The 71,509-nt window shown below is 45.7% G+C and overlaps 5 protein-coding genes across 5 annotated transcripts; 4 read left to right on the top strand and 1 right to left on the bottom strand.

Moving 5' to 3' along the window:
• Positions 1-1,775: 1,775 nt before the first annotated feature.
• PtA15_11A394 (uncharacterized protein) lies at positions 1,776-2,589 on the top strand (the record flags this gene model as incomplete). Its single annotated transcript, XM_053161297.1, has 4 exons — positions 1,776-1,879; positions 2,033-2,275; positions 2,361-2,474; positions 2,565-2,589. The coding sequence occupies 4 exons, from the start codon at positions 1,776-1,778 to the stop codon at positions 2,587-2,589; spliced, it is 486 nt and encodes a 161-aa protein (XP_053025258.1).
• Positions 2,590-4,164: 1,575 nt separating this feature from the next.
• PtA15_11A393 (uncharacterized protein) lies at positions 4,165-5,398 on the top strand (the record flags this gene model as incomplete). The annotated part of the gene is made up of 6 exons (XM_053161296.1): positions 4,165-4,196; positions 4,266-4,384; positions 4,461-4,662; positions 4,739-4,949; positions 5,019-5,126; positions 5,207-5,398. The coding sequence occupies 6 exons, from the start codon at positions 4,165-4,167 to the stop codon at positions 5,396-5,398; spliced, it is 864 nt and encodes a 287-aa protein (XP_053025257.1).
• A 7,602-nt stretch (positions 5,399-13,000) lies between these two features.
• PtA15_11A392 (uncharacterized protein) lies at positions 13,001-57,182 on the top strand (the record flags this gene model as incomplete). The annotated part of the gene is made up of 6 exons (XM_053161295.1): positions 13,001-13,089; positions 55,732-56,254; positions 56,321-56,429; positions 56,496-56,531; positions 56,697-56,723; positions 56,797-57,182. The coding sequence occupies 6 exons, from the start codon at positions 13,001-13,003 to the stop codon at positions 57,180-57,182; spliced, it is 1,170 nt and encodes a 389-aa protein (XP_053025256.1).
• An 8,179-nt stretch (positions 57,183-65,361) lies between these two features.
• Positions 65,362-66,777, top strand: PtA15_11A391 (uncharacterized protein; the record flags this gene model as incomplete). The annotated part of the gene is made up of 1 exon (XM_053161294.1): positions 65,362-66,777. One exon carries the CDS (start codon positions 65,362-65,364, stop codon positions 66,775-66,777), a length of 1,416 nt encoding a protein of 471 aa, XP_053025255.1.
• Positions 66,778-67,172: 395 nt separating this feature from the next.
• PtA15_11A390 (uncharacterized protein) lies at positions 67,173-70,246 on the bottom strand (the record flags this gene model as incomplete). Its single annotated transcript, XM_053161293.1, has 12 exons — positions 67,173-67,507; positions 67,632-67,689; positions 67,768-68,060; positions 68,131-68,264; positions 68,354-68,545; positions 68,625-68,767; positions 68,868-69,187; positions 69,281-69,314; positions 69,390-69,746; positions 69,793-69,976; positions 70,061-70,141; positions 70,209-70,246. The coding sequence occupies 12 exons, from the start codon at positions 70,244-70,246 to the stop codon at positions 67,173-67,175; spliced, it is 2,169 nt and encodes a 722-aa protein (XP_053025254.1).
• Positions 70,247-71,509: the final 1,263 nt, after the last annotated feature.

Raw genomic sequence — 71,509 nt, 5'->3', positions numbered from 1 at the left:
TTTATCTCTTGCAGTATTGTAATTTTTTCCTGGTTCTTGCTAAAGGAGTAAATCAGATCAATTTGGAGCTGGCACTTGGAACCCAGGTCTAACTTAGCTAAGTATCTCATTGGGGAGCAAAGCAACCTCCAAAGGATGCACTTAAAGGCTATGTAGGCCCCATGGAAGTAGAAAATTAGGCCTTTTGGTGGTGACTTTTTTAAAACCAACCTCCCACATGAGCTCCTGCACCTTTTTTTGCTCTAATTTTCAATTCTGGGATGGCCCAAGCTGTCCACATCTCTCCACTATTTTTTATCATCCTAAACTCCTCTAGTTTAGCTTCAATCAGAGCTTCAACATCATCAATTTCAGATTCTGTACAGTACAAAATGTGTAATACACAATGAAACAGGCACATCTCAGTCACAAAAAATGAATTTATTGGCCACTCAAGGCCCTGAAAAAAAAGCTGTAATATGCAGAAACATTCTTCATGATCTTGTGCAGTTTTTGTAACTCAAATTTTCATTGCCCAGTGAGAAATGGCGCCTCCAGAAAGGATTGAAAAATGCTATTTTCATAATTCTCTCAGGCTTCTGGGTTGACTTAGCACATAATTCCCTCCTCCAATAGAGGGAATTAGACTTTAGTTAAGTTAACACCTGGGTACCCGTGGCAGGTGCAAGCTTAATCAAGCCTCTCCAAGGAGTTGCAAAGCGTCTCTGAAGGAGAGGCTCAGGAATCAAGTCACATTCTTTGCCTGAGGCTGACAGGCTTTTGCGCAGAAAATCACACCTTTTCTATTTTTGTATTTATTTATCTATTGCCTCTCTCTCTCTCTCAACCTTCAATACAAAGCCCCACTTGTAGCCCTTAATATGAGCTGTCTTGTACATATTTTTACAAGTAAATATATCAAAAACTGGCCACTCAGTGGTCATTGTTGTGAGGTCTATTCCTGAGAAATAAAAAGAAGTCATTGGATCATCCAAAGGTCAAGGTTGGACACACTCTTGCAGGTGTTTTCTTATTGACTTAACAGGTCTCTCAAGTGGATAGGCTGAGGAGTCCCAGTGGCACAGGGTATTGATGTATGATGCTTAACCTTATTTTTACCCAAGATATTTCAACCAATGGGTACCTGGGTAGATTGCCAAAATTTGTGAATTTTCTCATTTGTTGCAGCATCCTAAGGAAACTAAACATTTTGCTGCTTCCTTTGAAAATTTATTCTTGTTTTATAAATCTTTTGGCTTCTGGAAATTTCAATTCACATTTGATTCTGTCAATGGTGTTTCACTGATAATGATTGCTGGGAAAAGATAAAGCTGTCTGGCCATACTGGCTTTGAGCAGGCAGAAACTTCTGGATTGTGATTGTTGATTGAGGAGTTACATATTCTGAGAAAGTTGAGGGGAGAAAAAGTGAGAGGTGAGGAAGCTAGGAATTGGAAAATTATGATGAGTTTTGGCCACATGTGTAAGTTGCAGGCTCAATTTAGGCAGTGTGCTAGCTTAACAAAGCCACTCAAACGGAGGTCCGGGGGACCCGCGCGGAGCGCTCTCCGTAGGAGAGGGAGGGGCGGCTTCGCCGCCAGCCACAGCGCCCACCAGGGGGGACTTGGGTTAAGTTAGGGCAGTGTGGCTGACTGAAAAAAATCCAAGTAAGCTGCGGTTTGAAGCGGGCTAGCCCGTGCGCGGCCCGATTCCGCCTATCAAACGTCTTCCTGGTTGCAGCGAAACACCATCGAGGAAACGAACCACCAGGCCGAAGGCAAGTCCACCGACAGCAAAATGGCCAACTCCCGCTTTGGCTACGTTCGTGAAGCTGAACTAGATGATCGATTACTTCCAAATACATTTTTGGTGATTCGATTGGATGGGAAGGGATTCACTAAGTTAGTCTTTCGCACTTTTGTTCAGGTGGTCGGTCGCTAGCTCTTCTTGATCCAAGCGCCAGGAAGTCGGGGTGCCAATTTCCTATGTGGATTTCATTTGCCTATTTGACTTATTGCGTTGTTACTGAAGACTGTATCAAAATCTGAATACAGATTTTCTCAGGCTCATGGATTCAAAAAACCAAACGATATCAAAGCCTTAAATCTAATGAATGCAGCAGCAATCCAAGTACTCGAGTCAGACCTTGGGAGAGGATATTCCAGCTCCAAATCGGAAAAGAAATCGAAGAAAACCATCCAGAAATCGTCTACCGGCATGATCCTCGCCTACGGACAAAGCGATGAATTCAGTTTTGCATTTGGAAGAAACTGTCAAGCTTATAATCGAAGATCCAGGTGAATCCATGCCAAGCCTGGTTACTTACATGTACTAATCACTGATGTGTCCTACCTTGCTCCTGCTCGTTCACCGCAAAAATAGCAAGCTTTTGACGACTGTTTTATCCACTTTCACGGCCGCATACATCCATCTATGGTCAGAGTATTTTCCTGAAAGTCCGCTTTCGATCGATAATTTACCGACCTTTGATGGAAGGTGAGCCCAATGATCATTCCATTCCTTCTCCTTAGTCCAACTTATAATCTTAGCTTATCAGTCTTTTTTCCTTGGTAACAATTGTTTCAGCCGGATTAACAATCATTCTTTCTGAATTCATCCCTTTTTAAATAATAAAAAACGCCATGATTCACCTATCATCACGAAAACAAGAATAATCCAATACGCCACCTTGCGAGAGCTGCAAGATTACTTCAAATGGAGGCAAGTTGACGGTATGTCAAGTTCCATATCCCAAATAATTTACTAGCTTGACCGGTGCTGATTTGTAACGCATTTGTTTGGGGACGCGACTAGCCCACATCAATAACTTATACAACACAACTTTCTGGGCATTGGTGCAACAAGGAAACAGGACGACTCAGGAAGCCCATGGCGACCTGAAAGGCACGTTTTCCAAGGACAAACACTCGATTTTGTTCGATAGATTCCAAATCAATTACAATAATGAACCCGAAATCTTCAAGAAAGGCTCCATCTTGATTTGGCCTTCCTTGACGAAACTCGGCATTGACCCAAAACCTGGGGCGACTGGCCACACTCTTGGAAAAGATGTCAATGTAAGCTCCACATCGCCCAATTTCGGCCTGATCTTGTTTATATCAAGGAAACCTGCAGTTGTGCGCTGACAGTGATTTTTATCAACGACTTGGGTTTCATCTTGATTATCCTGAACCATTTTCAACATGTTCAAAAACACGAAAACAGACGTCAGAATTCTCAGTATCACTCCCCCAATCGAACACGGGTCCGCTAACGGAAGAACAGCCGACTCAGTCCGATTCCAACGACGCGGCGAATTCAGTGTGTGTAGTTCATCAGGATCTAGTGAAGGATCAGTGGTGGACTACGGGCCCTGGATCTCACATATCTGAATAAATCAAGTCATTCTTTTTGTGGGAACGTGGTCTCAATCATTTGAATTAAGTTTTATAATCACCAGACGTGAGTTTTGCAGTGATACATATTGGGCCCATGCTGGCAGGGTTGGACCACCCGCTAATGTGTCAGGCCAACGGGGGCCCGACCAATCCCCCACCACCAATCTGTCCGCGCTGTCGAACTCAGGGCAGACAGGTTGGTGGTCGCCTGCACCAACCTGTCTGCAACCGCATCGTAGTGTATGCCTACATTTCATGTCGAGTTACAATGAATTCCTTCACGCTGCAGGTGACAATCTGCAAGTGTCTAGCTTGGCGGCAGCCACCGCTTTCGGGTGTTCCTAGTAGGACATGTGGCCAACTCATTTCCAAGAGGTGTAATTCCCGACTTGATTCCCGTCAAAAACATATTGGACTGTGAATTCGAGGCGAACAAGTACATTACATAGAGCATTCCAAGGGTAAGTAAGCATCTTAGCATCCTCCCACTCTGAGTGAGGACTCAGGAAGACCCGAAGGTATGAGCTAGAGATGTGTACGTATGTATGTAGTGCAGCCCTGTGTAACCTTTTGATAGCACGGAGATGGTGATTCAACTCATCCTAAATGGGCCGCAGGATACCACAAAATCCCTTTGCCCAAATGTTTCCTTTTTTGTTCACCATTGTGGGCCACAGCCATGAGTATATTCCTTGGGTATGATTGTTCGAGCTCGTAGTCAATGCGCTCCTGCTCAACAATTTCTCGCCGAATTTAACCTGATTGACTGATTCATCCCGATTCAAATAATGAAGTTCATCACGTATGGAGCCTACGTATGGTAAGCCTTGCGAGAAAAAATATCTTTCTTTTCTATAGGCATTGAGCGGCGTATGCGCTTCCTCCTTAGGCTTCCGCTCATCACGGGTTTGGTGTGGTTCGGGATGCTGGTTGGATTGCTATTATTTTGGCTTGTATCTGCTCATGGACAGAAATATCGGCCGGATGAAGGAAGCATTCTATTTATATGTAAGAATCATTTGATCCATTATAGGACAGCTCAGGACGGGAAAACCATTGCTGAAAAAAGTTGAATTATTCTCAGCGGATATTGGCGCAGCCCATCTGAGTTGGTTCACGCCCGGATGCACCTTGGTTTTCTTATTTTATTCAATTACTTTACTCGCCGAAAGATGGCTGAGACATCACCAACGTATACCACAAGTGGTTGGGAAGCGGCAGCGATTTTGGGGGTATTCCACCGCGCTTAACGGCATATTAGGCGGCTTTTCCCTCATGATGTTATCGTAGGTTACCTAAATCTTCTGTCCAATTACTCCTAAGTATGCTACCAACATCAATTCGGGTCAATAATTTTTCCAGGTTCTTGGATACATTCAACCATCCGACCGCTCATTGGTGTTTTACGTTTACGTTCATGATATTTATAGCAATCAGCTCGTTCAGTCAAGTTGCTGAGGTTTTCTTTCTCCACAAAGAATACCCCGATCGGGCACATTTGAAGCGCAACGCTTTACTCAAGTTCTCCATCGTGTCGATCTCTGCAGTCCTTGGTGTCGTTTTTGGAAGTTTGGTTTGTGGGACTTTATATCTTGCTAAGGGGTTTTTTCCCGATTCTGATTTACGTTGAACTACCTCTTAGTACATGACATGCGGAGGCAAATCTACCACGTGGCGCGGTAATCTACTGCTATCTGCATCCGCCATATGCGAATGGTCTGTTGCTTTTCTGCTGACGTTCTACTTTCTGGTATGTTCATTCATTGATTGAGGCCAACTTATTACCTCACGCGTTTTGTCCCGTTCTAACCATCTTCATACTCTATCAAGACGTTTACTTTAGACTTTTGGCCCGCTGCCAAAACTTCTTCAAGATTCAAAGGTCAAATAGAATCAAGGTTCCTGCAGGAGTCAAAAAATTCAGATAACTTTGATACAAAACTTGCTTTGGAAAAAGGGGTTGTACCATCTGAACTCGACCAAGCTGATCTTCCACCGCAAAAACAGCTGGCAGTCATCTAAATCATTCCAAAATAAAACTGTTGAAGGGCGGAACAAGGAAGCTCCCTATTCATGAAAGAGCAATTATCCTTCTTCAAATTTTTCACACCGCAACTGTAAGGGTCCTGTAGACCCTCACTGAAGATGACTCGGAAGGGGCGCGGAGACGGGGCGGAGAGCCTATGAACTTTCTAGTTCCAATTGTTGCGCTGTATTTCTAGGGTTCAGCTGGGAGAGATATGTAGACAGTGATCTCTCATAAGTACAACATCATGGCAGCAATGAGCAAGGGAAGAAATAGGAAACAGCTTACCTAGCCGGGAGAGATATGTAGACAGTGATCTCTACCGGCTAGGACTTGGAAGGGAGATGTGGCTAAGTACTTGGATCGTGCTTGCTTGTGATATTCCTTGTGAAACCCCGTGGTGCGCGGGGACTTCACATCAACATCCTTAACTTTGATATACTTAGAGGCGCATGGCGAAATCCCAGATCTGTAGGCATGCTTATTTTTTGAAACAGTGCAATACCCCTTCTGAATCATGTGCAGAAAAATTAGCCCCTGTCTTGTTAAAATGCATCAATCTTATTTCTTCTTTTCCAAAAGCTACTTGGTCACAGTTAAGATTTAGCCTGCATCTGGACAGCAAAATTAAATTGGTTCGGGGTTTGCAATGGCTAAAATCAGACATACTCTATCAGACTGGGCAAAGGGAAGAGAAGCTTCTTTCCACTGCACAGAGGATAAACTTTGATGTCATGAGAGCCAGATCAAGGGTCCCCCTGATTCTATTTTGAAGGATAGTGTCCATGCATGGGCTTCAAAAAGGCTTTTCTTCTATACTGGCCCACAATTGTATGCTCAGAGAGGTGCTTAATTACTGACTCCTGCTTAGTTTTAAAGAACTGATTGTATTTTCCCAATCAAAAAATTGAAAAGAAATGCTGTTGTGCCAAGAATGAACTGTAATCTTGGGGTGTTTTGGCAGGCAGGGAAAAATTTAGCACTCATATTTTCCCCACCTTGAATCTGATGGAGAAGAACCATCCATAAAAAAGAACAAACCAAACGGCCTGATCTTTACACATTTTTTGATGTTAGACAAACAGCTAGGGGTTTTGTACTTCTTGCTGAATAGATTATTGAAATTTTCATTTTCCTATGTCTTTTTATTGTTGTAACCCAGCTACTGGGTTACCATCCGCAGCTCACTAGACACCAAAGTATGAGTCTCCAGCATGGTTGTTTGCTCAAAAGATATGCATTCCTATTGCAAACCACCACAGTGAGCCCTCATCTCCAATTCTTTGTGCAAAGCAAATTCATCAATCAACATTTTATTTTTTTGAACTGCCCAGCGTAGGGCTCTGTTTCTTTATCTCTTCTCATCACCCAGCGTAGGGTTGCTCTTATAATATCCACCCAGTGTGGGCCCATATTGTCATCCAAAGCATATCTACTAGGGGGGTTCACGTAAGGCTGATTTCAAAAATCAGCCACCAAAACCAGCAGATGCAGCTTTTGAAAATCCTGAGAAAGCAAAAAGTTTTGGCTGGGCAGCTCCCCTTTGGAAGCAATCTGCAAGGCATAAACCTTACTCACAGGTGCATGAGCAGACAAAATCAGCATTGCTTTTTTTGCAACGTGAACCCCCCTATTTCTTTCTCCTCTGTTTCCCCTATTTTCATTTGTCTACTGGTCCTCTTCTCTCTAATTGAAATCCTTGCAACTCTGTGGATAGTTATCCAACCTAGGAAGTAACCCGCCCCAAGTCAGCCAGAGCCTAGCTAACTCAAACCTCATACCCCGGTACCAAAGGAGCCTTTGTCCTGCTGGAACTCGCAAAGTCTTGCTTGATTGTCCAATCCACCTCCCGTCAAAGATCCGGGCCGGCGTCCAAAGAGGATTGAAGGGCCAGGCCACCTATGCTTTCTTGGTCGAGCTCCAAACCAAGGGAGTGAAAGTTGTCCAGAAGTTCAAGGATTTGGGCAATGGTTTCGGAGCTGCTTGAGTAGTCTAACATCTTGATGCTCTTCAGTTTCTCCCACACAACTATCTGTTTGGCTCTACTTGCGGTGTGAAAACGGTTACAAAAGTGAGTGTACATGTCAAAAAAGTTGGTCTTACAGAGCATACTGCGGTGCATACTGCTGTCTACTGTAGCCAGAAGGAGGGACCGGCCAATCTGTTCCTGAACGCCATCCAAACAGGTTTTCAAGAACCACGTTCCATTGCCAAACACCTACCAATTTTGTTTGCCCATCATGAGGTCCCATTGAACAAAGTTGGACCCACTAGGCTGAAGCTTATTGGTGTCACTGTCAGACATTCAGGAGGTCGCGTGTGCCACAATTTGTCCCAGTGATCGCCCATGATATAGAGACTGAATTGCCGCTTCTTCGAGCCATCAATTGACCTCATTGACGGTTTACATTGGGACATCGCCATCGTCTTCATTGGCTGCCGGTGCTTGATTCATGGGTGGAGCATTCTGATTTGCACGGGAAGTAGGCCGGCTGTGAGAGCTGAGGCGGTGATTTTGTGAGAATATGACAACTTAAGGATTAAATTTCAACTTTGGTCAGCTCATGGTGATCTGCATGAGAGGAGAATAGAAGAGGATATTTTTGTAGAACAATCAAGTACCTTAAGGGCAGTGGTAAGGCAAAAATGGAGTTCTAAGTGATACAACGGGTGTATGAGAACCGTGAGATAAAGAAAAAGAATGGTTTGAGAAGAAAAAGAATGCAGAACGCGGTCTTTGCAGGCTGTCAATGATAACTAGAGAAATGTTGTGAAACTAGGATACGGAGGTCAAGTTTGAGGGCAATGGGCAAATGAGGAAGAGCTACAAAGTTTTGTTTTGATGGTTGTGTGTGAGCTGATGAGAAAGTGATGTTGGCTGAAGAAAAGGAAACTGGGTGATGAATATTGTTAGCCTTTTAAGCTCTTGTTCATGTGCAGGTGAGTCTTTCTGCAGAGAATGTACCGATTGCGCCTGGCCTGGTTGCGCCACAGGGTCCGAGCAGTTTATCACAAGTTGTTATCAACACTTGGTTGGGCCATTTTGTTGTCGTTTGTAGACAGTATGTTGCAATGGGCTTGTTAGTTTCATGTTCAGACTGGTCTGATTCAGATGGTTGTTGATAGGGTTCAGGGTGGAGATTCTGTCACTTACTGTTCAAAGGCCTTGTACAGGAGGTGCTCAGGAGGGCGGATATGGTTGCTGGTGCATCTCTGGACAACTCTCAGAGCAGGGACGGGGTGGTGATGCCTTTGTTGCTTGGGCTGAGGCCCGTGCCTTGTGGTGGGTTTTTCGGGCCTGGGCCGGAATCCTGACAGGCTGCCATGCTGCGTGCGTCAAGACACGAAGCAGAGATGCTGGATGCGTCCCCAGCAATTTGGCGTAGAGCCCGAGTGATGTTGCTGCGTCCGACTGGTTTGGTGAGGAAGTCCGCAGTGTTGCTTGCAGACACAACATATTGAAGGCGTATGGAAGCCAACTGGATTAGTTCCCAAACAAGTGAAGGTGCAAGGCTTGAAATCCATTCTGACTGGTCTCAACGCTGAAACAAGTACGATACATGGAGTCTATCTGGTAAACGTTTTTCATTGAAGATACAGACCCAGAAGTCCCATTTTTTGTTTTTAGCCCTGATTATGTATAGGATGGCTGAAAATGAAAAATAGGACATGTAGGTCTCCATCTTCAATGAAAGACGTTTACCAGATATGCTCCATGTATTGTACTTGTTTCAGCGTTGCTGGTCTGACTGAGGGCCAGATCAATGGCTCCCCTGTTGTTGATGCGAATGACGGAGGCAGCTAGCTGGAGATTGGGGAGAATTTCACCCATGAGATTGTGAAGCCAAGCAAGTCCCTTTCTGACATCCGTGAGAGCTTTGTATTCCGCCTCTGACAAGGAGAAGAAGACAGTACTTTGCTTGGTTGATTCCCAGGAGACAAGGTGCTTGTTCCAGGTGATAATAAAGCCAGTATGAGATCACCAGGAATCAGGGCAGTTAACCCAGTTGGCATTGACTGAGGAGAGGAGAGCCGTTGGTCTGGAGCAATGAAAAACAAGACCACAATTGATGGTTCCTTTCAGGTATTGAAAGACCTGAAGTGCAGCATTGTAGTGCAAGAGTCCCAGATGCTTGAGGAATTGCAAAAGTTTGCTGACTGCAAAGGAAATATTGGGTTGTGTTAAAATGATTTCACGATACTAATATATATTTTGTGATTAGAAAAGATTTGGTCTATCTGACAAGTTCAGAGACAGAAATAAAAAGAAACAAAACATGTACCTAAGAGCAGAACTGTAGCCGGCTCTGGTATGAGAAAAGATAGTGGTTGAGAAAAACTGCTTTAGCAGCTGAGACCACAGAATTGTGGGTAAGGGGCAACTGCCTGAGAAGAGAAACTGAATCATGAGTCAGTGCCGGAACTTCCTATGCGGAAGCTAAAGAGATTTGGTTGATCTCTTACTTGTGCTCAATCAGGCTCGGTACTTTAACGTCCGCCAATACAAGTGAGAAGTGTTCCGGAACTGCTGCGGTCTGATATGATAACAGTACTCTCAGTCAGTGACCCGCTACACTCTGGTGACTCTGCATCAAAGGACTTACCACTCGTAGAGTTGGAGATCCTTTTGATGAGGCTGGGACCGCTAAGGTCTGGATTGAATTTGGGCGTATGCTTGCTGGATTCAGATGTTTAATCATTTGATCAGCCGCTCGCTCCTCAGTTTATGACGAACCCAAGGAGCACAACTTACCTGTTTGGTGGTGTGCTTCTCTTGGGACGCTTAAGCTCTTTGTTGGATGTAGACGTGGCTGAAAGAAGAAGAACAAAGTTTCAGCTATTGCCTACTCCTATTGTCTGGGGTCACTTGCATAGGCATGTGCCTAGGGGTCGCGCGGATTCACCATTCCCCCTTGCGGGGTTAGGGTTTTGCTCCTTGCGCTTCCTTTGCTCTGGGTCATGCCCTGAGTCTTGACATCCCACCATGCTTCAATCCAATAGGGTTGAAGCAACTTGCAACAAAGGTTTGATCCCAATGACTTCAAGGGCCCTTCTGATAATGACCCTGCCAACCGGTTTGGTGAGGAAGTCGGCGACATTTGCCTTGGAGCGGATGTAACTTAGTCAAATTAGCTTTCTGACGATGAGTTCACAAACAAAATGGAGTCGGATTGACATATGCTTTGTACAAAAGCTGTTTTGTGAAGTTTTGCTTTTGGCCAAGTCAATCCCGCCTCTGTTGTTGACTGAGACTTTGATGTTGTTGGATTTCTGTCTTTCCACTCATCCCTAAAACCCCTTTACTTTCCCTTCTCCCTCCATTCCAACTACTTTATCCTCCTCTATGGACTTTTTTTCAGATCAAAGCTATCCAACACTTATGTTGCCCCCTTTCTATGTGGTCTGTCTTTTATTCATGGTCATGCTTCCTTCTTACTGATCTTGTAAACTTTGATCCCTGCTCAGATTAGACTGTCAGTTTTTCTTGTTTACTGCTTATCCTCTAGATTGCGCGCATCTCTGATGGGGATATCAATGTACCTTTTGACATGTTACACTGAGTTGAGAAGTTTCAAATTCATTATTATTCTCAAACCACAAGTTGATGCCATGTACATAGTCTATTTAACCATAGCCTAGTCCAAAGCAATCAACCCATTGGTTCTCTCCCTCTTTTTCCGTCATTGAGCCAATCCAGTGAGAAAACCTCCTCTCACTGTCCAGCATATCCTTGCCGCATCTCCGCCTCCTTTTTTGGGTTCTCCGGTCAAAAACTCAACAGATGTCCTTTGGTTTGGGTTGCGTTTTGACTTCAGATATGAGATTGGATAGCCAGGCAAGTTCCCGACCTAAGTCCAATAAGGCTTTGTATTCAGCCTCCGTTGTTGACAACGACACCGTGGCTTGCTTCGAAGATTTCCAAGCTATGAGGTGAGATCCCGCCATGATTGCAAAGCCGGTGGAGGACCTTCTTGTATCGGGGCAGTTTCCCCAATCCGCGTCAACATAGGCCTTCAATGCGTCAATGCCGTTCTTCAGATAAGTTAGTCCAAGAGTCTTTGTGCCAGCCAGATATCGATGCACCTGTATTGCGGCCTGGTAGTGTAGAATACCTGGGCTCTCAAGATATTGAGACAAGGTACTGACCGCGTACGCAATGTCAGGTCAAGTTAGCACGCTCAAGTAGTTGAGTGAGCCAATGAGTGCCCAATAGTTGACACCAGTCTTTCTGAACTTGACTATTTCTTGAGCAGTCGCTTTCTTCAGGTAGGCTTTAGGATTGAGTGGACAGGATGCTGGGTGAAGTTTGTTGAGACCGAATTCTTCCAGCTTCCGTTCTATAAACTGTGACTGATTGATGTGTACACCCTTTTCACTTTGCTCAACATTCATTCCTAATAGAAATTTTGCCTCACCCAAGTACTTGATTTTGAATTTTGCTTCCATCTCTTCTTTAAATCGCAGCGGTTTCTTGCTGATAAAGACAAGATCATCAACGTGCGCATAAACAAGAGTGTCTTCCCTCCCCGCAACCCCAAGGCAATAGAAGACGCAAGGATTGGCAATTGAGATATTGAAGCCAATCTTCTTCAAGTAGGTTGAAAGCCGGTTGTACCACACTAGTGGTGCTTGTCTTAGACCATATATCGCTTTCTTGAGGTCCAGTGCACGGTATTGGGTGGCAGATTGAGACCGGGAGGCGGTAGAAGCGTGACTTTGTCCTCAAGGGGACAAGTTAGAAAGGCGCTCCTTACGTTGAGTTGGTGAATTTTGAGACCATGATTAACCGCAAACGAGATGAGCAGCCTTAATGAGCACGGCCGGCTCGTAGGCGCATAGCACGCTTTGTAGTTTAAGCCATAAGTTTGCCTGAATCCTTGGGCACATATTCGAGCCTTGAACTCAATCACCTGATTGTCAGGACCTAGCTTTTTTTGAAAAGCCCAAGTGGCAGGAATTGGCATGTTTTCAGGTTTGCGAAGCCGCTGTAGCCAGACATTGTGCTGGATCATATTTGCGACCTCCTTCAACTCCGCCTCTTTCCAATTAAGCGATTCAGCGGAGTTCATTGCTTGTCAATGGTTTTGTGGCTCTGAGACAACTGTTGCATGATACATTTGACGCCGACTGTAGTTGCAAGGATAAAACCCAATGACTGGTCAGCCGGTCATCAAGATGTTGTATCCTTGCCTCTGCGATGACCATCTGACCGGTGATCGGGAGGGTGTAGGCTCTTCCATGACCAGGATCAGAGGTCCTCCGATGGTCTAATCTATGGGATTACAGGTTTAATATATACATACATATGTTTTTAGCATATGTAAGCCCATAAATATGGCTTTACAGTATGTATTTGGGCCGGTGTCCGTAATATGAGCCCCCCCCCAAAAAAAAAGGCTGGTCAGAAAACTTAGCCCTCATAGAACTGGAATCTACAGCCTCCAAAGAGCTCAAAAATGTCATTTACATGACATAATGCTCATATGTGGAGTCGTAGATCCGGCCTGTGTTTGAAATGTCTTGTTGCAGGCAAGGCTGCACAGTAGGATGCCTTGCGCAACTGTATGTCATTGAAAATTGGTACTTAACGCAATGCAATGGAGTGGGGTGATTTCAAGGAGCCGGGACCGATGAACTGCCCACGTAGCCCGGGCAAAGCCCAAGATGAATTAGGTTTGGATGCACGGTGCGGAGCTGCGGAGTATTGGTACGGCTAGACGGCAGGAAAGGCGGGAGAAGCTTAATTTAACAATTTCCCTACCCAAGCCGAAGCATAGATAACCCAACAAGCACCGGCACAAAAGGAGTAGCGAAATTAGAGAATTTTTGCCAAAATAATGAGTAGACTCAACAAACTAACAGCAGGAATTTTGGGCCCTAGACCAACAGAAGAGCAGGTCGTAGGGATATGAGCAAACCATGGCCAAGCACAATACGTGGAGCGAGAAGAATTCCAGTCCAAACACAAAGAGGACTCCGGTCAGGAAGGTGATGAGCAGGCGGCGGGGGCCCTGGAAGGATAACAAGGGCTGACAAGAACAACAACCGTTCTGATCAAACCAAATCCAAAGAAGACGACAGCAAGAAGGTCGTCAAGAGCCGCATTGAAGGTGCCAGCGGAGCCAACAGTGATCAAAGAAGGAGTCGGAGAGGATCCAACTCAAGACGCACCAGGGCCAAGGCAAAAATCCGGGAAGAAGAGACCGGCAATGGAGGCACCCGAGACAATGAGGGAGGCATTGGGGGCTAGATGGATAGTGGAGGAGGGAGGAAAAGAACCAAAGGCTGAAGGGAAAGTACCTGGTAAGTAAAAAAAAAAAAAAGAAGGAATGTAGGGAAGAGGAGTCCGTTTTTTGGGAAAAAGAACACTGAGATCCCAACACCCTTGATGTAAATCACTTGGCGGAGGATCCAGTGCGGCCAGACGTCAAATCTGGTAACACAAGTAGGCAGCAGACAGATTTTTCTAGATTATTGGAGAAAGCTTGGGCCGCAGACGAAGCAGGGGACCAGGCAAAGGCAACAATTTTCTTTGAGATTGTTGCCGCATTGGGGAGAGCACAAACCAACCAGGTCAAGGCTCAATCAACCCCCCAGTCATCCCCTCAACCATCCCAACAGACCAACCCTGCTATCAACCCAGGCCAAACAATCAACCCCCCAAGCCCTATTCCAGAAGGCTTTGGGACAAGACCCATCTTCTTGCTCCCCATCTCTAAAGTCCTTGCAAACAAGATGTCACGATTTGACGATATCACAAATCCAGTGCTGGGGGATAACCATCTGGAGAATGTCATGCCAGGAGGAGTGACTTTCAACAAGGAGGCGCGAGCAACAAAGGACGACATCATTTTCACAAAGTTCTTCAAAGACAACCTCAGGGACCTCAAAGGCCCACTACCACTCACCATTTTTAACAAGGAGTGGCAAAGCCAAGCAATTGCGTACCAAGCCGAGAAGAGACCTTGACATGGCAAGAACCTGCAAGAACTCATCCAACAGGGACCAATACACCAGCTTCCCATACCCCAGCAAGCTCTCTCAGACCTATGTGCAATGGTCTATAAAATACCAGGGCTTCCATCAAGCTCTCATCAAGGTTTGCAACTACACCCGATTTGCCGGGTGGCTTTTAGTCCACAAAGCAAACTGCAATTGGATCATCCTGTCCAATCCGTTCATAGTTGGCCTACAATACAACGTCCAGGTGCGGTACAACGTTTTCTTGCGCAGGGTAACCATGGGAGATGGCTCCCTCTTGGTAGCAAAAATCAGAGAGTTTCGCAAGACAATCGCGCAGAAGGCATACCTTACTGCAAGGAGGTTCAACGAGCTTGAGTACACGAACAACCTGTACTTGGCGATTGGAGATCGCGCGAACTGGGACTTGGCCACAGGACTCCAAAGGCACCCAGTGGCGGAAGGCGGTGGAAGAGGAGGGGGCGGCGGTGGAGGAGGCGGAGGGGGAGGAAGCCACAACACGTTGACAGGACGACAGCGCTTGGTAAGCCCTCAACCACTAAAACCAACCAACCAGCAACCCCCGACTGGACCATCAAACCTGACGAGGCCTAGCGGGTCGAGAGGCCCGAGGACTAATGGGTATAGGGGAGGGAAGCATGATGGAAGAGAAGAGAATGGTTATGGGAGAAAGTAGGGGCTGTCTATTTGTTTTAGTGATGACTGAGGGCGTGAAGTAATGATAAGTCCCTGATTGTCATACGGTTTTTGATAGCCGCAGTGAGTCCTGCGCCTTAAGTATGTCCTTAAGTGATCAGAATGCGCCGTGCACATTGGAGGAGGCCAATTGGCCATCAGGTGTGAAATGCGAAATGAATATAGGGGAGTGGAGGAGAGCACTGCTGGAGAATGGCCTGATGGAGGAGTTTAGTGATGTAATTCATGGCTTTATACACAGATTCAACCAATGTATTCCCAAGCACACAGTAGGGTAGAAAGCAAGCTTCTACACACCCAAAAATCACAGCTCAGCGACGCAATCCAGGGCCAAGATAGAGGAATCAATATCAAAATAGATAGCGGCGAAACAGATGTTTGGTCCATTCACAAGGTGGAATGCACACTTTCCTTTCTTTAGGACAAACCCACTCGGAGCAGTGATTAACGGTGATGTTTCCCTCCAACCAATCAATGATTTATTGTACCCGCACTCAAAAGCGGGCATCCCATCTGTCAACTCCTTTGTGGATTCACAGGAGTTCCAGACGACATGGGAAAATTATAACGTGGTGGCAGAGTTCTTCCAAGGGACTAAAGAACCAGTCCTCCTAGCGCTGTTTGACTGGGAGAAAGTGTACCGTCAGATACCAATGGCCCCAGATCAGTGGCCATTCCTCAGGGTACGCAACTTCAATGATAATATTATCCTGGACACGCACATAGCATTCAGCGGCGTAGCGGGATGCGGCTCCTTTAGGAGGCCTGCAGATGCCTGGAAACAAATTATGCTAGCAGAGTTCAACGTACTAACAGTTTTTCAATGGGTTGACAACAATCTGTTTGTGAAGCATACAGTGTCAAGCCTGAAGATGGAAGACGTGGTTGAAAGATCAAATCAGCTAGGAGTAAGGACTAACACAGAGAAGTTCTCACCGTTCAAGGAAGAGCAGAAGTATCTAGGGTTCATATGGAACGGGACCAAGAAAACAGTGCGCCTCCCAAAGGGGAAGCTCGATAAGAGGATAGTGCAGATTGAGTCATTCCTAGTACCAGCCAGGAAATTCAAGTACAACGTGGTTGAGATCCTGGTGGGGCTCAAGGTTGAACCACATAACTTACACCTGTGAGATTTCTCACCAAGGCAAAAGGCTTAGCGCTCATAAATTGAGAGAGCGGCCCGGAGCTGAATCAGCTGCGGAACTTGGTAAGCAAAGCGAACCATCTTCCGCAGTCCAAAACAGCCGCGAGGCGTTGTAAAACTGACACATCAAATTTGATGTATGCAGGTCCAACACCAGCGAGCAACAAAATCAGGCTCGTGGTTAATCCCGGCTCTCAGCAACTAAGAGCTAGAATATCAGTCAACACCAAAGGTGAGCGACTGACATCTCGAAACTCTGAAAGCGACATGGAAAGCTAATGCCTCTTCCATGAAAATCTCAAATCCCCTAGACATCGTCGAGGAGGACAAGACCAACCGCACTGCCTACTACCAAAGGGAAGTAGAGAGAAACGGTGAGTGGTCGTGTCCCAAGATGGCAAAAAGAAACAAAGAGGCTAATGAGTAATGCTCTGCTCAGACAAGACAGCATCGCTACTCCGCCGTTTTGCTTAGAACAACCAAGTGGACCCTAAGGGGCAGAAACCCGAATTGGGTAAGGACAATGAGGTCTTGAGGAACAATAAGAGAAGAATAGATGAACTAACGGTACTCGCTGCCTAGACCGACACAGGTTAAACATTAGAACCGCCGTCCATCTACTCATCTCATCCTTATCAGCTTCACGCTAAGAGAGCGGCCTAATTGCCTGCTCTTAGGTAAATTCTCACCCTCATTCCTTCTACCTAATTATGATCAAGTTGTAATTAGAAACTGTTACTAAGGAATAAAATCCTCTTAGTCGTCTGAATTCTTTCAGATTTACAGTCTCGAAGCTCGAACAGCACCTCTATTTCAATCGACTAGGAGCAGGTCAACAAAATGGCCAATTCCAATAATGAATCTAGCGAATCCAGCATCGGAGGCAAACCCACCATGAAGGTCCCAAAGTTCACCGGCGAGAACTTCGAGATCTGGGAAAAGAAGATCCGCATGGTTCTTGCAGAATTCAATCTGGAGCACTTCATCGATGAGCCACCATTACCCGACATGACTCAAAGGAACAAGACCAAGGCTCAAAAGGCCGCCATCTGCTATGCTCCAACCTCACCGACGGAGTTTTCAATACTATAGTTAAGAAAAACAACTCAAAGAACCCCTATGAGTTGTGGCAGATGTTCAAGTCAGTGTACGCCTCTGACTCAATCCTAGCAAGTTACGAAGTCTGGGCGAAGTGGGAAGATACCCAGTTTAACGTCGATATGGCGGCCTACATTGCTGGCATAGAAGAATGCCTAGCGAAGTTCAAATCTTTATCCATGGTTGTCCCGGATTTTGTCATCTGCTGTAGCATAATAAGCAGAATAACCAAGAAAAGGCCTTTTCTGATGCAGAGTCTGTTCGGTGATTTAAACTCGTTGGGCAAGCCTAAGTTTGTTATTAATCGTCTGCGCGAGGTGGGTTGTTTCGAAAAGTCAAACAAACAAAAAGCCCCGGAAACCAACACAGGGAGTGGCACCACAACAGCCCTGGCCACCGACGCGTCCAAGAAACGGAAGAAAGCTTACAATCCAGTCAGATGCTACGACCACAAGCACAACCCTGCGGCGAAGCATTCGGAGCAAGACTGCTGGACACTCCACCCCTCGAAGTTCCAGGAAGCAATGGAGAAGAAAAAGGCTCAGAAAGAGAAGGAAAAGGGATCAACTTACCACACTACTACCTCTCACCAAGAACCACCGCCGGAATCTAATATAAGACCCTTGTTTAGCTACCTGTCAAACTCAAGTCCTAAACAACACCTCACGACGATTCTTGATTCCGGCGCTAGCAATCATATGCTAACTGCGCTCGGTTACTTCAAACAGACGAGCTCAGTGAACATTGACATTGCAACCGGAAGCGGTCCTGGTGACCTTGTAGCAACGGCCCGTGGCGATGCAACTCTTCCGCTAGCCAACGGCGGAACCCTCACGTTGAAAGATGCTCTTTACGTTCCAAAGTTAACACGGAACCTAGTGTCATTCGTCCAGCTGATGAAAACCGAAGCCATCATTCAGCAAGGTGCAGACGGCTTCGCAGTCAAGATTGACAACGGCGAGCCATTCGGTGTCAACATTAGCAACAACTTGCTTGAGATAAAGGGTGTTCTCGACCCTGAAAACCTGGCAGTCGGACTCTTGACCGAGGCGGCTACACCACCGTCTGACTTTGTGAGGTGGCACAACCGACTTGGACACGCCAGTTCAGCAAGGATCGCAGCAGCAGTTCCCTTGCAACTCAACCTGGAGAAAACCCATGCTTGCAACGCTTGCATGCAAGGCAAGGCGGTCCGAATTCCGTGCACCAGCCACTTCAAGCCCTCAAATGCCCCGCTGGAAATTATCCACGGCGACCTTGTCGGACCAATCTTGCCCCCCACCAACGGAAATGCTAGGTATTTTCTGACCCTAGTGGATCAACACACCGGTTACATTCATACCGCAATACTCAAGGAAAAGAACCAAGCCGTGGAAGCCATTGACGACTTCCGGCGGCTCTTTGAGAAACAGACCGGTCATCTGATGAAAAAACTGGTCACCGACGGCAGCGGAGAGTTCTGCAACAGAAATTTAGGCGAACTCCTCAAAGACAACGGCATCCAGCATAACGTGGCGCCGCCCTACACTCCGCAAAACAACGGCCTGGCGGAGAAAGCGAATTGTACGGTGATTGAGATGACTCAATGCTTGCTTATGCAGGCAAACTTGGCTCCACAATGGTGGGGAGAGGCCGTGCGCACGGCAACAGCGACAACGAACTGCTTATCCTCCCTGTCAAAGAGCAAGAAAAGCCCGGTCGAGCTTCTCTTCAAAACGGTTCCTAACATGAATTTTTTCAGGCCCTTTGGATGCAGGGTGTGGGTGGTGAAACCTAAACAACAACGAACGGAAAAATTTAGCCCAATCTCATGGGAAGGGGTCTTGGTCGGCTATGAGAACGATTACTCCTCCTACAAAATATGTAGAATAGAAGACAAACAGGTCTTTACCGTCAAGCACGCGCACTTCGATGAAGCTACATTCCCGGCGTGCGGCTCTGTTCGAGGTGGCAACCTCCTAACCAGCGCGAAAAAATTGCCTAACTTCACCGCTGAAGCAGTTTTGCCATTCGAGGAAGAAGACATTGAGCCAGAACCCCCTGCAAGCAAACCTCAAGCTGATGACACCCTGGAAGAGCAACAAATGAGCGAGATCGTCAAAAAACTGAGGGCAACACATTCCCCTGAGCGCGAAGACGCGCCATCGTCCTCGCCGGAGGCTGACATCCAACCCCAACTACCTAAAGTCATCATTGGCGCCATCGACCAGAGAAACATTGTCAGCGGAAAGCAGGAGAGGAGGCAAGCCTACACTGTCGCGGTATCCATTGAGCCAAAGAATCACAAACAAGCAATGACCGGCCCCGAAAGCCACCAATGGGAAGCGGCTGAAAAGAAGGAAATCGAGAACATGAACAAGCACGGCGTCTGGATAGTCCGCGTGCAAGTTGAATTGGACAATCCCATTCCAGCAACGTGGGCGTATCGAAAGAAACTGGGTTCTGAGAATCAAGTGATTGAATTCAAAGCGTGCATTTGCGCGCAAGGCTTCAAGCAGACACACGGACTCAATTTTGAAGCTAAGTACGCCCCCACCGGCAAGCCAGCGTCTCTCAGGCTGCTTCTGTCGTTTGCCATCAACCATGGTCTTCAAATCCACCAGCTAGACGTTCGCAGCGCCTTTCTAACCTGTCCTCTTGAGGACAAGGTCACGCTCTTGCCGCCACCTGGACTCAAATGCCCGCCTAACTCGGTACTGGAGCTTAAAAAGGCAATATACGGGCTTAGGCAAGCTCCCCTGGTGTGGTACAAACGGCTCTCCTCCTATTTATTCACTCTTGGCTTTAAAGCAGCCCTGTCGGACCCGTGTGTATTCTGGCGTGCATCAGCGGCAGACAAGCCGGCCACGTGGATATTTGCGCACATCGACGACCTGGTAATAATTAGTGACAAACCCAAATTCTCCAAGGCTGGAATGGAAGCCGAGTTTGAGATAAAATACATGGGCCAAGCACAGTTTCTCTTGGGCATGAACATTGAGCGGTTTCGAGACGGCCTGCAAGTGAACCAAACCCAGTACATTGATCACAAACTCGAAGAATTTGGCCTTCAAAACTTGCACCCAGCATCTTGTCCGTTAAATCCGCGTGAGCACCTCAAGAAAGCAACAGCAGCCGAAATTAAGGTGTTTGAGGATACTGGGATCAACTATTGGGCACTAGTCGGATCTCTAAACTACCTGAGCATTCTGACTCGACCGGACATAGCGTATGTAGTGAGTACACTATTGCAGTACCTAGAACGTCCCGGGATCAAACATTTCCATGCAGCGGTTCAAGTTTTCCAATACCTGAAGGGAACTAGACAAATTGGCCTGACCTACATCAAGCAGCAACCGGCCGGTGTTCAGGCCTTTGTGGACTCGGACTGGGGCAACTGCCCGGATACCAGAAGATCAACTTCCGGCTTTGTTGTACAAGCAGGCGGCCATCTCATCAACTGGAAATCCTCAAAACAGCCCACCGTGTCTCTCTTGAAAACAGAAGCTGAATACAAGGCATTCTCAGACTTGGGCAGGGATTTAGCTTGGGCGGCCAATCTAGCGGAAGAGACGGCAATACATCCAAAACTCTCGGCAATTTGGGTCTACATTGACAACAGAGGTGCACTGGATCTAGCGAAAAGCGAGACATCACAGAACAGCTTCAGAACTAAACACATGTCAATACGTCTACATTTTGTTTGAGAGCTCATAGCGGTTGGCTTAATTCTTGCCTTGTACGTGAAGACAACTGAGAACGTTGCCGATTTCCTCACCAAACCGACAGGAAGAACTGTCATTCGCAAATCTCTTACTCGCCTATCTGTCATACTGATTCCTGGGCCTGCTTTGCATCTTTTGACTCGAAGCACGGGAGGCTGTGAGATTTCTCACCAAGGCGAAAGGCTTAGCGCTCATAAATTGAGAGAGCGGCCCGGAGCTGAATCAGCTGCGTAACTTGGTAAGCAAAGCGAACCATCTTCTGCAGTCCAAAAAAGCCGCGAGGCGTTGTAAAACTGACACATCAAATTTGATGTATGCAGGTCCAACACCAGCGAGCAACAAAATCAGGCTCGTGGTTAATCCCGGCTCTCAGCAACTAAGAGCTAGAATATCAGTCAACACCAAAGGTGAGCGACTGACATCTCGAAACTCTGAAAGCGACATGGAAAGCTAATGCCTCTTCCATGAAAATCTCAAATCCCCTAGACATTGTCGAGGAGGACAAGACCAACCGCACTGCCTACTACCAAAGGGAAGTAGAGAGAAATGGTGAGTGGTCGTGTCCCAAGCTGGCAAAAAGAAACAAAGAGGCTAATGAGTAATGCTCTGCTCAGACAAGACAGCATTGCTACTCCGCCGTTTTGCTTAGAACAACCAAGTGGACCCTAAGGGGCAGAAACCCGAATTGGGTAAGGACAATGAGGTCTTGAGGAACAATAAGAGAAGAATAGATGAACTAACGGTACTCGCTGCCTAGACCGACGCAGGTTAAACATTATAACCGCCGTCCATCTACTCATCTCATCCTTATCAGCTTCACGCTAAGAGAGCAGCCTAATTGCCTGCTCTTAGGTAAATTCTCACCCCCATTCCTTCTACCTAATTATGATCAAGTTGTAATTAGAAACTGTTACTAAGGAATAAAATCCTCTTAGTCGTCTGAATTCTTTCAACACCAGGGGAGATATGTTCCCACTCCCCAGGGAGTGCCAGAGCTGAATTTGATGTGAGTTTTTGGTCGGATGTGAGCCTGATGTGCATCAGTAACTCATCCCTAAATGAATTGAAGTGGATGCAGAAGTGAGTCAAAAGTCAGTCAGAATTGATTTGGGAGTCAACACAATGTTGTGTAGAATTCTTTTGTTTTCTAGGTACAACTAGTGACAGCTCTGTTTATGAAGCTTAGGGCAAAAACCCGTCAACATTAAGGGTTTTGGGCCCTAGCACTATAACTGTGCTGATGTAAACACTAGTTATGTAAATTACTAAGCTTTTTACGCGGTAATTTAGCCACTACAAGGGTTTTTAAACACTCTTTTAAAAAGAGGAGGATTTATTATGTAATTAATAATATATAATTATTAATTACAGGGAATAAATTTGGCGTAAAAAGTAGGTGGTAAGCGCTTAAGCTGATTGGCTGCTTGTCAGAGGCGGAGGTCTTACAGCAACTACTTTTAAGGATAAAGCTTGTAAATATGCTAATAAGGGATTTTTGATATTTAAAGGTTTAATCCAGTGGATTTTATGTGCTGGGGATGGTTTAAAGGAAAAAGGGGCTACAGTAGTAGCAGAGGAGAATATTCACGGCAAACTTACAGTTTATGGGCGGTGAATGGTCTGGGGGATCTTTTTCTGAGGGCCAAATAGGCCTCTATTTATAGAGGGGACTTCAGTGGGCGTAAACACTGAGTCCTTTTCTCCCTATGGGAGTATCCAGGGGTGTAGCCGTGAAAAGGGCTTGGCTGTGGGTAATTTAATTGTATTGTAATAGACTAATTTCCCTGACTCTGTCACATGACATGTTTATAACCAATTGTCATGTGAAAGAGCTTCAGTAGAAGTCTACATAATACTTTCACGGGGTATTTTTACACGAGTAATATTACTCATTAATGTACAACAGTTTAATTTTATGTACATTGTTTGTTTTACTAAATTTATGTATGTAATATTATTTTTGGGCGCTTTCTGGGGTCAATTCTTATTTATACAATTAGTACATGAAGGAATAGGAATAAGGGGGTACTTTAAGTGGGTGACCCCCCTTAATTTATGATGAGGAATCTGATTCTGCAATAATAATTTAATCGTATTTACCCATAAGTGAGCAAAGGTCATGGCCCTGTTTGTTTACAGAACAAGTGCCTGACAAGCCCATCATCTTTGACAGCTGAGAGATAGCCGTGTCTACATAGCGCTCCGGACAGCCGGACACATGAAGGGTAGCCGTGAATAACACTGGTTGCCTTATGAAGAAGCGTGCAGAGACATCCAGTGTAAAGGAGGAGAGAGATGCTATAACATATAGCCTTCTACTCTCTCTGTCTACCTTCAAACAGGAGTTGCCAGTCAGGTACCTTAAGACCGTCTCCAATATGTCAGATTGGGTAAGCCCAAGCTCACGGCTGGGGGACTGAGCGCTGTAGCCTGACACTAACGTAGTAGTATGGTGCTGTATGGAAGATGGCTGCGTATGAGCTGTGTTTCTCCTACCGGGTACCTTCCGCTGTATTCCACTCTGGGACTGCTGATATGGCACATAAGTCGAAGACATAAGGGTAGGTGTGACTGCAGCTTGCTGCTTATGGTATGGAGCGAGTGCCTCGCTTGGGTACAAGCAGACGCCATAAGTACAGAAAATATGTATTGCTATAGGCGCACTGAGACCATTGAGACTACCACCTTGAGAGTAGAGGATGAATCCCTGGTAGCATCTGCTCTAGGCAGTCTCGACTTGCCCCAATCCACCAATGCTTCCACTGAGGTGAAGGCGAAGCCTGTTATGCGCCCTCGGCCAAAGCCTAGAATGCCACCTCCACCCTCTGCAGGATTTACTAAGTTATTGCAGTCTTTTGGATACTTGATGTATCTCTAAGGCTGACACTCGCCCCCTCTAAAAAGGTTAAATTCTGAAATAATTTAATCTTTGTGTTTAGAGTTCTTGAATCTTCTTAGATATTTATCCGCATCTTTGATGTCCTTTTCTGGCAGCCATTCATCTTCATGAATTGGGTTCCTGTATCTTACAAGATATAATTTATCTTTCTCTCCTCTGATCTTTTTGTCTTTCAAAATCTTGTGAATTTTCTTCTTCTCTGACTCTTCAAGTGGAGGTACTTCTGCTTCAGGTATTTCCTTGCTTAAAGGGAATAATTCAGCATCTGATTCATTATAGTGTTTAAGGAAGCTTACTGGGAATGTAGGATGTTTCTTTTCTAATTCTCCATATAGTTCCACTTCTACTGCATTTGGTCCATGTAATGCTTTGACTACAAATGGTCCTAAAAATGCATTCCTAAGCTTCTTAGGTCCTTTAATATTAGTAAAGTTTGTAGTTGATATTAATACTAAATCTCCTATTTTGAAGCTGGGTACTTTGGGCTTTTTGTCCCATTTTTCTTTGCTGTATTCAAATGCATTATCCATGCTTTGTTGGGCGTGTTTTCTGGCTTTTTCCAGCATGTTCTTAAAGCTTGCTGCTGTGGGGTGTACTTCTACCAAGTCCTTTTTCAGGCTGTCTTGTGGTAGTCTGTAGTTCCATCCTTTCTCTAGAATAGCTGGTGTTTTCCCTGTTGATGCATGGGTTGATGTCCTGTAGGCTAGTTCTAGGGCTGGTAATAGTGTGACCCAGTCATGAGTAAATCCATCAGAGTCTTTAAACTCTAATCCATAGGCACAGAATCTCCTTAGCATGTCTTCCAAAGTTTGGATCATTCTCTCTGCTAGCCCATCTGTTTGTGGATGGTATGCTGTTGATTTACTAAATCTGTCTACAATAACTAGACATGCATTATAGTTTTTCTTTCCTCCAGGTGGTAGTCCTGTAACCCAGTCCATGTTAACTGTTTCCCATGGTCTAGTGGGTTCTTCTATTTTTATCATGTGTCCAAACCTTTTGCCTGTTGCTTTGTTTTCTCTCTGGCATCTTTCACATGTAGTGCAGTATGTTTCTACATCTTGTTGCCATGTTGGCCACCATGCTAGGTTTCTTACTCTGTCTTCTTTTCTGTCTGAAGATAGATGGCCAGATGATGTACTGTCATGGCATTCATGTAGTAGTGTATTGATTAATACTCTGTCCATTAATGTTAGTACACATGTGTGTTTGGACCTGTGGTAGATGATACCGTCAAAGAGGTGAAATCTTCCTTCTTGATATGATTTCTTCCATGCTGTATCTAGTGCTGCAATCAGGTCATCATCCTTTGAATCTGTTTTGGATAATATTTGTACTAACAATGTACAGTTCTTGTCTTGTTTGTAACTATTTCTGATTTCTTCAAAGAATTCATCCTCTAGTTCAGTAATGCTAATTCCCATTATTGGTAGTTCATCTGGGTCTTCAGGTGCCCAGGCTGGATTATCTGGTGTGTTTGGTAGGAGCCATCTAGAGAGTCCATCTGCATTTTTATGCAATCTCCCTTCCTTATGAATTATTGTCATTTTACCTCTGTACACTTGAATGGATATCTGCCATCTAAGCATATGTCTGTTAGAAGTTTTCATATTGATGAGTAATTTTAGTGCAATACAGTCTGTGATGACATCAAACACACTTCCATCTAGATAGTAGTGGAGTTTCTCTAGGGCCCAGACTAAACATAAGCATTCTAGTTGGCTTGCTCCATATCTTGCTTCAGTTTTCTTGAGTTGTCTGGATATGAAACAAATCAGACCTTCCACTGGTTTATCATTGATGATTTATAATTGATGGAGTGCTGCTCCTAGTCCTTCCATTGAGGCATCAACATATAACACAAAAGGTTTCTTGAAATCTGGCATTAATAATAGAGGTGCTCTATTCAGATGTTCTCTTATTTTATTAAATGCCATGTGTCTTTCTGTGGTCATTTCAAAGGCAGTATCATTAGAAGCTATCTCATACAAGCTTCTGGCCATAGCTGCATAGCCTTCTAGGTGTTGTCTGTAGTAGCTGGCAAACCCAAGAAAGCTTTGCATTTCTTTTTTGTTTGTTGGTGCTGGCTTCTGTAACACTGCTGCTACTTTATTCTGGTCTATGCATAATGCCAGTCCTGAAACTACATGTCCTAGTGCTTTAATTTCTGCAAATCCAAATGCACATTTCTTTAATGAAATTTTCATGTTGACATTAATTATTTTTGTTAGAACTAGTTCTATTCTACTCATATGGTCTCCCCATGTTTCAGAGCATATAATTATGTCATCTATGTATATAATTAGCCATCCTAGTCCAAGTTCTTCACAGAAGATGGTATTCATCATTCTTTGGAAATGTGATGGGGCATTTTTAATTCCAAAAGGCATCCTGAGGTATTCATAAACCCCTTTGTGTGTTATAATTCTCAGGTATTTTCTTGCACGTTCTGTTACTACATTCTGATGAAATCCTTTTAAAGCATCCATACTTGTAATGTATTTTGCTTTGGCTAGGTTTGTCAATGTTTCCTGTATCCTTGGTATAGGATATCTGTCTGGGACTGTGTAGGTGTTTAGTGCACGGAAATCTCCTACCATGTGTGATTTACCATTATGGTAGGTTATAATTACTGGTGTGGTTATTTCCACTTCTTCATTATGCCCTACTTTTCTGAGTACATTGAGCCTTACTAGTTCATCCAGGTGTTTGGCCAGTTCTTCTCTTGCTCTAGGACTTGCTGGATAAGCTGGTCTCCTTAGTAAAGGTGGGTAGGGGCGCTCAATGTTCAATGTAATTTCCACTTCATGGCCTATGACTGCCCCTAGTGGTTCTTTATCTGATGCAAATGCATTTTTATTCCTATACAGCATGTTGCGTAATTGTAATAGTTGGTCTACACTCAGTTTATCATTAAAGTTAGCTTCTGCTAGTTTTTCTCTTCCAAATCTCTCCTTTTCTTCATCCTGTATTTCTACTTGTTCTACAGGTAAAGGCTCTTTGGATTTAAATATGAATTTCTTCTTTTTGTTGTCATTCCCAATAGTAAAGTATCTTTCTCTGCTATTGGTTATGTCAAAACCATAGATATTCAAGTAGTCATTTCCTAGTATGAAGTGTTTACTTACTGCATCCTCTATCACAATAAATTCCACTGTCATTCTGACTGATCCTGTTGGATGAGGGATTATTATTGGGCATTCAAATACTCCTATTGGCTTCATGGTACTGCTGGCACTGTTTATTCTCACTTTCCCTAGTGGTAGAAGGATGTCTTTGTAGTCTGGGCATAATTTTCTCAAGTATGTCTCAGGTACTACTGAGCAATATGCTCCACTGTCCAGTAACATTTCTGCTTCTCTACCATTGAACAGTATGTGTGTAATGTTGGTTTTACCAGCTGTGTAGCCTTTCCCTCTTGTAGGTTTGGTTTTCATCAGTCTTGCTTCCTGGATATTTCCTATGGGTTGTCCAGGATGCCATGCTTGTGGTAAATTGTGTTCTGTTTCAGCTTCAGCCACTTCTATGTCTATGTTAATCATATTACAAGACCCTGATGAGACTGAAGACCCATCATCATGTGTTTCCTCTGTATCTGATTGAGTCTTCTCTTCAGCTGTTTCCTCTGCCTCTATTTCAACATTGTTAATGTTTTTCTTTAGTTGAGGGCAGTTTGGTGAAGTGTGTCCCATTTTACTACACTTGTAGCACTTCCTATCTTTTTGATAACTCTGGTCTTTTGAAGAGGATGGTTTTTTCTCTTCTGTTTTCTCAGTTTTATCTCCTTGATATTTAGGCTTATATCTTCTGCCAATGCGTGTACGTGTAGTTATGTCTTCTAAAGTGTTAACAATATCTTCAGTACTTGCATTGTAGGGTAGTCTACTTTTAATGGCGTGCTCTAGGTCTCCTCCACATTTTTTGAGGATTCTCAGGTGGACTTCATTGTCTGTTAAATTGGGCCAAATGGCTTTCAATCTATACTTCTGAGATATGACCCATTTAAGTGGGTTGTCCTTTTCAATATCAAAGGTGCTCTCATCAAATTTATTTTCAATTTTGAAGCGCCATGCTGGGCTTCCCCATTTGCTATTGATTTGTTCTTTCCACCATTCCCAAGATTGTTTGCCATGGGTTGAGCGTAAGTGTCAGACACCGAGACACTAATTCCATGTGTCTACAATGCACAGTACATGTCTTATAACCTAATGGTTAAAGACTGCTTCAATAATTGACTCATGTACATAAAGTCAAGAGTTCAATTCCCTTTCTTTACATCAAGTATGTACCTTTTATTTCAATGTACTATTATTATGTACTTACTACATATTTCACACTCTTTTAAGTATGTAATTAAACTTATTTCACATTGATTACATATGTGTTTATACAGAGAGAGATAATCTTATCTCTCTATGTATTTGTCCTGATTAAGCCTAATATATGTACAAATAGGGTGATTACATACATATTTATGTAAATCCCCTTCTGAATTCCGTGATCTTTCCTCTCCTTGGAGTTAAGGATCCCTCAGGTCCTTGACTCGAAGAGAGGAGCTGATCCTGTAATATAAAAGGGGGGGATCTTTCCCCTGGAGAGATTTCCCCCCAAGATTATTACACATACAAAACCCGCCAACCTTACTATAAAATCAATAGTGAGTGGGGTTTACAATAATCAACTAACTTTATCCTTCCCTTACAGCTTTCTTTGACCTCTACTTGTGAATTTTCTAGTTACAGGTGATTGTTATCACACCTGTAACTTAGAAAATAAACATTTTGTGTTCTAAGCTACGGCGCCTGGCTCGAGTCATCGCCGCGTCCCCTTACCTTTGTAAGGGAGCTAGCCCCTCCACTATTCAGCGTCAAGGTGTGGTTTCTTTCCCATTGGCCTGAAAAGGTTATAGTGTGGCCCCATTCTGCTGGCCGCTATCCTAGCCGCTACAGCGCGAACTCTAAATCCTATCAACTCCAAGTCACACAAGAGACCGGAGCTGACAGTAAGTCTGTGAACCAGCGCTTGGCACAACCTTTAAAGAGGCTGTTAAGTCTTCCAGTAATTGAGGAATCACTCAGTTCAAAATCTTCTTGGTACAATTCAATTGTTTTGATGAAGTCCAGGTGATCATATTCTCCTTCTCCTCTAAATGATGGCCAATCTTTAATTCTGGGTACATCTTTAGAGTTGTCTCTCATAGTTTGGATACTAGGATTATATGATTGTTCTAATTTGAAGAATGGTGTTGGTGGGACTGTGTACTCCTTTCTCAAGGGTGTTTCCTCCTCTGCCATTCTTCTGAAAGGATTACTAGATTGATGTGGTGGTACATCTTTCATTCCTTGTTTGTATGGTGTCTGAGTTTGAGGTTGCATTTGTGTATTGTGGCCAATTTTTTGTGCTATGTTATCCATGCTAGCCATGAGTTTACCCTGCATTTTATCAAATTTATTGTTAATTTTGATGATTTCTTCTGCCATACTGTCACTGTTGTGTATAATAAGTTGTTCTAGTTTATCAACTTTGTCCATTATCTCAAGTATGTTTTCATCTTGAGTTTCACGGTTTTCTGACTCATGCTCACTATCTATTTTTAATTGGTCCAATTTACTGGTAATATCCAATCTGTTAATATCAGTATGTATTGCATTTAATTTGGCAATTACTGTAGTTTCTTTAGCATTTGTCTGAATTTCTGTAGTAACTTTTTGTAATTTATTATTATAGTCTACAAGTCCTAATTTAATATTGCTTATTTGTTGCATGATTCCTGTGGTTTTCTTAACCTCTGGTACAATACTTTTTATATCTTTAGCGCTGTCTACTGCATGTTCTGCTAGGTTTTTAATTTTGAAGGCACTATCATGTACATTCTGGTGGATTGCGTTGATTATACTATCAATGTGCTCAATGTTTTTAATCAAAATTTGATTAAAAAAATCTTCCACTCGTGCTAGAGGCTCATTTGGGTCAATAAGCTCCTCGAGTTTTTGTTTGTTACTTTCTTTTGCCTCTTTGGGTTGTTTCTCACTGTGTCTTGCTTGTTTAAGTGTTGAACTTCTTGGCGCACTTGTCAGAATTCTGGACTCATCCACTCACAGTTTTCTCTTTCTTCTTCCTGTCTAGCCAAGTGGCTAATGTCTTTCCTGTATGGCCAAGTGGCCCATGTTTCCTGTCTGACCAAGTGGTCCCCTGTCCTGTTTATGTCACCTGTTCAGTCCCCTGTCCAGTACCCTGTTCCTGTCCCAGTTCCCTGTTCCTGTCCCAGTTCCCTGTTCCTGTCCCCAGTTCCCTGTTCCTGTCACCCGTTCTGATTTGTTTGGCCGAGTGGCCATGACTTGTCTCCTGTTCCCTGTCACCAGTTCCTGTCACCAGTTCCTGTCACCAGTTCCTGTCACCTTTCCTGTCCCCTGTTACTGTTGTTAGGCACCCCTTTGGATCTTGCTGGGGGGCTCTCTAGTTGTTTGGTTAAAGTTCGCTCCTTGGACATGAAATAAAAATTATTGAGTCTGAGCCTTAACAACCTCAACCCTGCTCCTTGTTCCTATCTGTTCACCTCAAGATAGTCCCCCCCCCCCCCTTTTCGTCGCCTCCGCTTGTAGAGCTGAAATCTTAACAGCACTGTCTTAGCGTTTGGTTTAGGAATGTGATTGCTTTCTCCTACTATGGCAACGTTGTTTGGATTTACAAGACTATGTTTCTCAGTAACATATAGATAGGACTTTGTTACTGGCTCTTTAGCAGGCGGTAAGATAGGTGCAATAGACGGTAAAGCAGGCTTATTAGCAGACTTTGAAACATGTGAGACAGACAATAAGACAGGTTTGCTAGCAGACGGTAATATAGGTTCTTTCGCGGGTGGTAAGACAAGTTCAGATGATACTACGGGCTCAATATTATGAAGTGAGTAGGAAGATGAGGCAATAGGCTTGTTAGTGTTCTGGTCTACTCCTCGATAGCGTCTTTCACCTCCATGAGCACGCGAGCCATCTTGAACGTCTCTTTCCATTTGTTTGCGCCAATCTTTGGTTTTTGCTCGTATGGTTTCAAGCCCGATGCTTTCGGTTTCAAGTGGTCGATCTTCGGAATCTTGTAAGGTTTCTTTTTCTCGTTCTTGTTGTTTACCTTTGTATCCTTCTTGTTGTTGTCGAGGACCCTGATGTGTTTGCGCTCGGTGTACGGGTTCCAGCCGTCCAAGTGCTTTGTCAAGATTTCCTTCCAGGGGAGGAATTTCTGGACCACCCAAAACAAGGAGATCGCCTGCTCAAGGTACGGCTTGAGTAGGTCCATCTTGTCGTAGTTTTTGGCGTTCAGATAAGCGGCCTTTGTTGCTTTGAAGATTGCTATGGCGTCCTGTTGAGCTTTGTTTAGGACTAGGGCCGAGTGACGTCAGTATGGAGTTGTCTATTTCTCTTTTTATATCTTTAGACGGTGTGTAGACTGACCTCGCGGGGGTTCCTCAATGACTACCTCGAGCTCTTCCTCCTCGGTTTCCCCTTCCTTGACTTCTTTTGGTGGGGGGAGGGTTTGATGCGTGGTCTTTTCCTGATCTGGTGTCGACCATTTTCAAGGAGTTTAATGGTTAGTTTTTAGTTTGTTTTCTAGTGTTATCGACCGTTTTAATCTTTTACTAACCTTCAAGTAGTTTCAGTGCCGCAGCCTTTGTGTCAAACTGTTGTTCGATGATTCTGGCGGGTAGCGTAGCCGGGTGCGGTTGTTTCCTCTCTTGGTATGGGCTAAGGAAGAAGCCCGGCAGGAGCGAGGCGGTGCGTTTGGCTTTCTTCTCCGGTTTATCGGTTATCGCAGTCTTCGGATCGGCGGATTTAGTGGTATCCGGGTGGTTGTTGGCTGGTTTAGTGGCTGGCACGGGAGCAGACACTAGATTCGCGGTAAAAGAGGAAAAAACGTAAAATATATGTTTTTATACAGTTTAGTTATATGTATTTTTATATGTATTTTATTGTTTTATATCTCTATTGCACAATATGTCAGAAACAAGGAAAAAATGTGTACTTGTTTAGTGGATTTAATGGTTTTTTATGTAAAAACTGAAGTACTGACAGCAAAAATATGGGGATAATTGCTAAAAATAAGGAAAAAACTCAGCAAAAAGTCAGTTTTATCCTTGACAGGTACTCTGGGTAAAAAAACACAATGAGGCCCCCAAATGACAGCTCTGTTTATGAAGCTTAGGGCAAAAACCCGTCAAAATTAAGGGTTTTGGGCCCTAGCACTATAACTGTGCTGATGTAAACACTAGTAATGTAAATTAATAAGCTTGTTACGTGGTAATTTAGCCACTACAAGGGGTTTTAAACACTCTTTTAAAAAGAGGAGGATTTATTATGTAATCCAAGTTTATTAAAGCCAGAGAAACACAGAAACAAAGATCAAGGGTTCCCCCTACAAATCAACCAAATTACAAAAAAAAAATGCAAGGGTTCCCTCTTTCAAAAAAACCAATTACAAAAACAAGCCTTCTAAACACAAAATCCAAACATCACAAACTGGACCCACTATCCATCCCTGTCTAGCAGGGGTTAAAATAGTGGGTGGATGGCCCCCAGCGCGCCACATTGAAGGCATTATGCAAAGGGGGGCCACCGAGTAGAGCCCCTCAAACTGTGCAAGTGCAACAGCGGAGGGGGTTGAGGACGAACCGCACGCTGGAAGTACAGCGGCAGAGGACGTCTGGGGGATTATCCGAACACACAAGGGCACCCCCTTTTATATGCGTTCCACCAGCAAGCTTGCCTCAACTCCGCCCTGCATGCTTCTTGACAACAACGCCACCGCCACACCCCTGATGTATATCTGACGCGGCACTGACTACAACTCAACAGCTTCACCTTTTCCTTGATGTGAGTGCGGGGCGGCCATCCCACTCATTCAAAACTCACACCCTTCTGACCAGCAGCCAACCCCAAAAACCATCAGTAACAGCAACGACAGCAACACCCAAAAAAAGCCATGATCTCGGACCTCCGGCGACTCAACCCACTGGCCAGGCCAGATTCACAGATGCTGTCAATCGCCGGCGGCCTCCTGGCCATCTCATCGACCGTCATTCTGTCAAAGTCCTTCCTGTGGGGCCGGTTCATCGACATGTTCACCAGCCCCAAACAGCTCAGCGCCTTCTTGAGCTCCCTGCCCACCGTCGTCGGCCTGCTCACCGGCCTGTTCCTTGTTGGCTCAGGCCCTAACAGTTTCCGAATCATCCTCATGCACATCACAGGCCAGCGGATCATCAACCGGCTCCACAGCGCCGCCTTTGCCTCTATCATGCGCGCCGACATCTCTTGGCAAGACCTTTGTGCCTCCTCCTCCTCCAACATAATCACCACCACCAGCAACAATAGCATTCTCATCTCTCATGGCACCGGAGACCTGGTATCAGCCCCATCGAGAGCCTGCGTCTGCTGCCGGACAAAGTAAGTCGCTTTCTTCCCCTTTCCCCTTCAACCAATACTAACTTCTTTATTTTGGGGTCACCAGGAATGCGGGTTCATCAACTTCCTGTCGATCCATGATGCAGTGCATGCCAAGGACCACATCGTGAACCAATTGGAGGACCAGATCAACCTCAAGAACGGGCCGACGTGCATCCGGATCGGCTTTGGCAAGCCCGAATCAGCCCCGCAAACGCCCGCAACCCTTCTGACGACGCCGATCGGGAGTGCCCGAGCCGGCAGCAGCAGCGGAGGAGCAGGAGCAGGAGGAGGCTTGGTGAACGGGCTCTCGCAAGCGATGATGATGCTCTCCCTCACCAACATCCCCGGGCCCAATGGCATCGTCTCCTCCACCCAGATCAACAACCTCTGTCCCAGCCCTGCAGGCTTCACTAGCGTCGGCGGCGTCATGCTCGGCCCTAACGGCGACCCCGTCCTCCAGTCTAGCCCCACCCGCGCCCTCTGGGTCGGCAGCATCCCCTCCCAAACTACTACTAATCTGCTCATGGACATCTTCTCTCCCTACGGCGCCATCGAATCAGTCCGTGTTCTGTCGCATAAGAATTGCGGATGTGAGTGCTCCCAACCTGCCAGCTGCTGTGTTTCTATCTCGTGCTGACTTGTTTTTCCAGTCATCAACTTTGAACATCTTGATGATGCCGTCCGCGCCCGCAAAGCTCTCAGTGGACGAGGGATCCTTGGCAGTGAAGTGGGCGCAGTCAAGATTGGTTACGCCAACGTTCCGGTCAAAGCCCCTGGCACCTTCTCGCCCTCGGGCCAACTCGACGGGCTGTCACAAGACCAGCAGCTGGCCCAGCAACAGCTTGCCTACGAGACCCTTGCCCGGATCAAAGGCGCCTCGGCCGTCTCGCTCGACCAGCAGATCTTGAGTGGCAGCATCCAGGACTACTGCTCCAACCTGGCCATGAGCTTCATTCCCAATGGGATCCATGCGCTCAACGGGCTTCCCCTGGGCGGGAGCATCCCGAACACGGCTGCCGGCTTCCCCCTGGTCCCCACCGCGATGGTCGCTAACGAGTCCGGCGGCACCTCGCTCGACCGCAAAGCCGGCTCGACAACATGCACAGCCCCTCTGCCTCCGATGACGGAGATGCAACTCCTGCTGAAAGAGCTCTCTCTTGAGCCGATGACGGAAGATGAGAAGCAGCACCAGCAGTACGAGGAGAAGGACCAGCAGCTGGCGGCGGCCGAGTTCCGTCCGCCAGTGACCTACTACACCACCGTCCCGCCGCCGACCAACCAGCTGGACCCGCACCGAAGACTGGTCAGTGCGGTCTCCGACCCGGCCCGATTGAGAGAAATCCGCAAACGGTTCGACTCCAACACGCTCAGCCAGGAAGAGATGGGCCTGGGCCAGATCGCGAGCGAGCTGCTCGAGCAGATCATCTACCTCTCCTCGGACTACATCGGCCCAGAAGCTCTTCGAGAATGCTCGCACCCGATCAAGATGCTCATGCTCGAACGCTATGCGCCCCATCTGGCGATCATCGGCTGCCACAAGAACGGGACCAGGGCGGCGCAGAAGATGATCAAATGTGCGAGCAGCGCCGAGGAGATGCGGCTGATCTCCCAGAACCTGCGTCCCTTCGGCCCCCCGCTCCTGCTCGACTCTCTTGGCAACTACGTGATGCAATGCTGTCTGCGCTTCGGCGCGCCCTACATACAACGACTTTGTGTTTAATGCGATCGTCCATCGGTGTTGGGAGGTCGCCCAGACCCGCTTCGGCGCCCGCTCCGTCCGCACCTCCAAGCACGCCTTGCCGCTCGAAATCAAACTAGTCGCGATCGTGGTGATCCTAAACTCGATCCCGCTGGCCACGAACCCGAACGGGACCTTACTGCTGACCTGGCTGCTCGACTCGTGGGGGCTCCCGGGGAGATATCGGCTGCTAGCCCCGCGCCTGCATCTCGCCCACCTGTGCACCCACAAACTCGCCCCCGTCACCGTGCTCAGGATCATCAACCAGAACTTCGACCCCGCCGCCTCCACCATCCTGCTTGACGCCATCTTCTCCGGCCCCAGGAAACAAGTGCTCGAGGAGATCCTCGCAGACCAAGCCCATGGCGTGGCCCTCATCTCCAAAACTCTCGCCGGACCCGCTGCCGCCCTCGAGGGCTCCCGGAGGCCCGCGATGGCCGAGAAGGTCAAAGACATGCTCGTCACCTTGCGCGTCCAGCACATCCCTGGTACGCTTCCCTCTCCCAGCCCCCCTCTTTTTTTGTTGTTCTGGCTGACCCGTGGGTTCTGGGACAGCGTACAAGAAGCTGGCCGAGGAGGTCGGCCTGCCCCCGATGACCAGCGCGGGGCCCAGTAGCAGTAGCAACCTGATGACGAGTGCGGGCGCAGGGGGAAGCACGCCGGTGCGCAGCGGGTCGGGCGTCGGCATGGGCAGCAAGGGCCGGACTCCTACGGCGGCGGGAGGCGACGGCGCTGGCACCCTGTGGTCCTCTTCCTCCGGCACGCCCTCGCCCAGCCCCGCGAAGACTATCAGAACCGCCGCTCGGACCCCCGTCGCTGCTGTCGGCCCCAAATCGCCCCTCCTCTCGCCCGCCAAACCCGCGGATCACTTCCTTGTCGCCACTCCGTCTCCTGCTCCCGCGGCATCGCGCTCCCCCGGCCGCAAGTTCTCTTGACCTTATCTCTCCCACTGCTTCCTCCCTTCTCCACTCGGTCCTCCGCTGTCCTCGTTCATTACAAAAACTGCGCCTGGGATTTGTGATCCCGGTGGTGAATAAACTGGTCAACACATGTTCAATCATCATTAAATTTGTTTTTTACTGCCGTCTAACTGAAAATGATCTATTGTCCTCAACAATTAATTAATTTAGAATTTTGTTATACCAATCCTCAAACACTTGCGTTCACTGATTTGTTGAAAATCAATAAAAAAATCAACCCGCCTTCCGTAGAATGAATGGATCAAGTGGACAATTGAGCTATGTCCCCCATCCTTTGCAAAATCAATTCATTGATCCGTAGGTGGTGCTTGCATTGTGACCTGATTGAGATGAAGATGAGTGTGGGCTGTGCTCAATGTTTGTACAACTTTGAGTTTGAAGAAGCAAGTGGTGATAAGGAAAGGCTTGACATAATTTTTAATGACAGCAAACCATATAACTTTTTACATAAATACACAAACAACATGGGGAAAACTTCTTCATTGATTGTGGAGATTGCAGAATTGATTCTGGGTTTCCCAGTGGTTTTGGCAATTATATACTGTTGCAGCAACACAACTATTTTTCTTGAGACCCCGCAGCGGCGCAGCCGCCTTGGCCTCTAGTTAATAATACTAGAGACCAAGGCGGCTCCGCCGCTGCAAATTCAGTGTTAGGCCTCTACAAATTAATTACACAGTTCACCATTATCCCTTTTTACATTGGTAAATTTAACACTAGTTTCCTAATTAGAGGGTGTTCAAAGTTGCCTTGCGTAAAATCATATTTAAGCTGAAAAAATAGGTTCCAACCAAAAACTCAAAACAGAGCAAAGTTCCAGAATTGTACATAAAAAGTTATCACTCAAAAGTGTCATGATTTTATGATTTTGTGATTTGAATTCAACTCTCACTGATTTGTATGATCAAATTTTTATGAAACAAATTTGGTATTCAGAATTATAGAGGTCAAGGCGGCTTTGCCGCTGCAAAATTTAGCTTCAGTTGACTCACCTTCTCTATTTACTCTCCTTGTCTCCCCGGCATTCAAATCTCATGCCCCCCCCCCCCCCATTTAGCCTCCAAGTGTAACTTCATACAAATATATCCAATATCCCTGAGACACATCAGGTTTTCCTTGCAAGGCTGGCCCCCCTCTATTACAACCATCCATTAATTATAGAAAAGTTTCACCAAAAATAATTCCTTCCCAAGCATGAATTTTTTTAATCATTCCAAATTTTCTAGGACCTGCTTATAGCCCAGAATCTCTTAGCTTTGAGCACTTGTGTCCCAGCCATGGTGGTATAGCAGGAGGGCTCAATTGTATGTAGGTGTCCTTAGGTTCCCTAAGATGATTGTATGTGGATATTATGACTGGAGATAAAGTTTGGCTGGTACCTTTAGAATTCATGCTTGCTACTGTGCACAGCTAACCTCTCCAGGAACATGTATGATCCTGGATACAACTGAAAAACAAAATACATTCTTTTGCTGTCTCGCAGGCAGTTGGTTTTGGTGTATGTTCTTTATTTCTTTTGTTTACCATCTACCTAATTGCTGACCTCTCATAAATTTGTGGCTGCAAAACAAAATAATCATGAGAATACAGAAAGAAACAATCAAAAAACAATTTTTGATCAACTGGCTTGGCTCACTTGAGCACTACTTCAAGAGCAGCACTTTTCTCAAGCAACATCTTCAAGTGGAGGGGGTGAGTGGGAAAGGGTGATGGGGACAGGCAAGCAAAATTTTCCAGATATTGTTGTTGGGTGCGACACATTCACAGCCAAAGGATGCGTTGTGGGTGGGAGGGAGCTTGTTAAAGGTCGAGACAAGAGAGCGATGCGAGAGCGGGTCGGCGGCGGACTGGTCGGCTTGCGCGTCGAGTGACATACAGCTGAATGTGCGCGAGATTGGCGGGGTGGACGCGGGTGTCAAGGGCTTCGGTTGGCCCTTGTGAGTTGCAGAGCTGTCTAGGAGCTGAATTCAGTCCGTTCTTCAAAGTCCCTGCACAGAGAAAAAATTAGTTCAACACAAATTCTTTTTCTCCTTTGGTGGCTTTGGAGGAGAAGTCTGTGAGGGCGGGTGAGAAGGCTTGAGGGGTTCAGACTTGGCGGACTCCAAATTTGAACTGCCCTCTTGCCCTTGGGCCGACAATTTAGGCGGTTTGATTGTCCGATCCGTCGTCATCTACCTTGGCGAAGAGGTGGTAGCTTGAGACATCCTCATCTGTGTCTTGTGTAGCCCTCTGCTAGAGAGGCTCTGATTCGATGCCGAGCTGATCCAACAACGAGCCATCTCGCCACCCATGTTACTACCAAGGGAATGCAAACTTCCGCTACCCTTGGACCCTTTGGTCAAGCCAAAGCTGATTGACTTGCGCGGCCCGTTTTGGTTTTGGTTTTGGAAGGAGCTGGTCAAGCGGGGCAAATATGGAGCTTCAGAGGAATTTCAGCGGAAAAATGGAGAAGCATTGACAGGGGAAAGGAATGTGAGGCAAAGGAATGGCAGATGTGACGTACAAGTCTGAGTCAGGTTGCGCCACGGTGGTTTGTTAGTGCACAGCAATGATAGGGTGGTGTGTCTGTGGGTTGCAGATAGCGACGGTGGATATGTACAATGTCATGGCAAGGGTAACGGTGAATTTGATTCAGAGGGAGTTGAGAAAATGGCGGCGGCGAGTCTAGCAACGCAGCAAGGAACAAACTGCTTAAAAGAGAGGCAGTGTTTGAGACTATCAATCCCCCAGGGTGATTGGAGATGCTGCACTTCCAGCTATCCATTGCCCTCAACCCCTCCGCTGTTGCACATGCGCAGTCTGAGGGGCGAAGAGTGGGCCCCCCACGGGTCCGTAGCCTTAGCTGCTGGCCGGGGGCCTTCATGTCCATCCCTTTTGACCCGCGCGCTAGACGCGGGCTGGGGGGTGAGCCTGAGTACACAGCTCTGCTGTTGTTGGGGGGCTAGGTTGAGATTTTATTTTTTGAATGATTATTGTATGGAGATTAGTGCGGTCATTTTTTGGAAGTTTTACATAAGGGGAAACCCTTGATTTTTTTTTTCTCTCTTTTGTTATTTTATAGGGGGAACCCTTGATCTTGTTTTTTACAATTCAGATAAAACCGTGTCTTTAATAAACTTGGATATAATTATTAATTACAGGGAATAAATTTGGCGTAAAAAGTAGGTGGTAAGCGCTTAAGCTGATTGGCTGCTTGTCAGAGGCGGAGGTCTTACGGCAACTACTTTTAAGGATAAAGCTTGTAAATATGCTAATAAGGGATTTTTGATATTTAAAGGTTTAATCCAGTGGATTTTATGTGCTGGGGATGGTTTAAAGGAAAAAGGGGCTACAGTAGTAGCAGAGGAGAATATTCACGGCAAACTTACAGTTTATGGGCGGTGAATGGTCTGGGGGATCTTTTTCTGAGGGCCAAATAGGCCTCTATTTATAGAGGGGACTTCAGTGGGCGTAAACACTGAGTCCTTTTCTCCCTATGGGAGTATCCAGGGGTGTAGCCGTGAAAAGGGCTTGGCTGTGGGTAATTTAATTGTATTGTAATAGACTAATTTCCCTGACTCTGTCACATGACATGTTTATAACCAATTGTCATGTGAAAGAGCTTCAGTAGAAGTCTACATAATACTTTCACGGGGTATTTTTACACGAGTAATATTACTCATTAATGTACAACAGTTTAATTTTATGTACATTGTTTGTTTTACTAAATTTATGTATGTAATATTATTTTTGGGCGCTTTCTGGGGTCAATTCTTATTTATACAATTAGTACATGAAGGAATAGGAATAAGGGGGTACTTTAATTGGGTGACCCCCCTTAATTTATGATGAGGAATCTGATTCTGCAATAATATTTAATAATTATTATTATTTACTAAGTTATTGCAGTCTTTTGGATACTTGATGTATCTCTAAGGCTGACAACTAGAGGAAAAGATATGATGAAATGATATTTCACCCAAGTCCAACTCATCAATTGCTCCTGTTTGATGATTTCAAAGGATAGGAAAGCAAAATTGCCATTCTTGAATGTAATTCCTGTAAAAAAAATGAGTTTCTTGTAATTCACATTATATGCTCTCATGTACAAAATTAAAGTAAAAGTCAACTTGGTATTATTGGGTTTAGAATTTCAAAATGCGGTAATGTTGCAGTAAAATTAGTGAACCCCATTTTCTTGGAAATGCTGTAATTAATTTGAATTTGGCTAAAAAAATGGTGATAAACTATTGTATTGGGGTGAAAGTCTGAGGTAAGTCAAGGTTGGATTGCAGTGCCACCCCAGTTTGGCCACATATCCTGGCCTCTTCACAAAAATGATTGTGTGATTTTTTGTTTTTTTTTGCTTTTCAAAATCCACATGTGCACATGCAAGTGAACTTTTTTGCACTTTGCTAATAGTCACCCTCATGTACCTGCGTACATTGAGGTGGAAATATCACAGGATGGGCCTTTAACAGAGGCTTTTCAGCTTCAACGGCTCGACTAGCAACCGGGCTTGGGTATTTTCTCAAGATAAAACTCAAGAGAAATTTGCAAAGGCAATTATTGAACACAAATATCTCTTTGCAATGGCCAACCACAAGGGATTCTGAGAGTTCATGCAATCGGCCCAGTCCAATTTTGTCATTTCTCAACGCGAGGCCGTCCAAACTGATTGGATTAGCATTTACAATGAAATGAAGCAAGCTGAAATGGCAAAGATGGCCCAGGCCAAGGTGAATTCACTAACAACTGACATGCGGACTTCTTTGGATCTCACTGGTTATATGGTAATAACTGCCCACTTCACCCCCAAGAAGTGGGAAATAACCAAGCAAATCATCAGCTTTTGGCCCCTCCCGCCTCCGCACTCCGTCCACCCAATCTCTGAGCGACTCTTCCACGTTCTGAATGAGTGGAAATGCTTGAACAAGCTTGGTTTTGTAACTCTTGAGAATGCTGCAAATAATACCTCTGCTCTGATCAGATAGCAGCAATTGGTTAAAGATTGCTCCACAACTAGCTCAACTCCTGCTAAAACATTGCCCTACTTCCATGTTTGTTGCTTGGCCCACGTTATTAACCTTGTGGTCAAGGATGGGCTCAAGGTTGTAGGTAATGCAGTCAAGCTAGTCCGCACAAGTGTGCATTACATCCATGGATTGTCATCCCGGATGAATGCTTTTGACAAGGCCCTTGTTTTGGTTAATCTCGATCAATCGATGAAGCACCCTTCAAAAGATGTTCCAACAAGATGGAATGCAACCTATTTAATGATTGAGTCCTCAATGCCATGCAAGTCAGCCTTCCAGCAACTTGAACTTGAAGATGACAATTTCAAATCTTGCCCAAGTGAGATTCAATGGGAAGAACTGAAGGAAATCCAGCCATTCCTTCAGCCATTCTACCAAGGCAAGCCTCAATTTTTTTTTAGAGTTCTACCAAATTTTTTACTGACACATCTTGTTCTCAATTTCTCTCTCACTTGCAGCAACTGTTGTACTGAGTGGGACCCATTATCCAACCATCAAACATGGATACCGGGCTATGACAGCCATTGAGAAGCAGCTTATCTACTACTCCAAACCTCGCACCAACCCCAGTGAAGCAGAAGATTGACTCTCCAAAATGGTGAAACCCATGAAGGACAAATTTGACAAATACTGGGGTCCAGCAAAGAAACTTACAGCTATTGGACTCATTCTAGACCCTCAATATAAGATTCAATATCTCCGCTATGGCCTTGAGCAAAAGTCACTTGTGCTGTCTGAGGTGGACGCTTTCTTGGGAGAAGTTAGGTCCACAATCTTATCACTCTGGAAACAATTTTTTCTGCCTGAATCACCTGCCTCTAATCCAGCCACACAAACCACGTCAACTGTGAAGGTTAAGAAGATCAATGAAGATCTCTCCGGGTTCAACCAATACATAGCAGGCACGATTGATGGATATCAAGTCAATGCTCCCGGGGCTGAATTAGTTTTGTACCTTGAAGAACGTAACATCTTGTGCAACCCCAACGGCGAGGAAGAGAAGTTCAGTGTTCTTTGCTTGTGGGAAGGGAATTCCTCTTGATTGCCATCATTATCTCAATTTTCAAGAATCATGCTCATGATTCCTATGTCATCGGTTGCCTCCGAGTTGGCTTTCTCTACTAGTGGACGTGTTCTGGACAATTATCAGATGTGTCATAACAATGAGACAGTTGACACCTTGTTGTGTACTCAAGATTGGATAAAAGTGGCTAGGAACAGAAATTCTTAAGACTTTATTTCACGTTTTGTTCTTGTGCAACCAATCCCCCCCTTCCCATCTGAGAAGATTTGATCTATATTGCTTTAGAAAGTAGAACCAGACTGAAAGAAACAAGATCAGAAGATGAGTATAAAAGGAGGAGAGAATAAGGAACATGAGAAACAACAATTACCACCACGAGTTTCATACAATGCGGAGACAACCAGAGACACAAGACAGGACAGGATAAGAAAGGAACAGGACACTATAGATCATAAAGAGAAAAGGATAAGGAAGAGATTAGTCGAGGGAGAAGGAGGACTGAGAGAATCTCCTTCTTTTCTCACCAAATTGGAGAGAGGAGCTGATCTGAGGATTGACAATAAGCCCGAACGAAGTCAAGAAGGAGGATTGGAGTTTGAGCAAAGTCGAGTGATTTGAGGATCTTGAGCGAAGTCAAGATCAAGTCTTAAGCGAGGTCGAGACTGAAGGAAAGTGAGGGGAAAGGTGAATGGGAATGGAGATTGAAGGTTGTGGATCAAGATGAGAAAGAGAAGGAGGAAGGTTGGGGCCGCGGGATCAAGTGAGCTTTGTGATTTGAAATTCTACTCAGCCCTTTCACGGGGCTGTCACGGCAAAAACTCAGCACCATCCTTCTCTGCCAAAAAATTTTAATTGTAAAATCAACCTACCAAGCTGGGATTGCTGAAATTCTGGCCCATGGGCAGTCTGGCGGTGCCCATGGGCAGCCTGCAGGTGCCCATGGTCAGCCCGGATTCCCAGAGCCCATGGGCCAGCCAGTGCCCATCTGGCCTGTCCACTCAGCCCGCGGGCCGCAATGGGCCAGCCCATGGGCTGCCTCGACCCGCCCTATAGCCATCCTTACTTCTGCTCCAGTACACCACGGAGCGCCCCCAACCGTGGTTTGACGTCGGAAGCAATGTGGAGACGACCCCCGCGACCCCACCCTGAAGTTCTGGTGTCACCCGGAGCGGGAGTGATTGCCACCCGCGGTCAGCGCGACCTCCCACGTGCGGGGCCCGCGGTGGGCAAATTCCTCAAGTTGGCCCGCCGTGGGCGCCGCGGTTGGGGTCCGGTGAGCGGGTAACAAAAATACAGCTTGCTACTGGGGTCAAACCCAGGACATCACTCGCTTCAAGGGCCGACAAACTACAGCTCGCTGCACCTGAAGGAGAAGCACCAGCCTTGCCAACTGAGACACACCACCCGCAAACGGGTGTGGTTTTCTCCGCAGCCACACCCAGTGGTTTTCCCACAGAACTCGCGCAGCCCCCCAAAAAGTCGTGCGGCCCCCGGACCCCCTAGCTGCATATTATTTGGGGTGCTTGTGGGGCCAACCGGTCATCAAGGCATACATACACCTCAATGACCGGAGCCAGCCGGTCATTGAGGTGTATAGGTACCTTGATGACTGGAGCCGACTGATCATCAAGGTGTATCTGAACGGTCATCGAGGTATGCATACACCTTGATGACCAGCAAGCTGGCTGGTCTTTGATTTACATAGGTCCTTGATGACCGGAGCCAACGGATCATCAAGCTGGCATACACCTCGATGACCGGAGCCAGCCGGACATCTGGATACCACACCTCAATGACCAGAGCCAGCCAGACATCTAGATACCACACCTTGATGACCGGTCATCAAGGTGTATGCATTGATGACCTGTCACCTCCAGTCATTGAGGTATACATACACTGCAATGACCGGCCAGCTGGCTGGCCCTTGAGGTACATAGGTACCTTGATGACTGGAGCCGACCGGTCTTCAACGCATACACCTTGATGACCGTTCAACTGAGACGGTCATTGAGAACGGTCATCAAGGTGTGGTATCCAGATGACCGGCCGGCTCCAGTCATTGAGGTCCTTGATCATGACCGGAGCCAACTGGTCATCAAGGAATACACCCCAATGACCATTCAATTGAGACGGTCATTGAGGTGTGGTATCCAGATGACCGGCCGGCTCCAGTCATTGAGGTCCTTGATGATCGGAGCCGACTGGTGATCGAGGTCCTTGATGACCGTAGCCGACCGGTGATCAAGGTCCTTGATGACCGTAGCCGACCGGTGATCAAGGTCCTTGATGACCGGAGCCGACCGGTGATCAAGGTCCTTGATGACCGGAGCCAACCGGTCATCAAGATCCTTGATGACCGGAGACGACCGGTCATCAAGCCATACACCTTGATGACCGTTCAATTGAGATGGTCATTGAAGGATACAAATGACCGGCCGCATCAAGGTTTATACCTTGATGATTGGTTGGCTGCAGTCATCAAGGTACTATGCACCTCAATGACCAGCCAGCTGGCCGGTCATTGAGGTTTATGTATACCTCGATGACCATTCAGATGGTCATTGAGGTACCTTTATAACCTCAATGACCAGCCAGCTCGCCGGTCATCAAGATGTATGCTGATGACTGGTTGGCCCTAACTTGACACAAGTCCCCCCTGGTGGGAGGATTGCTGTGGCTGGCCCTGAAGCGGCCTCTCCCGCAGGGAGGGACTTGTGCACAAAGTCAAAATTTTGGCTGAGAAAGAAATCACCAATGGCTGGAGGAAAAATACTTAGCATCACCCAGCCTCCCCCTCAGCTCCTGTGGACCTGCCCCAAAGCCCAATTACACTTCTCAATCTCAGCTTTCAAATGGCGCTGGTCTCATTTTCTCAATCCTTATCATTTTTGCTGTACTAATGTTTTAAAAATAAAAAAACACAAAGAAATGTAAACCAAGGAATTACAACCATCATGCCTTGTGGATATTGGATTCAAAAGCCTGCCAATATCTGCAGATCCTACACCTGTAGCCACCCAATTGTTGCAAATAGGATATCCAATTGTGCATATTATCAGAAAATCCAAAATTGGATCCTCAGTGCAATGGAATATCCTCCAGGATTCCTTTGACCTCGAAAACAGATTCCTTCAATCAGTTTTGGATTTTATACCTCAAAAAATTGGGGGAGGGTGCCCATCAGTACTGCCAAGGACACTGTCTATTCATTTTTTCTTGTACATATTTTGTTGAATTTTAAATTGTGTTTTTGTGTTGTTAGGATTGAAAATCCTTCCTTTGTCTGCCAGCCTGCAGACATTATTCATAAGCCTCTCCTACGGAGAGCCCTCCGGGCGGGGTCCCCCAGACCCTCCGTTTGAGAGGCTTAGTTAAGCTAGGGTCGGCCCCATAAGGACCCCAAATGATATGCAGCTAGGGGGTCCGGGGGCCACACGAGTTTTTGGGGGGCCGCGCGAGTTCCGCAGGAAAACCACTGGGTGTGGCTGCGGAGAAAACCACACCTGTTTGCGGGTGGTGAAATCACACATTTCTATGCATACCTGGCGGTTTAATGTGCAATATGGACCCCATTTTCCCAAATTTTGTCAGACAAAGTCTGCGGATTTAGACAGGACTCCTTTTTTTTTTTTTTGTAATTTCTCACTTATGTAGCCTTTTTCCAAACATGGAAAGAGGCTCAGAAAATATGGTTTTTTTTAAAAAAAAAAATCATTTCTTGGTTGGCCTAACACAGGCTCAACCAGAGTACAACGTTGGCGCGCTGCTCAGCGCCAGCCATGATTGCGTTGGCCCACCCGCTGAGTAAAGCTGGTTGGGCTCTTGTCATGCCCAACCAGCTACCCCCGTGGGCACGCTGATCAGAGCCAGCATGGGTTGGCTCAACACTGGGTCGCTACGCTAACCATAGCGGTTAGCGTAGCTTAGCGCAGCGCAAATGCGCTATTTTTTAGCGTAGCGTTAGCGCAATTGCACGCATATGCGCTAACGCTACGCGCACGCGGTGCGCAGCTGTTTTAGCTGATAGCGTAGCGTTAGCGCAGATGCGCGCAATTGCGCTAACGCTACACATGCAGGGCGCAAAAGACCGCGCGCTACGCTGCGCTACAGCGCCTTTAGCGGGAAAAAAGGGCTTTTTTCCGCTAAAAGCGCTGTAGCGCAGCGCAGCGTAGCGTAGCGACTGTAGCGGCGCGCTAACGCTAACAAAGAATTGGCGCGCTGTTAGCGCCGCTGAAAATTAGCGCAGCGTAGCGGCGCTAACAGCGCGCTAACGCTATGCAAAATAAAGGGGCGCTTTTTGCCGCTACGCTAACGCGTAGCGCTGAAATAGCGTAGCGTAGCGTAGCGTAGCGACCCAGTGTTGGTTGGCTGGGTTAGACACGGCCAACCCATCCGACCGCCCGCGGTGCTGAATGGGTTGGGTCAAGGGGGGCCCAACCAATCTTTGACACAATCCAATCCCGCGGTCAAACTCTGGGCAGGCAGGTTGGTACCCACCCAGCCCAACCTTTTGCCAACCCCAACGTTGGGCCATTGTCAAACCAAGCCCAAATTTACGGAAGCCCTAGAGGGACACGCATCCGGCCACCGTTTGGAAAAATCAAAAAATGTGATTTCACAAAATACAGATGCATGAAATGTGTACCACATGTACACACCTTCCAACTTTGGGATTCCATGAAACAAGAAGTTGGATTCTTGAATCAATGGCCGGTGGAGATCGGCCATTGATAGGAGTCCACACCTCAGTTGATGCCCGGCCTGTACCGGCAATCAATAGTCACTCGCCACATTCTTGATGACCGGTTTGTTCCGGTCATCGAGAAGAAGATGTACTTCTCAAGATGACCGGTTTGTTCCAGTCATTGACTCTTCAGGATGACCGGAACAAACCGGTCATCAAGAGGAGTTTGCATGTGGCATTCACTGAAGAATTCAGAGGGCTATGGCCACTGCCAACGGACAAGCATTGAAAGACGTGTCCAATCGATTGCCGCATCTATCAGCTCACTACATAATCTACGGCCTGTGTTGGAGGCTGCGCTGAATAGAATATGCAGAACTGTTGAAATTGAAAACAAACAGCTCCCAATGAAGCAATCACGGGTTGCGTTATCCTTGGTAGCAAAGTTATTGGTGATCTGATCAAAGCAATATTGCCACCATTGGTCACTTTGTGGAACCTGAGGAATCACCTTAGGACAAAGCACAGACACAATCCAATGCCCTTGTGTTACTCCTCCCAATGACCGGTTTGTTGTGGTCATCCTGAGGAGTACATACTCCTCTTGATGACCGGAACAAACCGGTCATCTTGAGAAGTACATCTTCTTCTCGATGACCGGAACAAACCGGTCATCAAGAATGTGGCGAGTGACTTTTGATTGCCGGTACAGGCCGGGCATCAACGGAGGTGTGGACTCCTATCAATGGCTGATCTCCACCGGCCATTGATTCAAGAATCCAACTTCTTGTTTCATGGAATCCCAAAGTTGGAAGGTGTATACATGTGGTACACATTTCATGCATCTGTATTTTGTGAAATCACATTTTTTGATTTTTCCAAACGGTGGCCGGATGTGTGTCCCTCTACACTACAGGTGAAGTTTTAAAGTTTGAATCCAGTAAAACTACTGGAGGGCAAGAAAAACCGAAAAGCAATCGGAATGCTTCCTGTGTGGTCAAAGGACCGGAATCATTCCGATCGCAATTTGGGTTAAACCCAAACCTGAAAAGATGGGTCCGCGCCGGAATGAAGTTGGAATTCATTTGACTTCATTCCAGGAAACAGACCAGAATCTCATTCTGGTTTCTTTCCTGGATTTTCCCCGGAATAGTTTTGTATACCACTGGGCAAGCGCCACAAATGCAGCCTTATATCCACTAATTACACACCTGACTGCATGGTGTGTCTAGCATAGTGGTCAAGCAGCTCCTGTGGGGTGGATCAGCCAGATGGTGCTGGTTCAATCCCCCCTTTTGTTTGACCAGTTGCCCACTTGCATTTTTGAGCCTTCAGCAGCCCGCGCCAACCCGTCACCATTCCAAATAGCCATCAAAAGCAATTTGGAATGGGGTTGGCAATCCAAAATAAATTTGGAATCCCATCCAGTAAACCACTGGATTCCTTTCTGGAGAATCGCCAACCGTCAATGGACGGTCCGCCCTTGCAGGCGGGCCAACTGAAAGCATTTTGGTGGGCAATCAAAATAATTTCGACGCGCTTCACCCATGGTGTAGGGCTTCCGTACAAATTTGAGCGGTGGTGTAAGTTTTGTACTCTTCAATTTTTGGTACAGCAATGTCAGAAAAGCTTGCCAAATTTAGCGGCTGGAATGATTTCTGCATTTCAGCCACAGACCTATACCAAGCGTAAAAAAGCCCGCGGCACCGCCAAGCCGTAGGTGCAAGCGGGGCTTACACCTAACATTGAGAGCCTTGCGTGAGAGAATGCCAAAAATGACCTGGTTTTTTTTCCTTTTTAATTATAAATTATTCAACACACCCCAGCCTTTCAAATTTTTATCCCAGCTATACACTGGCATGTTATCTTGGATCCTACATAGTTACTTCCTCCCCATTCTGTTCTGTGATCTTTCCATATTTTTTTGAAATCAGTCACATTTCAAAGTCTCCTTGGAGCTTTACAGTTTTTTCAATCACTTAATTAAATTTCAATTTGGCATTTTGTGATCGGAGAATAATGCCATACCCCTCTAAATGAAATAGGATGCATGTGAAAGCTTTCTATACATGCAAGAGAGAGTGAAGAAAAAAAAAGAGGAGATCGACGGAAATACACGTCAGAGGGAGAGATGAAAAGCACAAAGAGGAGATTGACGGACAGAAAAAAACAGAGATTGACAAAGGTCAATAACTCCGACACAACAGATCTCAGGAGATCGACAAAAATATCTCCAAAGCTCAAGGAATCCGACCCAATAGACCTCACCAACACGGCTATACATAGGACACTCAGTCCCGACTCCCATCTTACTCGACTGCCTCAGAATGCCGCCAACTAAGGAGAAGTCGTCAAAAGCTTGGTTAGCAAATAGGTGTACCTGCATGGGAGACAACGAGCTGACACAAGCAATAGTCAACGACTGCATACCACGTTACCCTGAGAATGAACCTCCGAAGCCAGTCCAAGTCAACGCGGTGGCTAATCTGGTTGGCGGAAGTCACACCTTTGTCATGGCTGGGACGGGTTGTGGTAAATCTTGCATCTCGGAGATGTACTACAACCTATTTGCCAAGTCGAGGAAGGCCGTCATCCTTGTGCTGAATCCGCTCGATGTTTTGGGCAACAATCAGGTTCTAGAGAAAACAGCCGCCAGGTACACTGCTGTTAATCTGAAAAATCAAAACTTCACTCAGGAAGTTGCGGCCGATATCCAGAAAGGAAAATATAATTTTGTATACCTTAGCCCGGAGGTATTCTTGAACAACGCCATGTTTTCCGAAATCTACCATGACTCGTCCTTCCAAGATTGCCTGGCCTTGATCTTGGTGGATGAAGTGCATATGATCTGCAGCTGGGGACTCGTTGCCAACAAACAAGCCAAGAAGTCATCCGCGCACAAGCGCCATCAAGATCGAGCCGTATTTTGTCCGTCGTACGGGGACCTGGGCCGTCAAATGATGGCTACCAAGAACACGCCTGTCCTCTTCCTTTTGGCAACATGCCATCCTATTGCTGTCACAGAGATTCTTAAAAGTCTCAAAATCCCCAAGGATGATATCAGGTTCTCCCGTGCTGAACTTACCCGGCCGGAGCTTTGAATACTGTGATTCCCAATGGATTTCTCCCTCAAGTCGGCCAAAGATCTCTTAGATATGTTCCCAGGAAAAGACGAAGTTGAGAATGAAGCAATGGTACCTACTTTGATATACTCTGGTAAAAGAAATGCAAAACTTCAAGTCATGAAGGTTGCAAATGAGGCTCACAATACCGCTGGCAAAGAATTTAATCCCAATAGTCCCCTGATTCGCAGGTTTCATGCCAGCACCGGCGACATGGAAAAGGAGGATACGATATCCGGTTATGAGCGGGCTGATTTTTCGTGTATCTCATGTACGATGGCCTTGGGGCTTGGCCAGAATTGGAAAAAGGTTTGGCAAGTGATCCACATGGGCCGCGGCGATCCATTGTGTATCAGTCAGATGATTGGACGTTGCGGGCGCGATGGTAAGACAGGATTGGCAATCCTTTTTGTTGAGAAAAAGAGAAAATTTGGTCTGAACACCCCGGAAGCCATCAAGAAGGCCGACAAGCAAGCCAATGACACTTGAATGGATGCCCTCGCCATCACGCCGGTCTGCATCCGCATAGCCCTTTCAATAGACAACTTGTGAGACATTTTCATAAGCTGAAATTGAATATGTATGGCAAACTTACTATATGATTGGCGTGATTTCAGGCATGGATACATACCCATGGACCAAGACGATATAAATTACATCCACAAAGAATCTCGCGAGGTCACTGAAAATTTTAAGCCATGCAAATGCTCTAATTGTGCTCCCGAGGAGGCGCAGTATTTAAAGGCTTGAATGAAACAGATTAGCAATAACAACTTTGATCCAATCTTAGAAAATCCAAAAGAAGTACCTGGCCCACTTCTGGTGACAAAACCAACTGAGAAACACTTGCATGTTGCCAAGCCAAAAGAGCGAGATCTCAGACTGATCAAACTAAAATTGTACTATATATTGATTGAGTCATTCAACCGCTTTTTTGTTGAGACTTACGGGCGCCTGCAATCCTTTTCACTCAAACAAAAATTTGGGCCCACGGAGGCCAATGCCATTGCAAGAAACATGGACAGCATTAAAACTAGGAGTGATATTGCTAATCATGTCGGTGGAGAACAACTGAGAGGCAAGTTAGATATGCTTGAAGAAACCTTGAACAACTTCCGAGATGGGCCAGATTACCAAGCCTATTTGAGGGAACTAGACAAGTACTCAAAACATATTGATAATGAAATGGAGCGGCTACAAAACTTAAAAAGAAAGGTCCCAACCAAGGAAACAGCCCGTTCAAAAAATCAAGCTAATTTGCCAGAGCAGTCAACATTCACCCAAAGTATTGCCGCACTTCCAAGATCCAATGTACCCGTGCTTGGAGAAGGTGAAGGAATGCCAACAATGACCCAGGTTCGAAAGCCAAGGGCTACCGCAAGACAAGTGGAAGAAAACTGGCGGGTGCATGCAGAGAACAAGTCAAAAAAAGAGGAGCAGGACGCCGAAAGGAATTCAGAAAAAAAGAAGAAGTGGGAGGAGGACAAGATTGTCCTAGAGGACTTCAAAAAGACTTACGCTGATAAGAGACCAAGAATTGTGTGCGTAATCAATCTTCATCTCCGCTGTCAGAATCGTTGTGGCTGCTGCTTTTGCAGTTGTCCCTGCCGCTACTTTCCAAATCATCCTCTGATTCACATGGTTCTGAATCGCCCTTTGAACTGACATCTGATTCACCGTTGTTTTCTTGCTGCAGTTGATTTTTGAATTGGCGGCTCCAGTTCTTTACCGGTGGCGGTTGAAGTTTGTTGAGGCGTTTCCCCTTCTGCATAAAGATTGTTTTCATTTTTTTTATCCCTGTAGCGTAGAAATCATTGACTTCCTTTGGGATATGTTCGTCAAGCTTGCTGGCGAGGTAGCATAGATCGTTTTGTCAACACATCCGCAAGCAGTTTTTGAGCAAAACTAGATCAATGTGATTGTGATGAACTTTTCCAATTGCTTCCTTCGCGCAGTCTGTTATCAATGTACCTACTAAGTCTTGGAGCTACAAAGAGAAAATAGTCAGTTATTGGCAAAGAACTTGTATTTAATATGAAAAGATTAGAAAAAATTGTACCAAGGGGACAATTGGAGAATACACATCCTTTAGTCAATTGATGTTAGCGCCTCGACCAGTGTGATTGCAGAAGTGCTTCAACCAATAGTTTTGGTTTTTGACGTACTGATCCTTCACAACAAAATGTTTTTGTTTGCCATTTGGCGCAATAAACATTGAGTGTTTGATGAGTTTTCCGAGTCCTGGGGGTAAAACTTCGTTGAGAAGCAGGATCATTCTGGGAAGTTGGATTGAGTAGTTGGTAAGTTTCTTGATTCCTTTTGAAAGGACAGCCCAGCGCTTCCAAACATTCATGATCCGACCAATATCTCCTGCTTGCATCGCCAAGTTACCCTCAACAACGGTTGCGAAATCAGACAGTCGCAAGATCAAATTCCTTAGCTTTGGCAAGGTATGAAGTTTGGCAGCTTCCTTAGCCTTGATCAAAAAAAAAACGCTTGTAAGTTTCATCAACAATTTCTTTGATCCTTGTGCTAGAAAGTTGTGGGAGCTTCTCCGTAAGATGTTTCTCCGCGATCCCCATAACAACCCTGTGGATAGAATAAACTGGTTAAGAAAAGAAATAACACTTTGAACAAATGAAGGAGATTGTATAAAACTTACATGAGACAATGTACTAGGCTGGCTTTCTGAATCTTCTCGATGTTTTTAATCATGCTAGTGAAATCCTTTTTGTCTAGAATTTTCTTGAAAGGTATACCCAATCCGTCCAAAATTCGTCAGGCGCCTGAGTCACGAGCATCAGAGGTATCACTGAGGTGCTTGGAGTAGATAGCCTGACCAATGTTCCACAAGGTATGCGCACCACCCAAGATTGTAACAATGTTAAGGAGACTTTCTTCTTCGTGCCTGCTTGGTATGCATTGTGTTTGGAGAGTTGTGATATTAGTACAGGTTGCCAAATCGCCGTCCACCACTTGAACTCGAGAGGCAAAATCGGACATGGAAGCAGTTGATTGATCAACAATTGCATTGAAAACTTCAACGGCCCCTTGATCTGAGTTATCTGAAGCAATCATTAGCTTCAGCATTGTGATATCTGGGATCTTGGCTGATATTTGTTTGACAACTGGCGGATTTTTATTGACGGATACGTAGGAATTGGCTTGAGTGGCAAGATGGTCGAGGAGAGCTGAAGTTATTTGGCTTTTTATAACCAACTCCAACTGAACTTCCTCCTGGTGTGTTGGTAAGAACATTTGAGAGTGGACGTCAAAGCTGCTTGCATTTGACATGGCCTGTTGGTAACTTTTAACCGTGAGATCAGATGCCAAGACCAACAAGACAAGCTTTGGATTTGGGTGATGGACATAGCCCCATGTGCCATGGAACATGCGACTAGAGTGGCTGACAGATTTTGTGTGTACTCTTTGTTCAAAATCAAGATTATCAAAACATAAAAAGGCCCCAAGGGATGGCGCAATTGGTTTGGCGATAGCTTGGGAGATCTGAAGGCAAGACCGGCGTCCAAGAGTGTTCAGCGCAAGTTGAGCGGTCCTTCAAGAGGAAGACAAACCAATATAATTTGAAAAGACCGAGACCCAATTGGTGACCCCCCTGGCAAGGAAGGTCACAGAATTTGTTAGTTGGGGGCTGTTGTTTCTTTGGTTTTTGACAAAAGCAACCATTGCGCAGATGGTTTTGGCAAACTGTATTAATAAAAAAATAAATCAAAAACAGTCTTGAGCTGCCAGCCACAACAAAAAAAGTAGTAAAAAATTGAAAGACTGAGGAACATACCATGTAGGCTTGTTTGTTGTGATCAAAGGGCGAGTTCATGTCAATCTCATCTGTTGGATTGACTCCATTTCCATCCAGATTGGTTGGAGGGATGGAATCGTTCTCTTCCATTGGCTCATCATCATCATTTGCTAGATGTGGATTGGTAGCCGTGCCAGGTTGAAAGCTTAGCTTGCGGTAGATTAATTGAAATAGGAAAGGCATGTGAACTGTGACAAGTTCATGGTCTTGAGTATGTTTGGATTCCGGCGAAAAGATATCTTCGGTAATTGACTTTGTGCTGTGGTGCGCGCCCTCCAGGTAAGCGCCACTTGGCGGTTTTTGCATCTGGACGATCTCTGTTGCCTGTTTTTGCACATATAAGTCAACAAAAAATTAGTAAGATTGAACAATTATGATACATGGAAGCTCAGAGATAGATGAAAATACATTACCTTGTCAAGTATGCATTTATCCCATTGAGCTTTCCCTTTTTTTTTGACAAACAAAAGCGCTGAGCGTTCCGAAGAGCTTCAAAGTAGACTGCCATCTTTGCTTAGTCCTCCAATATTGACGTTTAAAAGCAATGGTAGAATTGCTGATTGTCAGAAAGGAAATCAGGAATGACTTCGGAGATAACGTTACAGATTGCCGTGATTTTTGAAGTTTCCGTTCGAATCCTTTTCTTGTGGTTGAACTGAATGTTTTGTCAGACCATGTTGAATCAGAGGAATTTTTAAGAGGTCGAGAGAAAGGGAGGACGGTGGTTGGATTTGGGATGATCAGACTCGGATAGGACGGTGATTGGATTTCGGATGGGTTGTTTTTTGGATGATCGGAGGGACTTGCTGTATGCGTTGGTTGTATGCGGCGGGTTGAGGGAGAGAGAGGGAGGTCAAAAAAAAAGTGCGGCCGTTGAGAGGAAAGTCAGAAAGGGCGGAAAAAAGAAGGCCTGCAATGAAAAAAAGAGGGAAGTAAAACGTCATGGGTTTGCCAGCAAGCGGCAAAGAAACTCAAAGGTTGAACGTTTTTTTTGGGCATCAGGGGGATGGATTGCTGAAAATCTGAATACACAGTTTGATAACTAAAATTAAAACCTTCATGGGGTTAGGAGGAGAAATGAACTTGTTGAAAACTCTGGGCTGTAGGGGGTGGCGACATTGTCTACCACCAAAGGATGCAGATTCTCTCAGGCCAAAAGGCCTGATTAGTCATAAGTCCTCTCCCTGCGGGAGAGACTCGATGCCTTGCATCTCTCCCAGGCCAAATGGATGCCCCCCGGCCGCTGCGGGGACGAGGGGCTTAGATACGTTCGGGCCTATGTACAGGCAGTCAAAACCCGTTTGGGGGGCTGGTTTCGCTTGACATGGGTGCCGGGCCGGGCGAGGGGCGAGGGAGGCAGGAGCGGCGAAGGCCCGCATCAAAGTAAAATCGCTCCAGGAATCCAATGGCGGGGCCCTCGAGGCCCCAAAGTGGAAAACAAAGAAAGTAGTATGTAGTTTTTTTCTTCTGATGGCATTCCTCACCTACAGGAGCCATACAGGCTATGAAGTCGAGCTGGTTTCAAACTGCCGAAGGCGCATTATCCCTCGGAACCACAAGAAACCCTTCCTCTTGTTGCTGCTCCCTCGACTTCATCCGACTTGAACATCAACAAGCGATCAACTCCAATTCAACCATTGATCAATCCTACCCCAAGAATGTACGCCCTCCTCCGACAAACTTCGTGTTTCAATCTGATTTACCCGAGCAACAAGCAACGTGCATTCCAACGGGGGCCACTAGGGTAAGTACATGTTGCACACCGTTGACTATTTATGGTGTTCAAAGTTGGTTTGCATAATTTTATGCATGCATAAATCATAAAATCATAAAAATATTTTGGTGAGGAAATTTTGTATCACATAATCAGACAGTCATATCCCCTGCAAAAAAGATTTTATGATTTTATGATTTATGCATGCATAAAATTATGCAAACCAACTTTGAACACCATAATTGGGTCCTATTACTAACCATCCTATCACTATTCAGCCCGGTTCCCAACGGAAAATCTGCACTTTCCTGGTACAGCAAATACAGTGGGTGTGCTGCCGAGTTGTACAACCGAGATCGGGAAACAAAAAAACTCGCGACTTGGTTGAAAGGTGAACCCGAGTTCACGGTCCTGCTAGGCCCGCCAAGCTCCGGGAAAACTGCGCTTGCTCGAACAGTCACATCCCTACTCCAAGCGGACCAAACACCAGAGTTCCATCCACTAATGATTAATCTTAGGACAGCGGACACTTCAAAAAATGGCCGCTTTCTGGACGCTTTTCTGCTCAAAGCACAAGCTGCCGCGAAGGGAGGCTGGTGGAATCAATGGTTCAGCAGGCTCGAACTATCGGCCGGTGACTTCTCTGTCAAGTTTAACTACAAAAAAGCTTTCCCACTATCGGCAAATCAGGTCTTTGACAACCTGGCAGCGCAGCTTAAGCCATGGAACCTTCTCCACGGCGAAAGACCCCCCGTAATAGTAGTTGACAAAGCGAACTCTTTTAAACGGATGGAGGATGATGTACGTCTCGTGCCAACTGCCCATTTAATTAAAGCATCATTATGTACTGACATTATTGTAATGCAGACAATACAGGCGTTCTTCGACTTTGCCATTCAAGTTACTAAAGAGGAAGGGAAGATGCATATCATTCTCACCTCATCTGACTCGTTCTTTGAGCAGTGGCTGGAAAAGCGTAGCTCAAAACATTCCTACTGCATAACAATCTGTGGTTCTGACACAATCTCTGCCCACTCTTCAGGTATCAATAATAGTCACTTTTCAACACTTGTTGTTGGTGACCTTCCTGAACAGGAAGCACACAAGTACTTTCTCCATGTGGTTGAAACTGAAGAACGGCTCTCAGAAGACATGAAAGACTTTCTAAAATCGTTGGACTTCAAGATTCCTTTCAAGATGACTGGAGGGAGGATGTTTTTTATCCGCTGATATGTCTCACAAGTTTGCGAATCTGGTTATTTCCATGATCGTGCGTATGAATGCTACAACTAGGTCTGAATTCAAGAGAGCCAGAAAGCTAATGGCTTATCCTTTCACTTCAGCTATACAATTCCACGCCGTCACAAATGCGTACGCCACAATGCAACGTGATTTTCTTGGGAGGGCCACGACATATAAAGAACAGGAAGCAATTAAAGTCTCTCAGCTTCTCCTGGACTCGCCTGGATACTTACCGTATGCCAACATTGTGAAGGAGTTTGGCAATGCAATTGTTGAAGAAATGATTGAACGAAACTTCCTTCATTACCGACCAAGTGCTGACTTCTCCAGAGATTTAATCAGCCCCCCTTCCGAACCGGTTGTAACTGCGCAAAGCGAACCGGCCTTACGAGCCATGGAAGCGCTTCTAAAGGAGTTTGCGAAGAAATCATTGTTGTCGAAGCCAGTGGAGACCCTTTTATCTGGAGTATGTATATTCCCCAACTGAATTGAGCGCCTGCAATGGGGTCCAGCAATGCGCCACACTGCCCCATGCACCTGTCCCAAGAACTATGTCATACATACTTGACTTTATCAAAATGTTTCTGGTGACGGAGCTCACAGGTTGTTTTTGGCAGACAGCTGCTCAACAGCTGACCCAATTTGCTCAGGCCAGCTGCCAGCTCATTCCCCAAGACTCAAGTATGCACTGTTGTGGCGGGATTATGGCTTTATGGATTATTACATATTTCTTATTGCCATAACACATACTCACATACTATTCACTTACAAGTTCTAGAATATTCTGTTATTTACTATCTCACCAACCCAAATATACACTTGTAAATACTATAAATACCTTACATCAAAGTCAATACTATTTTCCCCAAGGGGGGGATGCCAACATCGACTCTGGATGCTCAATGTCCATGACACCAGACATCTCAGTCATCAACACCCCAAAGCCCAATCAAACGCCCGTCTGCCTGACCATTCACTCAACGGTTGAAGCCTCTCACAAAGGCATCATGAAGCTTCCCCTTGCCGGCAACATGTTGGTCAAGTCTCTCGTGGTTCTGGCTGTCCACAAGCCCCCTCTCCCAGTAGCCGCCATATGTGACAAGGGGCTTACGGTAGTCTTCACAAAGGCGTCCTGTGATTTCTTCACCACCCCAAGTCACCGGGGACCTTGCGGGGCGGAGATACAGGAGAGGCAACCTGTATTACTTACTGCCCAAGCCTGTAAGCTTGAACTCATCCCTTTCTCTCACTCCAAAACCCCAGGACGGGTCTCTTGCTTCTCTCACGTCGGAGTAAAACCACTGAAATATTTCTTGAAACTGCATGGGATCACTGTTGGAATTTCACTCGTTTCAGCTCTCCCAACCATTTCTTTTTTTCTTTCAATGATTGAAACTTGTTTCATGTCTCCTTTATTCCGGTGAAATTTTTTTATTCATTATGCTTGAGTTATTCACACCCACAAGTCAAACACATTGTATCTAGTCTATTTAAACCACCTTAGACTAGAAGCAAACAAATCATCAGTATTGACCATCTGTTCCTGTGTGCGCACTTGAGCCCGCCCACTGTCTTATCTGCGAAGGCACATTAGCCCCTTCGAGTAAGTTATTTGGTCCTTTTTTTCAGACCATTTGTCTGCTATCGGCTAAGCCAATCTTTTTCTCCGCCCGCTCCGCTCGCCTCCGGTTGTAATTTCTTCAATCACACCTACAGTTATGAACAAGGTCAACATCCAACGCTGCCCAATATCCGTTCAAGCCAAAATGCCCCGGAAAGCTTTCACTTCAAATTGCGGTCTTCTCATTGTTCATTGATACCCGGACAAACCATTCACTCTGACGTTGGGTCATATGAGGTGGTATTGAGGGATGGATACAAGTATTTTATAACTTTTGTCAATGATTGTTCTAAGTTCCTCTCCGTTTACCCCATGAAATCTAAAAGCAACACATTCACATGTTTCAAAATCTTCCGCACCTTCTTTGAGAGAAATGGTGCTCACAAGATCCTATCCTTAAGAACCAACAACGGCGGCAAATACATCTCAAATGATTTTGCCTCTTACCTATCTCAAGCCAGTAGCCTCCTCTCCCTTGGCCAAGGAAGGCTCTGTTCCCCCTCCTGTCCGGCAATGCCAGACCTCCCCCCGCTAAATGTTCCTCTTGCACCACGTTTTGATTGCCGACTAACAGCTTCCATCCACGTTCCCGGCAATGCGCCGCGCATACCAGAAAAGATCTCCTCAGACTCGGACTCCTCCAATGGCAAACTGTCAGCCTTAGAGTCAGCACAGCTGACCTAAAGTCTGCCTTTTTCTACTTTTTACATATGAATTACTTCATATCTTTTTCATCTTAAGAGATATCCTTTTTTTGACCTCATATTCTGTTTCCTCATGCAATTTTAACCCAAGTTACGGCTTACCAATTCTTTGTAACTATACTCCTTCCCTGAGTTCTTGAGTTGTGGCGCGCATGCGCAGTTGTGACGTGTCAGCGCTACCAGGCGCGCCAAACCACATGTACATATGTAATTACATAAGCAAACTGTGAAAATTTTCGAAGTCAGGATCCCCCTTGCCTGAGGAGTATCTACAGAATTCAGCACACCAGAACCACACCCCAGATAACCCAGGAACACCACCAAAGAGATTACCACGCTCCCAGTATACCTACCGTCACAGGCACCTAGGATATTGACAGTAAGTAAACTCTTTCACTGAACCTTGCTTATCCAGAGTGAAACTCTGTTTCTTTTGATTGTTTCTTCTTTTCTTTAACTCTTTCAATCATCAAAGATCAAAAGGTTGTCTCTGATTAAGACCTATAAAATCAGAGCAGAGTAGTAACCCTACTTCTGAATCCCACCAACGTTTCCTTGTTGTGAGTGGAGGCTGTTGCACTCTTTTTGGCCTGGCACAGCTGGCATCTAACTTTTCCAGGTTGTCCTGCTGTCACATAAGAGACACAGGCTCACACAACCCAGCTCAATCCTCTCCGTCCCTGTTGCCAGTCAGTCCCCCCTTGGCGGATATCTCTATTATTTCACTACCCCCTTTTCCACCCCCTCAACCGCCTTGTACTGCTTCCCCTTCATTGTTGTCGCGCTCCCCACAGCTACCAATACCCAAATTGCCAGCACTTCGCCCAAAGTCACCCCCTCCTTGTTGTTGCTCTGGTTGGGAGAGGAAAGCTCCTGATTGTTATGGTCAGTGGTCCAAAAATGCCACTCTAGACTCAGAAATTGACACTCCTAAGACCTGGCGGCAACTGATGAAATCACCTCACAAAAATTGTTGGCTTAAGGCCGCTGAGGACGAGTTTGCATCCCTCTTAGGGATGCAGACGTGGTGTCTGGTTCCTCGACCAGCACAACGGAAGATCATTAAATCTAATGGGTATTCAAAGTGAAAAGAAGGCCCAATCACTCAATTCAGAAGCTCAAGGCCCGTCTGGTGGCCATGGGTTACTCCCAGGTCCAAGGCCTGGACTACAGCGAAGTCTTCTTGCCAACACTCCAAATAATTTTCACCCTTCTGGCAAGCTGAAGCTGGAAGGGCCACAAGGTGGACTTCAAGACCATGTTTCTCAACGGTCATCTTGACAAACCCATTTTTTTGGAGCAGCCGCCGGGATTTGAGGATCCGCAGCACCCCAATTGGTTCTGCAAAGTTAACAGATCCTTGTACTGCTTGAAGAAATCACCCCGCCAATGGAACATCGAGCTCCATAAGGCTCTCCTTGATCTCGGCCTCTCCAACTCAAAATACAATCCCACCCTCTACTTTAAACTGCAATCAGGTACCCTTGTTGGTGCTCTCACCACTCATGTTGACGATCTGGCCATTTCAGGTGAACCAGTTTTGTTGATTCCATTATCTTGGTGGTTGGCAAGCGTTTCAAGATTGGCACAGACAAAGAATCAAATCACTTCCTGTTGTTAAAGATCACTCACGATGTCCCAAACAGATTTGTGTTTTTGAAACAATCCCACTACATTGACAAGGTCTGTAGCCGCTTCATTGGGGATCAAAACCTTTTGGTCTTGACTCCCACCAACTCAAATTTCAAGAATCTTGGCCACCATATTCCCTCCGATCCTCCCTCTTCTGGCCCGTTGTGAGAATGAAAGCTGGTTAGTTGGTGGAAATGTCCACTGGCCGCCTCCTTCAAGAATATTAGTGTCCGGGCTGTGTGATTGTTGGTAACTTGGCTCCGCACTGCTACTTTCCGCTAGCCTTCAGCGCTCCTCTACTGAGCCTGATCTATAGTGTAATAATCCGCAAGTGAATAAAGCTCCGCACTTTGTAAGCACAAAATCCGCAAGTAACTCTCCAAGCAAAGATAATATCCCAGATAATCTCCTAATAACTCTAGTACGTCTGTAGTTGTAAGTAAAAATGATGAGTAATCCGTAAGAATTGATAGGATAATAGGATAAGGTAAGAGAAGAGAGAAAATCCCTCCCTCCCCTTCCCCCGTCCTTCCCTCCACGCACATTGCCGTTCCCACCCAATCCCGCACGTCTGACACTTTCCTGCACTAGTCCTCCAGCTCTGCCCGCTATCCCACTCGTCACTTTCCCAGACTCCGCTCCTCTCCGACGCTTGACCTCCCACTGTCCTCTGTCTAGCCCCTGTCAGTCGGTCTCTCGCCACCGCCTCCACCCCGGTTCCGCCCACTGGTGGAACCCGCTTTGGCTTTCGTGGCTCACCCGCTGACGCGCCGCTGCTACCAGTCCACGTGTGTAGCCCCGCCGCAGTCCAGCCCTGTCTTTTCCGCTCCAATCCAAATACCCAATCCAAAATCCGCAATCCGTGCATTCCAGTCTGCGCGTGACTTTCCGTAAGCTTTCTTAGCGTGCTTTCCTGACCTAATCCTCAGTGCTTATGACACCGGAATGCACTCGGCCTGAGCGGCTTTGTGCATTCCCGCCTGCGCTATCCCCGCGTGCACATTCTACCGCGCTCGCCTATATAAATCACCACACCATACCCTCAACTCATTGGCTCTCTGCTGTGGGTCTCTCAGTGCACACGGCTGGATATCTCCTTTGCAGTGAACCAATTGTCCCAGCATCTGCGCAATCCTTCTGAAGCTCACTGGAGAGCTGCGATTTGCATTCTGAACTATCTTGTCTTGACAAAGCACCTCAAACTCCACCTGGGGGGAGACCTGTCTCTCTCTGGTTTCTCAGACTCTGATTGGGGGGAGGACTGCGATGATTGCCGCTCAACTTCAGCTTACACTTATTGGGTTGGCAAGGGCGCCATTTTGTGGAAATCTCGCAAGCAAGCCACTGTGTCACTGTCAAGCACCAAGGCTGAGTACAAGGCACTTTCTGACTCCTGTAAGGAAGGCCTTTGGCTCCAACATGTCCTCACAGAGCTCCGCCTCTTTCCAGACACTGCCATCCCCATCCACATCAACAACAATGGTGCTGAGGCCCTAGCAAAGAATCCTGAACACCATGCCCAGACCAAGCACATCCACACCCATTTCCACTTCATTCAAGAATGCGTGCAAGACAGAACGGTGGCACTTCTTCATGTGTCAACCAAAGACATGCTTGCCGATATGCTCACAAAACCACTCCCGCAAGTTGCCTTGGAAAGACATTGACAACTCTTTGGCATCGTCAGTTAGTCCGCCATCCGGCCAGCAGCAACCCTCCCCACCGTCATCTCATTCCTCCCGCCTCTGATCTTCTTTTCCTCTCTCTCTTCCCCTTCTTTATCTGTTTCTCCATATTCTTTTCTTATTTATTCCTTTTTTATCCCTTTTTTCTTTCTTCCTTTTTTTCTTCCTTCAATTTTTCTCATGTATGCAGCAAGGGGGGGTGTTAAGATAGTCAAGTTATGCATTCTCTCCATCTTATGTTTTCTTTTGTGCTACATACATTTCACACACATGTCACCTGTATTGTAGTCTACCTGGAGCAGCGTACGTGGAAGGCTTTCTCCTCATCCTTCCACAATCATCTCACTTGACTCCACACCATGCCTGCTGCCTCCAGGTAGAGTCATATTTTCTGTTTTCTTTCTCTTCTTCTTTTTCTCCTTGTTTCTCTCTCACCTTCTCATTGTGCAATGATAAACTAATCCTTTGTGAGCCTGAGTCTCTATAGTGACAGCGGGACACAAGAAAGAAGGGGGGAATATTTGGATTTCTTTGGATAAAGAAAATACAAATATAAGAGAGAGAGAGAGAGAGAGAGAGAGAGAGAGAGAGAGAGAGAGAGAGAGAGAGAGAGAGAGAGAGAGAGAGAGAGAGAGAGAGAGAGAGAGAGAGAGAGAGAGAGAGAGAGAGAGAGAGAGAGAGAGAGAGAGAGAGAGAGAGAGAGAGAAACTGAGCAGGATCAAGATAAGCAGATATTCAAGGTTATTCTGGTGGGAATGCACATCCACTGGCAATTCTACCTCTTCAGAAGAGTGCTGCCAAGCTGAGCTAGAGAGTGCTACAGCCTCCTCTCACCATAGAAACATGGAGGGATCCTGGAGTAGACAAGTTTAATCCAGCCACAATTTTTTAGCTTCCTTCTGGATAGTCAAGGTTATTTAAAGGGAAACCTATGTGGTTTGTTTCTTGCAAAAACCACAGAGAAAGAATGATGTTAAGCAGGGACAGCCCTGTGATCAAGAATGAGGCAAAGGCCAGCAAAGAAGAGCAGATCAAGCAAGACACAGAGTTGTACCTCTGAGATAAACAAGGTTCAGTAAAAGAGGTTACTTAATGTCAATATCCTAGGCCCCTGTGACGGTAGGTATACTGGGAGTGTTGTAAACTCTTTGGAGGTGATCCTGGGGTTATCTGGGGTGTGGTTCTGGTGTGCTGAATTCTGTGGATCCTCCAGCTGCATGGGGGATCCTGACTTCGAAAATTTAAAGTTGGATGACATAATCACACATGTACATGTGGTTAGGAGCGCTCAGGTGCAACTACACAACGCTGCTGCGCATGTGTGTCACAAACCACAAACTCTATGAAGGAGTAGAGATATTGGAAAGTGATCAGTGAACACTAGGGTCAAAATTTCATGAGAAATCAGAATCTGAAGTCAAAACAACCTTATGTCTTAAGGTTAAAAAGATATGAGCACATTTAGGTATAAAATGGAGATAAAAGGCAGTTTTAGGTCAACTGTGTTGACTCTAAGGCTGACATCCTTCCACAACCATCTCACTCGACTCCGCACTGGGCCCGCTGCCTCCAGTCCCTGTCTTGCTTATGACCTTTGAACTTCAAAACAGGTTCCTTCAATCAGTTTCGGAGTTTATGCCTCAAAAACTTGGGTGAGGGTGCGCATCAGTACTGCTGAGAGAACTGTCTACTCAGGTTTCTCTGTACATATGTTGTTGATTTTTAAATTCTGTTTTTGTGTTTTTAGGGTTGAAAATTCTTCCCTTGTCTGCCAGCTTTCAGACATTATGCATAAGCCTCTCCTACGGAGAGCCCTCCGGGGGGGGTCCCCCCTAACTCAACACAAGTCCCCCACATTGGAGGGCCCTGGCACTGCAAAAAAAACTTGGTCAACTGCTTGCAGTTGACATGCAGGATACTCAAGCCAAGCTGCCATTGTAACTCCACCTGAATGCACAAGTGTCTTTGTTGGCACAGTCACTGTGCAAGGTGTACAGTGACTGTGCATTGAAGCTTGGGTTGAGTCAAACCTTGAGTAAGGCTGGTGTAACACCACAAGCTTCCTCAGAGTTACCGCATGTCAACTGCTCACAGTTGACACAGTTTTTTTTGCAGTGTGGTACAGCCTGGGCTGGCGCAAAGCGCAACCTCCAAAGAAGGGACTTGGGACTAATGTCCACATTTCGGCCTGAGGGTTTGATCCACAAGGTCTTTTGGTGGGGAATTTGTGCCCTTCCAATTTTGACCTTGTTCCCAAACAGCCCCACACACGCCCTTTGGACCATGAGAATCCTTTGGTTCTTCCCCATCTTTTGACACTACACTCATCCCTGAGAACCCAGCCCTTCTCTTTCCATGCTCCTTCAAACTTTTGGTTTTGAAGGTCATTCTGAGCTGTATCATGTGAATGTATTGAAAAACAGTACAGTATTCAATTCAATCCCCAGGAACCAAGCTCTGTTTTAGATGTCTTGCCCAATCCAGCTTGTGCGACAGATTTTCACTTTGAGGACAGGAACTGGAAGCCAAGAAGATTGGCTGTTCCACCCCTTCATAGCTTCACCCAGGTCAGAACGGTTTTTGTTGTGTGAGGGGAAAAAGAAGAAATATGGCTAGGAAGCCACAAACAACCCAAACCCTCAAGCCAAAATTACAACATTAGTCATAAGCCTCTCCTACGGAGAGTCCCTTTGGGACGCGGGTGTCCCCCCCTCCGTTCGAGAGGCTTAGTTAGGCTAGGGGTCCCCCGGACCCTCCGTTCAAAGTTAAGCTAGTCCTTGTGTGGATTCTAAAGGCATACCCACAAATCAATGGATATTTCCAGAAACACTTTGGATTGGGTCATGAAACAAGCAATAATACTTCGGCACGGCTCGAGTGTACAATATCTGAATGGAAGTTCAATAATGGGCACACGTCTTGATTCCAAACAGCGTGGGCCGGTGATGTACTCCTCAAAACAGCTCCAAATGTCCTCTGCAATAATTTCCATCCTAGCTCTCTTCTCGCCAGGAGTCGCGAACAATGAGCACGCCGTTCATCGTGTTTTGCTTGGCCTCGTGTGTGGTATGCTCAGTCTCACTGAATCTGCCAACTTACTCTGTGGAAAAGACAATAATCACAGCCGATGATGGACTTGAATTACCCGATCTAAACGAACCGGCACCCGTTCGACTTTCGTTCGAGGAATCGAGCACTTGCGGTCAAACAATTATGCACTGGTCGCATGCGCCAGGGCCGAGTCATCTTCCGGGGGCAAAACATGTGAAACCGGCAATGGTATCCAAGATGCCCTCTCAGGAGGATACCATATCACATGGCCAACATCCATCTGGTGGCCCCCGCAAGCAAAAAACAGTTGATCTAGACTCTGATCAAAGTCCAAAGAGGTCCAAGTTCGAGCAAGATCACAGGATACAAACCTCAGAAGGGGGGACCAAGCAGCCCATGGAGATCGCCTCTTTCCCTGTAGAGATATCAGAAAATGGAAATAATTTCAAGGAAGCTGGCCAAGATATACCACATTCCACAAGCTACGATAGTCGGAGAAAAGTAACAAGTCAAGCCACTCAGCCAGCCTTTAAAGTTTACGATTGGGATTTTTTGAGAGCTCGTGGGCTAGATGACGGAACGAGTAATGAACCTCAGAAAATTGAACTGGTCTCGCTTTTTAAAGACTTTCGATTTGAAGTGACTGGCGGTTTTTATTGGGTTCACCCAATGAAGCTTCAGGAAGTCAGGCGGAATTTCCGTCAAAATCGCCACAAACTTAACCGAAATCTCAAATTGCTCAATAGCACCAAGAAAGGCGAGCTACTCGGTCAACTTGTCTTGAAGCTATCAGATGAGAAACTAGCACTAGATCAATATCCAACTTTCTCCGCAATCAAGTCTGAGTTCGAATCTAAACTGGGCGAAAGAACAAACGAGCTTGGAAAGCTAGCCAATCCTCCCCAAATCAGCATCAGGAAAATCAAATCGATACAAATTTTTGCAAACAACGTTTCCAAAATAAGCACATTCTTAGCAATCTTCCATCTCTCGTTATTCAAGCAACACGACGTAAGTGATGGAGATCAATTTCTGCTGAGCCGAAAAACAGTCGAAGATATCTTGGTTTTCCTCAGAAAATTTTGGACAGAACTTGTGTTCGCCGACAACCAGCCATCTAAACATGAATCCGTCACCGAGCTATCTGAAATGCTACGATTTCAACTCCACTCGACTTTTGATAACTGCGTGAGGTATGACAAAGCAATATGGTATCGCAGAGCCTGGAGCGTAGTGGACTACTGGGCAGTCCAGCACGGTAAAAGGTCAATAGCGAAGGATGGTCAAGACACATTTCCAGTCGAATTAGTTAACAATATGCTGCTTTATTCAAATCCTACCTTCTTCTCTCAACCTTCTAAAAAACCTAGATCCCCTTGGGTTAGATAGACAGGTAGCAAGGTGGACTTTTCTTGATCAATAGTGGGGACCTGCTATACTTAATTGCAAACTGTGCACCTTAAATCATCTTAGTCCTCGCCAGAAATTGTGCCAAGTCTCCTGACTTACCCTCCGAATTTGGCCTTCAAAACTAGCTTCTCCACTTTCCTATGAGCTAAGTTTTTGTTTAAAAGTGCATATTTAAGTGGTAAAAAATTAGAACAAACCATTCTATTATATTTTATTATAAGATTATGAAGCAAGAACAAAAAAGAAGTAATTTCGAAGAGCGTTGTCTAAGGCAGGAATTATGGGGACAAAAGAGTAAAGAAGCTGGAAGTACATAGAAAGAAAAATCAAACAAAGAGAATGTAATCATACAATTAAGAAAGAGAAAATGGCAGTTAGTCCAGCCGCTTCTTTTTATCTTCGTCGAGAAGGTGAGATTGATTAGGTCCAATAATGGAGCTCTGAGGACCACCGACAGAATGCTTATTGTTGGAGAGAAGAGAGACAAAGTGATTGAATAGCTCGAAGTTGATCTTAGTTCGGCCGTGGTGAGAAGACTCGAAAGACCTCGAACCCGGGCCGGTGAACGACAGAATCCGCTGTCTGGTGGCATTTGACATCGAGGACTTCAGTCTTGGCTGGTTCACAAATTCCATCCCATGTGTAAATATGTATCGCGTGATCAAACTTAATATCACCAATGAAACCACGGCTAATTTAAACGATCGTTCTGTTGAGTGAAGGGTAAGATTCATCGTGAAGGCTCTATGCGTCAGACAAATGCTGCGAGATCTAATATGGAAGCACCTAGAGAAACAGGATCATCAGGGATAGAGAAAAAGAATGTTGCGTACTTTTGGTCAAGGTTGCGGAGATAAAAATCAACAAAAAGATCACGAAACCGAGAATAATCTGCGAAAGATAAGTTGATTTACTTCCAGTGTCGCCTTCTGCAGAGCGAGAAATGTTGGGTACTGAAAAAAAACTTACAGCTTGGATAAGATGATGATCATAAGGGCCGCTGAAGAGATGATCATCAGGACCTTTATGAAGAGAAGCAACTGGGGAATCCGAAGCTGGAGGGACCCAAGCACCGGTAAATAGGTCGTATGAATCTTGTCTAGGACCGTCCAAGAAATTATTTTTCACATATCGCATCACGCTGTTAACCCCATCATCAAATGCCCCTTTTTTGGTTCGGATTCCAAGACGGGTGAAGTCGGTCTTCAAGGCGGGTGTGCCCGAGTACGATTTTGATACTCCATCCGCATTGTCCGCCCATACTACAGAGACCAATTGTTGAATGTCTTTTTCATCCTGAATCGGACTAGTTGAATAATAAAACAAACTTACGATTGCGGAATAAAAACATGAAATCTGGATATGAATCTAAGCTTTCATTTTCTGCCAATATCCCAGCTTGCTTCAATTGAAAAGTTAACACCCATTTCGCTAGCGCCGATTGTAGAACATTGGTTCTATCAAGACTAGATCACATATTCGACACCAGTCAGTCACGTTTTCGTTGTGTCAGCGGGCGCATGAAATACCTTTAAATAAGCAAGAGAAGACTAACCAATCCATACAATTAGTCCTAACGACAGACTTCTGGACTTTGGAAGGAGGATTAGATTTTGCGCCCGAGAACTCTTGGAAGAAGTAAGCTTGATCGACTAATTCATCATGTAATTGATCAATCAAAATCTGCACTCGATCGAATCTGAGGCCTTTACATTCTTGGTGGAAATCGAAATAAGTATAATGGACTCTGCGTAATTGGAATATGTAGAGTTAGATTTCTTTTTCTTTTTCTTTGCACCCATACAGTCCTGAGGAAGGGTCCATACCTTGGATTATTCAAATTTTTGACTCCTTTCTCATACGCATCCTTGACCGCTTTTTCGTAGCCACTAGAGTTAACCAAATTAAATAAATACTGATCACCATAGATCGAGATTTGCTGATCAAAATGAGCTTTCATGGCTTCGAGCTGGGAATAAAGGATGTTGATTTGGACTTGGTAAGAATTAACTCTTGAAATGTAGACGCCTTGGACAGGGTGAATTGGTACGAGGCAATGAAGATCCTACCGATTCAGGGATATCAATGATTTTCAAATCCGGTCGATACCTCAAGTTATTGATTTCCGTCCAGAAAAGAGGGACAGAGCCACGAGTTTGAACAAAGCTAGCTTTGGCGAAACTTCTGCCGCTAGAATCGGCTTGGTTACTATTATAACTGGGGGGAAATGTGGTGAAGATCATTTCGGTTTCGTTAAAGTTTGAGACATGCCCATCGGCATTAATTCCTCGAGTGAAATATCGGGTGCCAGCCCGGTATCGCGACCTTCTCGAAACTATTCCAAACGTGAACCTTTTCCCCTTAATCACAGCAGATTTGAATTCCAGAACTAGAGGTAATCGATTAGGGTGTTGGTATGAAACGTAAATTGATTTGGTCAGCCACTATGCTTTCATATCGAAATCCAAAAAGATGAGCTAACATCCAAAAATCACTGGTAAGATGAATTTGCTAGCCTGTGTAACAGCAAAACGCTAGTCAGTACGGGTACAAAAGTTTGTCTCCCCAGGAAGGAAATAAATAGCTCCCACCTCGTGGCCATGAGGTTGAGAAGCCAGTTCTATCAATCTCGTTTGGATGTATTTGTTCCAAAAGAATCGATCATCAGACTCTTTCCAGGGCGCCAAAGGCTGGTCATTAGAGGTTTTGGAGTCAGATTGTCTTTGGAGGGAATTGGTTAAATCCCAAGGTTCGGGGTCGTTGCAGTTGAGCTTTGAATGATAGGTGAAGAACATCTTGCCGATGGCATGATCGAGGTGTGATTTGAGTGTAGACAGCAGATATCTCTCGTCCGAGTTTTCGAGCAGGGTCAGGTTCGGTTCGATGGAGATCGGGTAGACTGCAAACTTGGTTGGCGTATAAACGGCCGTCTTGAACAAGTTGGTGACCTGTTGAATTCGACAAACAAAATCGGAGGGATATGGGTGGTAATACAGAGGTTAGCCTTGGGATGCCAGCGTGTGAGAGTCGGGATGTAAAATTGCGTTCCTTGCGGGCTGTTTGGATAAGGATCAAGTAATCTGACTTCAATAATCTAATGATTCCCAAGATACCTGCCACATTATTAACCGATCGATCGAATTTCTCTGGTTGACCGGGTGAGGAAAGAGAAACCTGGCTACCAACCCAAGGGGAAAAGGACAAGTCAGCACCCATGTAAAATAAATCGATCTTTGCAGAGGCTTTCGGAATGGTAATTTACCTGTCACTCCGATTGATGGTAAGCGATTGGCTCTGATTATCATTCCCAGGCACGAGCGTATAAGCTTGGTCGGAGATGTAACTGGCAAAGGAAGTTCGATCAGTCGCATGGAAAAACAAATAAATCGGCAGAATAGAAGGAAGCTTACAGGTCCAGACTAGAATGGATGCCGATGTTGTTTGCCATCGTTTTGACTTTTGGAATCTTTCGAATATAGTAAGGTGGTTTGGAATGTGTTCAAGATCAAAGTGTCGAGGTCGATATTTGGTGGGAGCCAGGTGGAAGGTCGAAGGACAAAGTGCTGGGGTGTCTTGTGCTCAAGCCTCAAGCCCACTTGACCACTCTACTCGATCACCTCCCTCCGCTTTCTCTCATCCAAACTCAGAACAAAGTCTCCTTAAAACTGAGATGATACGTCATATCCAACCAGGAAAGACCATCCAGCCCACTGGGGTCCGAAGACTATCAATCCACTCCATCATCAGCAAACATTCCAATCCCAGCTGGCGGCCCGCATGTCTTTCTGCCACCTCACACATGGAACCAGATCTCCATCCTCACAGTATGAGTCAGATCTTATTCGCAATAATAAGGCTTTGCACCAGCCTAGGCTGAGGCTGTACGAGGGCCCTCCACGAGCTTGACAAAGCCTCTCTGGATGAGAGCCCCGTAGGGTCTCTCTCTCACAGAAAGGTTTGCCCCCAAGTGGCCAATTCTGCCATGGCATGGAAGCTGCCGGCCAGCACCCAATTTTTACTAAACATTATTGCACATTTCTCAGTCAAAATGTTGGGTCATGAGTAGCACAGCCATGTAGAATGGCTTCTTGCACAGCCATCCACCCGCCCATTGTCTAAACATCCCCCCCCTATCCCCCCAGAGCAGTGCTAGACATACTTTCAAGAAACATGGTGATCTCTTTTCCAAAAAAACTGTTGTTTTTGTCTCACTCCTGTACATTAAATTTACCAATTAGTTTGATGTATCCTTCCTGTTCTGTGAAAAAAAGATAGGATAGAAGCTGAAAACATGTACTTTGAAATGTGTATACACAACGGTGGGTTGTTAAAGTTACCTGTTAATTTAAAGTATTGTAAAGGATTGAAAAATAAGTTACAATGCAGGAAATATGGTGGATGATTTTCCCAAAAAAAGTTGACTATAACCTTGAGGGTTGCCAAAAAATAACCTAAAATACCCTCAATAACAACTGATACAGGCCATTTTTTGTGGATACAGCCAAAAATGTATTGTAATCTATTTTAAAGTATTGAAAATCTAATATTTAAGTTAACAGTTTTTCCTTAAGAATAACGGCCAATTTGTTATGTGAATTGGCCCATATATTGTAATCCAAGCCGTCTCCGCTTGTTCCTCTCTTGCACACTTTTCCGGGCAGGACTCCGCAGCATAGGGGGCCACGGAGTCCTGACCGTAGATCCGGTGGTC

Source organism: Puccinia triticina, chromosome 11A, assembly GCF_026914185.1.
Source record: "Puccinia triticina chromosome 11A, complete sequence".
Classification (NCBI taxonomy): Eukaryota; Fungi; Basidiomycota; class Pucciniomycetes; order Pucciniales; family Pucciniaceae; genus Puccinia; species Puccinia triticina.
Note: the sequence above shows the minus strand (reverse complement) of the source record. Positions and strands in the feature narration are given on the sequence as shown.